This window comes from Taudactylus pleione, unplaced genomic scaffold (assembly GCF_031769625.1).
Source record: "Taudactylus pleione unplaced genomic scaffold, aTauple2 ptg000199l, whole genome shotgun sequence".
Taxonomy (NCBI): Eukaryota; Metazoa; Chordata; class Amphibia; order Anura; family Myobatrachidae; genus Taudactylus; species Taudactylus pleione.
In genome coordinates, this window is record NW_028284601.1 from 3,270,113 (window position 1) to 3,342,201 (window position 72,089).

Sequence of the window (72,089 nt, forward strand, 5' to 3'; positions counted from 1 at the left end):
CAGGGTAATGTTTAACTCTTTTATGCTTTGCCAGCCAACATTGCCTGTTCATAGGACTTAACTCAGGATAGTAGGGCTTATGTTAATAACCAAGTGGCTGCAGGGAGTAAAGCTGGAGTAGGAGACAGACAACTGGGTCTGGAGCCCAGAGGCAAATGCTGGTAATCGGGATACGTTCAGACAGGCTACATGCAGGAGTCCTAGAGGAATGTTGTGGAGCTGTAATGACCAGATACTACTGGTAAAACAAAAGCTGGAATCCAGGGGAAATAGAGTAGCAGCAGGCAAGGCAGCTAAGCTTCTATACAGGGCATGGACGCTATAACCGCCAGGGAAGCTAAGCCCTCCATGTCTTTTATCAGACACGGGCCAATCAGCTTGTCCTAATCAGGGACAGACCCACCTGATTGAATCATGCTGCGGCTATGTGACTCTACGTAGCATAGCAGCAGGGGCGTATTAGGAGAGGAGGGGGCCCATGTATATTTCCCGTCCGGGACACCCTTCTCTCTCACAGCGGCTGGCAGCGGACTGACCGCAGCATTAGACTATGGGCATTAGTCTGTGCCCAGAGTCTACTGCGCATGTGCAGGTCACCGGGAAAATGGTGTGGGCGCCATTTTCCCAATAATTTCCCCACTGTGTATGCGCAAAACTTCGGGAAAATGGCCGCGACATTTCCAGGCATTTCGTGCAAGGCTGCTACAGCCAATGCGGGACTTCGGAGAGGTAAGTATTAGAAAATATGGGTGCAGGGTGTGCGCTGTGGGCCACCCTGGAACCAGGGGCCCGCACCGCACACCCTGCACCCATTATAGATACGCCCCTGCATAGCAGCCAGGGAAGCCTGTTGCTTAGTAACAGCTGGGACCATCAGTTAGGATGGCCACTGCAGAGGCCCAGCTGCCTAGCAATTGGTGTGACCAGCATCCCCAATGTGACACGCTATCCTGGTCACCTAGCAACAACTGGGACACGTAGGAGAAATGTGAGCTACTGTTGCGAGCGCGGTGGCTCATAACAGAGGGTAGATAAATCACCTTTGCAAAAAAAACAACCTTTTATAATATTGATTATTGGTGAGTTCAAAAAGTAGCATCGTCCTCAGAAGAATAGGCTGTTAGTGGGGCTGAAAATGGTGGTAGATAACCAAGAAAGACAAGAGTAAATGGGAAGGAATGTGTGTTCAGTTGATGATAAATTGTGGTTTCCCATATACAACATTGATGCCTTCATTCAAATTGGTGCTAAGAATATTGCAAAATACCTTAGCAGAAAGATACATCAGGTAGTAGCTCCCATCAGTCGCAATGGTTGTGATGGAGTTCCCAGCCTGCAACTTCGGTTGCAGTGCTGAGATCGCAAATGCAGCAGGGAGGTGTCTGACACCTCCGTCCGTCTCTGAATCAGGCTCCTAATGCTGAGACAACTGCATTACAAGCAAAGAGTGAAAGGTTTCGAAAATTAAAATTCAAGTTCATTAGTGCAATTAAGTGTTATAATTGTCACAAGGTAATTAACTGCCAACTGAGAAAAGTTGATCCAGTGCAGATCCAGAAATGTGCTAAAAAAGATCAGGCAGCCTTGAGTGTAACAGATAACCATAGAAAAGATTAATTGTATATTGATTTAGGAGCAACAAGGTATTTCAGCTGCAATGAAGAATGGTTCACTAAGATAAATGAGTGTGATCCTATAACAATCAAAGGAATCAGTAGTCAATTGCTGTTAAATTGCCACTAAAGTTGGGACAATTAAAGCTCGACTGAGGATTGGTTCAAGAACTAAAGTCAGAGAAATCTGAAATGTATTCTATGTACCAGAAATGGAGATAAATCTTATTGAAATTAGTGCCATAGAGCAAAGAGGTCACAAAGTTCAATTTGCAAGATGGGTGCTTTCTGGCTCTCTGCACCCCTGTTCCGCTACAGACTCGGGGCCTGATTCAGACCCGCTCGCAAGACGGGTCGATTGTTAGGCGCAAAAAGCACTCGCTCCGGCGCTCACATCCAAAAGGGGCGGCTGACTATGTTGATCAACAGCTCGCCCCGTTTGGAAGGCGGGGCGGGGGGTGGCTTGGCAAACGGAGACGTTTCTGCAGGAACGCCTGCCATTTGTGGGCGGCCCTATTAGAGCAGGAAGTCCACTGGGGCTTGCGGCAATGAGACCCTACCGCAAGGGTCTCGTTGCAAGCTCGATGGTCACGATGGTCTTGACCATCGCGACCATCACCTGACCGCTCGCATAAGCTGTGGGTGGTAATGAGGCCGCAACTAAAAAAACAAGCGGCCGCCCTGATTCAGAGCGAGCGCTCGCTTTTTGCGAACGCCTCTGAATCAGGCCCTCTGCTCCATTGCTGAATATATATAACAGTGAGTACAGCTGTACATTAATTTTCTATAAATAAACCGCAGAGCCTGGTTAAGCTACCTGAGTGGTCATTGCCTATACAATTAAAGTAAGAGTTTTTAGAGATGTTGCCCATAGCAACCTATCAGATTCTAGCTATTATCTTCTAGAAGGTGCTAGTTACATATTAAGTAGAATCTGATTGGTTGCTATGGGCAACAGCTCTTCTAAATCTCACTTCTACAAACTCTCACTTTAGTAAATTTACCCCCTAGTGTGTACAGTATTCTGCTTATCCTCGAGACTGCACATACATTCCCAAGTGGAGCCATACTTATGCAAATTACATCCCCTGCATTTGTCCCATGGATCACTCTTTGGGTCTCGTAGAGTTAAGGTCCCAAATAGTCTCATGTATGTGTAACACTTATCTTATTTAACATAATGTGGCTGATTCCGCGCTTGCGTCCGAGGGTGGCCAAGTTGTAAATATTCATCTCACAGTACGTGCGGGCTGTAGCACAGAAGTCAGTCCGATCTCCACTCTCCACTTACGGCTAAATGTGTGTGATTGGATAGCAAGGTGACGTCCGCCTTTCGAGTGATCCTGCTGATTTCAGATAGATCTTTTGCACCAAGGGTTGGGCTGTGCAAATGTGCGCTGATAATAATGACAGCTACTCTCACAATGGGATGTATAAGGGCTGCATAGATCTGTTTAACTCGGAATAAAGAAGGGGATCCACATTTAGGGCCTCATTCAGCTTGGATCGCAAGTCTGCGGAAGCACGCACTCGGTCGATTTTTGCATCCTACGCATGAGTATGCACCGCAGCACGCATCCTCGAACCGGCCGCTGCGAACGCAAAAGCAAACGCAGTGGATACGCAGACCCATCGCAGAGTAATTGACATGAAGCACCGTTGGAGAGGCATCACATTCGCAATGCATTACATACCGCCTCTTATGGGGTACACACTAAAGTTAATTACGCTGGTAGGTACAGTACTTAGAAAAGCATTTTATTGAGTTTGACCGCATTTCTGCCCATAGTACATCCCGCTCTATGATATATAGAGTTCTGTGCAGAGGTCTTTATTCAGGTATATCGGTCACTGACCACACTAAAATTTACAACCTGATTTCCTCACCACATGCAGACAAATGCAGCAGGGCCAATGTGTAGCCAGAAGCAAGTTAACCTGTTAGTATGCGTTAGGAGCGTGGGAAGCATACAGAACACCCAGAGGAAACCCACTAACACCAGGAGAACACATAAACTACATGCAGATCTCCTCCTGGCTGCAATCAGGCCCACGTGCCAGCACTGAGCATAACAGCCATTACAACTAGATGGCATGATTTCTGTCACGTAGATAATAGAAGGCTGGCATAGAAGGGGTTACCTGGCTCCACACTAACAGACAGGAGAGTACTTGTCCTGTACAATACATGGTGTAAGGAGACATTCCTGAACACTGACACATTACACTGTAGCTGGACCGCAAGCTCCCACCTCATTATGGAAACGCTACAAAACCGACTGAGCACCAGAGTGGCAGCATTCGGGATAATAGGGCTGGAACAGTAAGATTTAATCGGAAAACTAAAAACCTAGACGTTCATACAAAGCAGATTTCGAGGGGGAGGAAAAGGCACATTTCAGGGCGTTGCCCATTTTGTTAAGGGACGCAGAGCATTTTCCTCTACTACCAAAAAAAAAAACTTGAATCAAACTATTAACCTTTTAACTGCCTGCTCAGCACTCAGGAGGTGCTCGGCATGGTAATAAGAAGTCGCCTCACAATGGGATGCCTTTAGCACCTTCCACATTTCGAACAATGTAAAAAAAAAATATTCAAACACACAAAAATGACACGTAATAAAGTCAGGCCCGATGACTCCTCGCTGACACAAATGTAGCTTAATCAGTAGTTTAGTAGGAAGACTGAAAGGCTACAAAGAATGACGGGAGTGTCAGGAAAATAATTCCACAAAAGTGGGTGCAGGCCCAAAAGCCATGATGTTGCATGAGGCAAGTTTTGTCCATATATAACCAGCACGGAGTAATGGTTAGCGTTACTGCCTCACAGCACTGAGGTCTTGGGTTCAATGCCCTAACTGTGCGGAGTTTGTATATTCTCCCTGTGCTTGCGTGGGTTTCCTCCTGAGGACTACGGTTTCCTCCCACCCTACAAAAATATACTGGTAGGTTAATTGGCTCCCCACAAAAATTGACCCTAGTGTGTATGTGTGTGCGCATGTGATAGGGAATATAGAGTGTAAAGCTCCACTGGGGCAGGGATTGATGTGAATGGTAAAATATTTTCTGTAAAGTGCTGTGGAATATGTGTGCGCTATATAAATAACTGGTAATAAATAAATAACTAACATATCCCCTAACTGCCCTAGAATAGCAATGGTTTGAGGGTGCAGTCTTGGGACTATATTGTCCTGACCGGCCTTGTAGATTAGGAGGTACGTTGCACAGCATTCAGAGGGAGGGAAACAGAATGGAGGACGGAAGCTCTGGTTGCACTCCAGCGCCTTGTCATGCACCTTAAACATGCGCACAGGCGTGCATGCTCTTGTCCCAAGGGGCCTGTACACCACTGACGGATCACCGCGATGTTGCGATCCTGCAACTCAGGATCGGTGAAATCCAACATATTGGATTTGCCGATCACGATCAGAATATGATCCTGATTAGCAAATCAGCAAAATTTAACATGGAGAACTTCACCGATCCACCGATGGAATGGCGAACATCAATGGCCGTTGGTTGGCTTTTCCGATCAACGTTTTTGGTACCATTCCATGATCCGGCAGTAGGTGTATGGGGGCCTTAACTCAACAGCCACAGCTTCCTGAACATTAAATATTACCCCCCAAAAAAACAAAAACAAAATTGTAAATTTTTACTAATCAAATTTATCATAGTCGCTGTGGAATATGTTACTAATCATTAGTAGTGATACATTAGTGAAGTCTGGTTTCTATGTTGATTGCATATGTATGATATGTCACCATGGATACATTAAACTCCACATCACCTGATGAGTGTTCCCTCCTAACAGTGCAGGGTAACCCATCATTCATAATGATAATGAAATAACGACACAGAGACTTGTATAAGGGGGAACGGAAGGTCAGCTATATTTATTTTTAAACTAATTAAACTATTTAATGTATAACTGAACTAACTAATAGAAGAAGAAAGAAAGACAGACAAAGTATGGTGGCGCAGAAAGAACGGCCCCACAATGCAAGATCTCCAACTGCATACTCACACTGATCTTCTAATGGGAGGCGAGCAGCCAGCCCATTACCACGCCCAAGGTATCCACCTCCCACCCCAATGACACGACGTGAGACCCACCTGGTTAGGTGGTTGCCGCTGACCCCAGTAGGGTAAAATCAGCCTAAGCCATATATTGGAAGGGAGAGCACCTCAAGCTCCAAAGACAGATATCGACTGCTACCGTTCTTTCCCGCTACAAGAAAAGCCGACACCAAACAACTCAATGAATAAGGGATGGAGGGCGGGAAACAGCCGACCAGAGAAATTTCTATGAAATGGCTGCCAAGCAGCAACTCAGAAATATCAGTGAAAAACCCACCCCTTGCCAATCCTATAGGCCAACCAAATCTAACCCCACCCCCTGCCCAATCCTATAGGCTAATCAAACCTAACCCCACCCCACAACACTACCTCACTAAACAACTAGCCCCTTCTTGTCCAGGTGCCCACATCCACAGGCTCGGGTATTTAATTAACTCCATGCATATGAAATGCACTCCGTCCTACAGTCCTTGTTTTAATAGTACCTTATAAACTAGCAATATGCTATGTTGCGAAGAGTATTGCAGTTCTGGAAACACGGGTAACCTTTTCACGTGTCTCTGCCTTTTTCGATTTTAACAAGCAGCTAAACTTGAACTGGCAATTAAAGTTATGGGATCTACTAGTGAGCTTAAATTGTAGGCCCAGGGCTGTGTCTACAGGTTATGCTGCATGAGGCACTGTAGGCCTGATTATGAGTCTGCACGCAATGCTGCTGGTCTTGTAGTTAAGTGATTATTTGCAACTGCGCATGTACAAAAATGTAAAAAAAACCCTAGTGAACACACAAAGGTGCTGTAGCAATCGATTCAGACAGTATCAGATAGGTGGTGGATGGGTGATGGGCTTACTTGCCTATTCTCAACTCCTTCCTTCCGGGAGGGAGCTGTCAGGCTTCCGCGGCGGGGGTTGTGTCGCGTCTGAAGCGTGACGTGGGCATGATGCTCCATTGGGGGCGGAGCATGGGGCATGACCGTGCAATCGCATCGTCGTGGCACCGCCCCCTCTTCACAATGCCGAAATTAAAGTAATTGTGGAGCAGGGGGTGGGGCCACGATGACGCGATTCGAGCCCCACTGTGTGGTTTCTATTGTTACCGTTGGGGGGGGCGGCCATTGGGAGGCTTGCATGCCTTTCTGGGAGGGCGGGAGCAGCACCCAATTTTCAGGAGGCTCACGGCCAAATCGGGAGGGTAGGCAAGACTGAGGATGGGCGTTGCTGGGGGGGGGGGGGGGGTTTGAAGTGCAGGCAAAAATGGGCCGTTCTGTGGGCGTGTTATGGGTGTTTTGCAGGCGTGTCTTTGCAAGTGGCTGCATTCCCAGACGCACAGACGCAGTGTTAGGAGGTCAGAGTCAGACGAAAAAAAACTGCAGCTGCAAGTTTCAATGGTGTGACCGCTAGTGGAGTATAAGGAGGCTCCAATCGGTATAACAACATGCACGGATGCTAGAAGGCTCAGTCCTTGCACATTCTCGCGCACGGATATACACAAGGGATGGGGTTTGTAGGCCATTTGCATAAACTCGTAGACGGACAACCGCCAATCACCAGTCTCCCTCAGCTAATGGGTAACCGTGTTACTGGGGAGATAAAGCGTACACCAGTGGCATATCTATAATGGCTGCATGGGGGGCCCCGCACTGCACACCCTGCACCCATATTATTTTAAACTTACCTGTCCGTGGTCCCATGGTGGGTGTCAGCGCTGCTAAGAACACCGGCAAATGGCCACAGCCATTTTCCCGGCGTTCTGCGCATGCGCAGTAGACTCCGGGCACACTCTAGTGCCCGGAGTCTACTAATGCTCCGGTGGCTGGCCAGCCGCTTCAGTCAGCTGCCAGCCACCGGGAAGAGAGGAGGGGGCCCGCACAGGGAGTGCACACGGGCCCCTTCCTCTTAAGACACCCCTGGTGTACACGGAACATCTCTGCCAGCCCCCACATTACAAACAGTATAAAAAGTGACATAGCTGTTACCAGTACTTAGTAGTAGTGATAAATAACCTCGCTGCCATAACAAAATAGCATTGAAATGTACTTAATTTACTTCCCCAGAAATTGTAGTTTATAAGTCACCCACCTTTCAATTTTTTTCCCCTGCCATTCCATTGCTACAACCCCCTAACTACAAGTAAGATAGTGCATCTAATGTTACCTGTACCTAAAGACTGTCATCTCAAGTGGGAGAGAGAACCAATCAGCTTCTCACTGTCATTTCAAAAAACTGTGCTAGATAAATGACAGGTTGCATCTGATTGGTGGCTTAGGGCAACTTCTCCACTTCATCTCTCTCCAAGGTTTGATACATGTCCCCCACAATGAGAGAGAATAAGTTCCAGTTTTGAAAAGCCTGATGTCTCTGTCCGTGTAGCAGAACACAGGAGTGAGACGTTAGTTACATGGGAAAAACGTACTGTTTTATCACATGCCAAATCCTGAACACTAACGATGGACTTGTAAACACCCCAATATGTCGGGTATATGTTGCACATTCACTGTGATTCGCTGAGTATTTACTTGCTGGAATATTCTGTTTATTTTCCAGCCTGTCTGCCAGTTTTCCAGCAGGCGTCTCTCTAGGTTACTGGCTCCCAGTTAGAAGTGGATATACCAGTTTTTGGAAACATACTGTAGAGAAGAGCCCTCCCCTCTCTCAGAGGATATAAAGCATCTCTCATCCCACAGCAAAACTCTACACTGAGAACGTCTTACTGGCATCAAACATGGCGCTTGTACCAGCTCCAGGCTACCAACCTGCCTATAACCCTGTGAGTACCACCTAACCAGCTACTTTGTGTCATTGTGTCTGTCCTTCTGCACTTGGTGTAGCCATTAGATCAATGAAATTGTCATTATCGCTTTCTCAGTTTATGAGACATTGGGGCATATGTATCAAAGCTTGATGTGAGATAAAATTGTGAGATATAGATCACCAACCAATCAGCTCCTAACTATCATTTTTTAAACACAGCCTGCAAAATGTAAGTTAGAAGCTGATTGGTTGGTCATATATATCTCACATCAAGCTTTGATACATATGCCCCGTTGTCTGGATAAATAAGATGTCCCCTTGATAAACTTATCAACAATTTCTCCAAATGTGCCTTAAGGATTGGATCAGTCTGTAACTTCTACAGTATAAAACTTAGGGCTGAGGTAGGCCTGCCCACCCCCACTCCCGTTGTCAGCTATTTTGGGTGTGTCTCGTTCCAATCATGAGACTCGTAGACACATATCTGAGATGTTTGGACTAGTTTGTTAAAAAAAAAAAAAAGTTCACCTCAAGAGTAAACTTTTTAGTAAATTAACCACTTTGGTGCTGACACTGGGATTTCAAATTTCAGAGTTCTCATTAACGATTTCACTGATAAATTGACAGTACAAAGGGCTATGCCATTAATACTACCTTCTAAATATCATTTTGTATGGCCCGATGGGCATTTCTGAAAATAGGGTTAAATGTCTTTATCTGTGAGCTCCATTCTCAGCCCAGAGAGTGAGCAGAACCAGGGAGATAAGTGACACAGTTATTGGGTTGCAGTGTAAAGGCGTTATCCAGAAAATACGGCATGAACGTGGCTCAGCCACGCCCATCCAGTTACTATTTACCGTAAACACTGACAGATTATTAACACTCCGTTGGGCCTTTGTGTGCGTTACTAGTGATGAACTTAGTAGGTGATATTTGTAATTCCTGTGCAGCTTCATTTAGACATGGGTTTGCCACACACTGTAAGAGGCATCCTTGAAACCACCGTCATAGTTCCCAACCATTTTGAATGTTGTTACTTATAGGACTCTGAGAACATCTGTTTTTGATAAAATAGTCATAATAGTTTTGCTATTATGTAACCTGCCCGCCATTGGCGGCTTTGGGAATACTGGCACCAATAGTTTTCTGCTGGCAGAGGATTGTAAACCATCTCTCTCCCACTGAACAGAACATTCTTTAGGTACTGGTAGCGTTAAATACACTCTCACAGTGAAAACGTGTCTGACCCACACACTGGTTAAGTAGGACTGTATTTACAAAACTGTCTTTCTGGTGGATTTTTAATTCTTTAAGATACCATGGCCCTTTCAAAAATACCTATTGGGTGCAGATTCCCGAGTATTGCATCTGCAGAACGGGTCCTGCGCGATCGCACGCAGGCCCCCATTTGCCTCTGCCTGAGTTTATGGGGTGGTGCGGGGGTGGGGACGGCCTGCGTTCCTGGAAATGGGGCGTGTCACCTCCTGCTGTATTCGTATTTCAGCAAGGACGGAATTGCAAAGCGGATTGTGCGCGGCTTTGCAATTATGGTCCTCTGCTGAATGAGGCCCATTATCATAAAAACACGACACAGGTACTATAAAATATAAATGTGGGCAGAGCCACAATTACGTAACTCAACGCGAATCGCGACATCGGCTGCCCGGACCTTCCACTTTTGCTCGGTTAGCGGGCGGTCGCCGCGGGTGACAGCAGGCTACGGGAGACTCGCCCGTTCTTCCGGGTGGCTGGGAGCGCTACCTGATTTCCGAGAGACTCCCGGCTGTTCTAGGAGAGTAGGAAAGTTTGAGTAATACACTAAAATATTAATTTTGTTTTCTTAATATTTAAGAGCGACTACTTATTCTGTAGGTTACTGTTCTTATATAGCTCTATACATCACACCCAAAAGATGGACAGTGCGGGATGAGAAGGGGACACAGGGATCTGGAACTGAAAGACATTCTGAATATACCCTTTACCACAGGTACCTCTGATGGGTGCCAGTATACAGCACTTAGGGGGTCATTCAGACCCACTCGCGAGCGGCAGTACGCTCGCAAGTGGGTCGATGTTCCCCACTGCGCATGCGCACGACGGAGGGAGCTCCGTCGTGCGCATGCGCGGGACCCGGGGAACTACGGGCTTCCCATCGCTCCGGGTCTCGCACCAAAGGGGGCGTGCTGTCGATGTTGATTGACAGCACGCCCTCTTTGGTGGGCGTGCCGGGGGCGTACCTGCCAGACGGAGGCGTTCCCATGGGAACGCCTACCGTCTGAAGCCGGCCCCACTGACATCACTAGTGATGTCAGTGGGAGTGATTTTGGCTCTGATAGAGCCAAAATCACTCCAGGGCTTGTGGCAGGGAGACCCTACCGCAGGGTCTCCGTCGCAAGTCCGATGGTCGCGATGGTCAAGACCATCGCGACCATCTTTTTGGCCGCTCGCATATGCTGTGGGTGGTCACCCACAGCTATGCGAGCGGCCAGGAGGCCGCTCCATTTTCATGGAGGAGGGCCCTGATTCAGAGCGAGCGCTCTGGTCAGAGCGTCCGGCTCTGAATCAGGCCCTTAGTGCAGATAACCTGATTACAACAATCTCCATGCAATTGCCAACATAAGCTGAGGACTGTGCAAGAGAAATTATAGCAGTGTTGAGTCGCAGGACTCTTAGGGGTAAATTTACTAAGATGGGAGTTCTATTAAGAAGTGATGTTGCCCATAGCAACCAATCAGGTTCCAGGTATTATCTGCTAGAAGGTGCTAGGTAAATGAGAAATAGAATCTGATTGGTTGCTATGGGCAACATCACTTCTTAATAGAACTCCCATCTTAGTCAATGTACCCCCTTACAGTTTATTCTAGGTTCGAGATGGAAAAGGGATGGTCAGGGTGTGTCAGCAATGATCCCGCACTCTGGGTGGAGAGCAGCCAGAAATACTATTGTTCTAATAAGGAAGAGGAAATAATACACCATTTCCATAGACCAGTCATGCAGGGAAGTCTCCGTTGTGAATAAAGGTACTGATTCAGAGTTGGGAGCAAAGCAAAACTGGAGTAACTTTTACACCTTGGCAAAAACATGTTGCACTGTATGTAGGTGGGGGAGATGTAAAATGTGCAGCGGGATCTGGTGGTGAGAGGGGCATGTCCTATCTTACATCTAGATTGCAGCGTAAAAATAAAGCTGTCCAGTAATTGTGGTCTGTATCCAGAAACAGACAGTATTTGCCTGCATGCAAAAAAAAAAAAAATTGTCATACTTGCCTCTTACCCCTGAATGGCTGGGAGGCTCCCTTGAGTGGCAACACTTTCTAATCAGAGTGCAATATTAAGCAAATGTGGAAAACTAAAACTGATATAAACTATCTAGAAATATATATATATATATATATATATATACTTTATATATATATTTAATGTTTATAGATTTCAACTTTAGTCACTGTGATAAGATGCATAATATGTTACACAGCAGTGCCCTCAACTCATAATATGCCACACTGTAGAGCCCCAATACTAATATGTCTAATATGTCACACAGCAGTGCTCCAAAAAATGCTACACAGTACTGCCCCAATACATAATATGTCACACAGCAGTGCCCCAATTCATAATATGCTACACAGTAGTGCCCAAATAAATATGTCACACAGCAGTGCCCCAATACATATGTCACACAGCAATGCCCCAATACAAAATATGCTACACAGCAGTGCCCCAATACATAATATGCTATACAATATTGCCCCAATACATAATATGTCACACAGTAGTGCCCCAATACATAATGTCACATAGCAGTGCCCCAATACATAATATGCTACACAGGAGTTCCCCAATACATAATATGAAACACAGTAGTGCCTCAATAAATAATATGTCACACATCAATGCCCCAATACATATGAAACACAGTAGTGCTTCAATACATATCACACAGCAGTGCTCCAATACGTAATATGAAACACAGCAATGCCCCAATACATAATATGAAACACAGTAGTGCCTCAATAAATAATATGTCACACAGCAATGCCCCAATACATATGAAACACAGTAGTGCCTCAATACATATCACACAGCAGTGTTCCAATACATAATATGTCACACAGCAGTGCCCCAATAATATGTCACACAGCAGTGCCCTATACATAATATGTCACACAGCAGTGCCCCAATAAATAATATGCTACACAGAAGTGCCCCAATACATATGCCACACAGTAGTGCCCCAATACATAATATGCCACACAGGAGTGCCCCAATACATAATATGTCACACAGCAGTGCCCAATACATAATATGCTACAGAGCAGTGCCCCAATACATATGTCACACAGCAGTGCCCCAATACATAATATGCTACACAGCAGTACTCCAATGCATAACATGTCATACAGCAGTGCCCCAATACATAATATGTCACACAGAAATGCCCTAATACATATGTCACACAGCAGTGCCCCAATACATAATATGTCACACAGTAGTTCACCAATACATATGTCACACAGCAGTACCCCAATACATAATATGTCACACAGCAGTGCCCCAATACATAATATGCTACACAACAGTGCCCCAATACAGAATATGCTACACAGCAGTGCCCCAATACATAATGTCACACAGCAATGCCCCAATACATATGCTACACAGTAGTGCCCCAATACATAATATGCAACACAGCAGTGCCCCAATACATAATATCACACAGCAATGCCCCAATACATATGTCACACAGCAATGCCCCAATACATAATATGTCACACAGCAGTGCCCCAATACATAATGTCACTGAAGTGCCCCAATACATATGTCACACAGCAGTGCTCCATTACATTTGCTACACAGTAGTGCCCCAATACATAATATGCAATACAGCAGTGCCTTAATACATAATATGCAACACAGCAGTGCCCCAATACATAATATGCAACACAGTAGTGCCCCAATACATATGTCACACAGCAGTGACCCAATACATAATATGTCATACAGCAGTGCCCCAATACATGTCACACAGCAGTGCCCCAATTCATAATATGCTACACAGTAGTGCCCCAATACATAATATGTCACACAGCAGTGCCCCAATACATAATGTTGTACATCTCTGAATTAGGCCCTAATACATTATGTGCTTGAAATTTCCATATATTTCCATAAGCAATACTTTTCCTTAGGAGTCACACATAGCCCAGAACTTTAGATTACTTTACATAACATATAACCCTCACTGTACAATAATTACAGATTCAAGGCAGTATGAAACTCACATTCACAATGCAAATATAAAAATGCATGAGAATATTTTATTAATACAACAATGATACAACACTTCTTCAATAACATAATCTTTCACCAAAAATATAACAATTCACCATAAAAGATACAATATCTGTGTGTAATAACTTCTCCATGTGTATGTGCACACGCTGATTGTGTGTGATCGGGATTCCCACGTTTGTGGATATCTTGCTCATTGCAATATTACTGCTGCCAGTATACGGGTTGTGTATGGGTTGCCGGCGCTCAGGATCAAGACGCTCAAAATGAAAGGCATATTAAGAGAGGAGGGGGCCTGTGTGCATTCCCCGCCTGCGGCCCCAACCTTTCTCCCAGGCGGCCGGACGCACACTGACCATAGCAGTAGACTTTGGACACTAATCTGTGTCCAGAGTCTACTGAACATGTGCAAGTCACCGGGAAAATAATGCGGCTGCCATTTTCCCGGCGATTTCCCTACTGCGCATGTGCAAAACACCGGAAAATTGGTCGCGGCGCCCATTTTCCCGGTGTTTAGTGCAGTGCTACAGCCAATGCAGGACTTTGGAGGGGTAAGTATTAAAAAATATGGGTGCAAGGACTGCGGTGTTGGCCCCCACTGGTCCCAGGGGCCCATGAGCACTGCACACCCTGCACCCATTATAAATACGCCCCTGCTCAGAATCGTGACGCCAGCATCCCGACTGGATTACAATGCCTACTGGTAATTAAGTTAACCCTACCCCTAAACCTAACCCTCCCTCCCTGCAGCCTAAACCTAACTTTATCCCCGCTCTCTAAACCTACCCCCACCTGCAGCCTAAACCTAACCCTCCCCACTGCAGCCTAAACCTAACCCCCCCTCAAGTGCCTAACCCTAACCCTAACCCTCTTCCTAATCCCAATACTTATCGCCGGGATGTCAGCGGTTGGAATTCCGGCGCCGGCATTCTGAGCACTGGCATCCTGACCGCTGGGATACCAACTACATCTCCTGTATACATTATAACAGCACACAGCACTACAACTCCTATTGCTCACAATGCTACAACTCCTACTGTGCACAACATTGCCGCAATCAACCAAAGCCATGCCACCATTTTGTTGAAGCCCACCTAACCCTGATAGGCCACAAACGTCTTCATGTCCAAAAATGTGGACTGTTTGCATGGATCATTATAAGATTTGGTATAAGAGACACTTTAAAGTGCACTGCATTACATACTGTATAGGGGAGTGTGCTTTCTCCTGTCATGTGAGTATAGAATAGCAGTGACCCCTATAGGCAAATGAACAGACTCGCCTTAATGGTCATTTTACTTAATGTTAAATCCTAACAACGACACCTTTCCTTCCTCCAAAGAGCTTTTCTCATTAGAGACTACAATGCATATTGGTAGCTGCTCAATCACCTTAGTAATATCACTCGAGTTCGGAACATCAAAAATTTGGGTCCATGGCCAGGAAACTCCTCAGACCTTAATCCCATTGAGAACTTGTGGTCAATCCTCAAGAGTCGGGTGGACAAACAAAAACCCACAAATTCTGACAAACTCCAAGCATTGATTAGGTAAGAATGGGTGGCCATCGGTCAGTATGTGGCCCAGAAGTTGATTGACAGCATGCCAGGGCAAATTGCAGAGGTCTTGGAAAAGAAGGGTCAACACTGCAAATATTGACTCTTTGCATAAACTTAATGTAGTTTTCAATAAAAGCCTTTGTCACTTATGAAATGCTTGTAATATCACTTCAGTATACCATAGTAACATCTGACAAAAAGGTCTAAAAACACTGAAGCAGCAAACTTTGTGAAAACCAATACTTGTGTCATGCTGTAGTCTGGCGTGTTCTTGCACTTTGCATGCTCCATAGCCTAAGCGCACATTTACGGGCAATTCAGAGTCCTATGCAACTCAGGCCCTGATTCAGAGCCGGATGCTCTTTTTCTTGTGTGGCCTCCTGACCGCTCGCTTAGCTGTGGGTGACCACCCACAGCTATTGGGGCTTGCGACGAGACCCTTGTGGTAGGGTCTCGTTCCCGCAAGCCCCAGTGAGCTTTCGGCTCTATTAGAGCTGGAAGCTCACCCACTGACATCACACGTCATGTCAGTGGGGCCGCCCCCAAACGGCAGGCGTTCTGTCGGGAACGCCTCCGTTTTGCCAGCCACCTCCCCTGCCCGCCTCCAAAACGGTGCGAGCTCTCTAACAAAATCGACAGCCGCCCCCTTTTGGTGCGAGACCCGGAGCGACGGAGCGCCCGTCGCTAGCCGGGTCTCGCGCATGCACACATCGGAGCCGGCGTGCGCATGCGCAGTGGCCAAACATCGACCTGCTCGCGAGCGCATAGCGCTTGCGAGCGGGTCTGAATCAGGCCCTCAGTCCCATCTCTACTTGTGGCTGAAGGGCTGTAACTGGGTGGTACTGGTGCGTACACCCGTAGACCGTTGTGCTGTGCAGAGATGCATCTGATATCAGGCACAGCTCGTGCACCAGGTATAGGGCTAGTGTAAGTGTACACTGATGATGACTATAGAACCAAGAATACAAATAGGGCTGGGTGCAGTCATATAGAATGGGCACAACTCTGCATATGGGTAAATATCTGGATATTTTCCATGCAGGCCGTGCGTGATCCAGTACAGCCAAGTTACGCTCTGCTCTGCGTTGGCCCAATAAGGCGATATTACCGGCAATATAGCAGCGTGTTCAGCCATTCTGCTGCCCGATGCAGCAGCTGAACTGGTACCTTACTTATACCCTATACGAGCTGCAATCCACATAGTTATATATGTATGAGGTGTCTGCGCTTTAAATAGTTTTGAGTATTATTAGATCTAACAACAAGGTGCATAAAACTGATTTCCATCAGGGACCTTTTTTTTATTATTATTCCTTTCACTTTGTTGCCCCCAAAACAAGAAATCTGCCTCATGAAAAGCTGACACCTGCCCAAGCAACGAAAGCTGGTCAGCGACCCGTCACACTACACTCGGGGTGGGCAAAGCAGGATAATCCTGAGTACGGCCAGCTTGCCAAGCAGGAGCCTGACATGTTATTAGCAGGCTTTACCGCCAATCATTATCCCCCTAAACTGTGCTTAGTCCACGAAGGATATGAGGCTGGCACAGAGCCGTAACAAAAGGGGCATGGCCTCATGGGGAAGGGCCAGGGAAGAGATAGGGGAGGCCAGGAGACGCTGGGGATAAATAGGGACATTATATAGTGCACCTCATGGGGAAGGGCCAGGGAAGAGATAGGGGAGGCCAGGAGATGCTGGGGATAAATAGGGACATAATATAGTGCACCTCATGGGGAAGGGCCAGGGAAGAGATAGGGGAGGCCAGGAGATGCTGGGGATAAATAGGGACATAATATAGTGCACCTCATGGGGAAGGGTCAGGGAAGAGATAGGGGAGGCCAGGAGATGCTGGGGATAAATAGGGACATAATATAGTGCACCTCATGGGGAAGGGCCAGGGAAGAGATAGGGGAGGCCAGGAGATGCTGGGGATAAATAGGGACATAATATAGTGCACCTCATGGGGAAGGGCCAGGGAAGAGATAGGGGAGGCCAGGAGATGCTGGGGATAAATAGGGACATAATATAGTGCACCTCATGGGGAAGGGCCAGGGAAGAGATAGGGGAGGCCAGGAGATGCTGGGGATAAATAGGGACATAATATAGTGCACCTCATGGGGAAGGGCCAGGGAAGAGATAGGGGAGGCCAGGAGATGCTGGGGATAAATAGGGACATAATATAGTGCACCTCATGGGGAAGGGCCAGGGAAGAGATAGGGGAGGCCAGGAGATGCTGGGGATAAATAGGGACATAATATAGTGCACCTCATGGGGAAGGGCCAGGGAAGAGATAGGGGAGGCCAGGAGATGCTGGGGATAAATAGGGACATAATATAGTGCACCTCATGGGGAAGGGCCAGGGAAGAGATAGGGGAGGCCAGGAGATGCTGGGGATAAATAGGGACATAATATAGTGCACCTCATGGGGAAGGGTCAGGGAAGAGATAAGGGAGGCCAGGAGATGCTGGGGATAAATAGGGACATAATATAGTGCACCTCATGGGGAAGGGCCAGGGAAGAGATAGGGGAGGCCAGGAGATGCTGGGGATAAATAGGGACATAATATAGTGCACCTCATGGGGAAGGGCCAGGGAAGAGATAGGGGAGGCCAGGAGATGCTGGGGATAAATAGGGACATAATATAGTGCACCTCATGGGGAAGGGCCAGGGAAGAGATAGGGGAGGCCAGGAGATGCTGGGGATAAATAGGGACATAATATAGTGCACCTCATGGGGAAGGGCCAGGGAAGAGATAGGGGAGGCCAGGAGATGCTGGGGATAAATAGGGACATAATATAGTGCACCTCATGGGGAAGGGCCAGGGAAGAGATAGGGGAGGCCAGGAGATGCTGGGGATAAATAGGGACATAATATAGTGCACCTCATGGGGAAGGGCCAGGGAAGAGATAGGGGAGGCCAGGAGATGCTGGGGATAAATAGGGACATAATATAGTGCACCTCATGGGAAAGGGTCAGGGAAGAGATAAGGGAGGCCAGGAGATGCTGGGGATAAATAGGGACATAATATAGTGCACCTCATGGGGAAGGGCCAGGGAAGAGATAGGGGAGGCCAGGAGATGCTGGGGATAAATAGGGACATAATATAGTGCACCTCATGGGGAAGGGCCAGGGAAGAGATAGGGGAGGCCAGGAGATGCTGGGGATAAATAGGGACATAATATAGTGCACCTCATGGGGAAGGGCCAGGGAAGAGATAGGGGAGGCCAGGAGATGCTGGGGATAAAAGAAGAGGAAGCTGCAAGTAAGAATGATAATAAACAGGAAAATTGACAGGCCCAAACAACGCCCCCTGCCCTGCGGTGCCCTGTGCCTTGGCACTGGTCGCACCACCCTAGTTACGGCCCTGGCTGGCCACCTCTATATGGCTGATGGTAGATATATTTCCTGGCCCATATAGTTTTTGGCAGTCTGATTCATTATTATGTATCTACTGTATTTATTAACAGCTATTTATATAGTGCACATACTGTGTATTCTGCAGTGCTTTATACAGACTATTCAGTCATTCACATCATTCCCTGCCCCAGTGGTTCTTAATCAATATTCCCCATCATATGTACACACATATATACACTGGGGTGGTTAATTAATTATTATTATTTTTTCGTCCTACCAGCATGTTTTTGTAAAATGGAGTACCTAGAGAATACCCACTGGAACATGAGGGGAATATGCAGTGGCGTAACTAGGGCAGGGCGAGCGGGGTTCGTGCCCTGGGCGCCGTTGGACCGGCGGCGCGGGGGGGCGCCGCCGGCCACGGTACCGGCCCGCCCGCCCTAGATAGCCAGTGTAGCGCCGACCGCAATGAGTGCGGTCAGCGCTACACATTTGCACAGGACCGGCGCTAGGCTTCCAGCGCCGGTCCTGTGCTGCACGCCTGAGCCCGTTCCCTCCCCCTGAGCGCTTGCCCAATAGCGCCAGGAGGCGGGCTCAGGCTGTGCATAACACACGCATCGCCGCCAGCGCTGGCGGCGATGCGTGTGTTAAACAGCAGCCAATGAGAGTCAGATAGACTCTCATTCACTGCTGCAGCACCCACTGCAAGAGCCGGACTTCCGTCCGGCTCCTGCAGTGGGTAATGGGACTGACGCCATGACGTCATGACGTCAGTCCCATAATGCTGAGCGCGCCAGCCCGGGCGGACTGGAGGGTGGGAGCGGCATCGGCATCGCGGACAGGAGCAGCGTGGAATCAGGTAAGTATATTTTTATATATATTTATTTTTAAACCTTACCTATCTGCACAATGGGGGAGGGTTTGGCTACTACTGGGGGGGACATCTACTGGGGGTGCCATTGGGAGGACCTCTACTGGGGGGGGCTACTATACTGGGGACTACTACTTGGGGGGGGGACTACCACTGGGGGCATTCTAAAAGGGGCCTAGTATTACTAGAGGCACTGCACTCGGGGGACCACTAATGGGGGCAATAATAGGAAGGGCCACTACAGGGACCACTGGATAGGGGGGGGGGTCACTACTGGGAGCCTGCATCAGGGGGACCACCACTGGGGGCACTGCATGGGAGGGGGGGACACTACTGCTGGGGGCACTATATAAGGGGCTTACTGCTAGGGGCACTGCGGGGACCACTACAGGGGGCACTAGATAGGGGGGATCACTACAGGGTGCCTGCATAAGGGGACCACTACTGGGAAAACTGCATGGGGGGACTACTGCTGGGGGCACTATATAAAAGGGCACTGCATAAGGGGATACCGCTACTGGGCGCACTGCATTGTGGGGACTGCTACTGGGGGCACTGCATAAGGGGGAACACTACGTGGGGCACTGCATTTGGGGGGGCCACTACTGGGGGTACTGAGTAAGGGGAACTAATTGGGGGCTGTATAAGAGGGACCACTACTGGGGATACTGTATAAGGGGCACTACTATGGGCCTGCATGAGAGGGACCACAACTGCATACTGGGGGTACTACTGGGGTTAAGGTGCATATGGATAGGAATGTTCAGTTTGAAAATAAAGGGGTGTGTCATGTTGACACGCCCCATTTTTAAGTGACCACGACCATTTTTTGGTGCGCGCACATGGGGGGGGGGGGGGCTCCCTTTTCAAATTTGCCCTGGGCTCCAAATACCCTAGTTACGCCACTGGGAATATGCAAACTCCACACAGATAGGGCCTTAGTGGTAATTGAACCTAAGACCAGTGGTGTGAGGCAGTAAGCTAATCATTGCATGTTATGAGAAGTTTGGGAATTTTGCCGAGTCAGACATATTAATCCCTAAAAAGCTGATAAATAAAAATAAAAGTAGCGTATTCCTGTCTGTTTTGTTCTGTACTAAAGGAGCATTGCATCTAACAAATTACATTTTATGCAGTACTACTAGTGGCCAGAAGGTGTCAATACAGAACCAAACTATCTTCCAGTCCTTATTAGGGACTTGTAGTAGCCTGCAAACTATTTCAAGGCAAAATACAGTAAAGTATACTTGCCAGGTCAGCACAGCTGGGGGCATTGGGCAGAATAGGTGGCTGGTGCAAGGGGCACGACCCCCCCCCCCTTTGATGCCCCTGCTGGCTACTGGAAAATAGTGGTCACCCACGCCATTCTCTCCCTTCCTCTATTTTTCAATGGTAGCCTAGACTCAGAGGCCCAGAGCTGGATAATGATGTTTTTTTTGGGGGGGGGAGCACAGCATTTTTATAAATACAACAAACCTGCACAGATCATAGTGATTTATGCAGTGCTTTAAATTCGATTGAAGGGGGAATGCCATTGATTTTTATGCGGAATAAAGGATTGAAATCTGACGACGAATAACAAATGACAGTCAAACCGATGCATAGTAAATATACTGGTCTATTAGGCTGCAATCCGCCATCGATGCCCATCTGTTTCAATTAGACAGGAAATCCAACACTTAGTGAATATGCACCTTATTCTCTTACTCATTGCAGCTTCAAGGAGCCAAAAATACAAATTAGATGCAATATCACAAAAAAGTTAATTATTTTTAGTAAATACGGAAACTTTGTAAATTCTATTGTTTTTTAGAACCAGAGTAGTAGTAGTATTTCTCTCCATACTAACATCTTAACAGCAAGGCCCATAATCTTATTGTACATTTCCCAACACAACACATGTAAAAGGGAAACCTTTGTATTAAAATAAAAGCAATCACAAAGTATTGCAAAATAACATGGAGTTCTCAGGTTACCAGAATGTGCCACACCTAGGGATATACAGTACAATTCCACTATCTACACTAATCCCTGGATAACTGTGACCGAAAACCCGAAGCCCCAAGCACAGTCCTGTGGATGAGACTGCAATGAGTCACAATGGAAAGGACAAGTCTGCAGGTGTAATTAGAGCAGATTAATCTACAGTTATTTAATAGTACAGGGCCAATGATACTTTATGTGATAGATACTGTAACACTAGTGTGCTATATCTCACAACAACCAAACATATATTACTGTTTACTGTTTAATTGCTTCGGGCAGATCAAAGTGATTATCTTTCCATTTCAGCACATCTGTAATATCACAAAAACTACACATCACACACATATATTTAAAAAGAAAATTCTATGGAAATTTTTGTAACCTCCTTAACGCTCAGAGGTGGTTCATCCGGGTTGGGTATGAAATCCCGGCAGCTGAATATGCTATATGCTATCCCTACCCCACTCCTCCCTCCCTTAGTGGTGCCTAACCCTAACCTCCCTCCGGTGGTGCCTAACCTTAACCCCCCTTCCTGCACCCTAAACCTAACCATCCCGGGGTGGGGGAGTTGGGGTGCCTAACCCTAACTCCCCGAAGCCTTACCCTCCCTTGGGGGTGCCTAACTCTAATCTCCCCCCGGGGGTTCCTAAACCTAATCTTAGTGGTGTCTAACCCTAACCTCCCCCCCTAGTGCCTATCCCTAACACCCCCCCCCCCCCACCCCCCTGGTGGTCCCTAACCCTTCCTCCCTGTAGCCTAACCCTAATCTCCCCCCGGGGGTTCATAAACCTAATCTTAGTGGTGCCTAACCCTAACCTCACCCCCTCTAGTGCCTATCCCTAACACCCCCCCCCCCACCCGCCTGGTGGTCCCTAACCCTTCCTCCCTGTAGCCTAACCCTAACCTCCTGAGGGTTCCTAAACCTAATCCTCCACCCTCCTTGCCCCCCCCCTCCCCCCACAGCTAAGACATAACAAGACCCACTTTACCTTTGTTCCGGATGCCGGCTGTCGGAATTTCAGCTTCGGGATAAAAATAGGCGTGTCAGCATACATAAACAATGGGTGATAAGATCCAGGGTGCTAAATCCAATAATATAAAAATAGACAAGAACAGAAAATAGGGAAGATAATCAAAAGAATACAATCAATAACTTTCCTCTGTCTGATTAATCTTTTCTTGTTACGTTTTGTGATGTCAAGGTATAAGATATTTCATCTATATGCAAAACAGAAATATGATTCTGGAATAGTGTAAAACGCAGGGACGTGCAGTTAGGGTAGGCAGAGCCTCCCCTGTCATACTCCTGAGATTTGATATAAAATTATTAGAATAATACAAAGAAGATATTTATAACTTTTAAACATCTTATTTGTTTATTGGGTATGTAATCGGGAAGCCGGCTGACATTATACCGATAGCCGGCTTCCCCACTGTCATATCCCGGCAAGGGTGTGATGACCGGTGTCTAGATGTAGACGCCGCCCATTTTACCGACGCCGATCGAAGGTTTGCCGGGCGCCGCGAGCGGACAGCCGCGGGGGGGGAGGGTTAGGTTTAGGGCTCCCGGGGGGAACTTAGGGTTAGGCACCCCCCCCCGGGAGGTTAGGGTTAGGCTAGGGGGAGGGAGGGTTAGGCACCCCCGGGGGGACTTAGGTTTAGGCAGCGGGGAAGGGGGGGTTAGGTTTAGGCACTTAGAGGGGGATTAGGGTTAGGCACTTGGGGGAGGTTAGGGTTAGGCACTTGGGGGAGGTTAGGGTTAGGCACTTGGGGGGAGGTTAGGGTTAGGCACCCCTAAGGGAGCGGTAGGGTTAGTGGGGTAGGTTAGGTTAGTTAGGACGATCGGGATTTCCAGCGCTGTCGGGCTGCCACTGCCGAGATCTCTTCCTCTGTCGGCCTGACGCTGATGGGATTCGAACTGGCGGCCATGTGGCCGGCGGTATTACATACCAATTACGTTTATTGCAGCAACAGCTCAGCCTCGCTTCTGTATAGTCAGACACTGGTTGCAGTAACAAAAGATTTATTTCCAACAATAAAATACCGCATCCAAGAGCATAGGCCTATACAAACCCGCATGGGCCCATGACAGGAGACACTTTCTATTAATTGGTGAAAGTGGTAACGGCGGGTTTCCGGAGCCTCCGACGGCATACTGTCTACATGCTCCTAAGTCACATAATTTTGGTAAAGCCTGCATTTTTTACCATTGTGATTGTTTATATGTTTTTTATTATGGATGCAGTACTTTTTTGTTGGAACAACAATTGTTTGTATTCTTTTGATTACTTTCCCTATTTTCTGTCCTTGCCTACTTTTACATTATCGGTGTTAGCGTCAGGGGCATTTATAGAGACATGAGGGCCCGTGTGCAGTCTCTGACAAGGGCCCCCTCCTCTCTGTCTGGCGGCCGGCAGTGCACTGAGCTGTGCATGGCCAGCAACGGAGTAATAGACTCTGGGAACTAGAGTGCGCCCAGAGTCTATAGAGGATGCGCTGGTCACCGGGAAAATGGCCACGGTGGCCATTTTCCATGTACTGCGCATGCGCAAACTATGGGAAAATAGCCATGGTGGCCATTTTCCAGTTGTTTTTACAGTGCCAGACCCCCGCACCGACGTGGGACTCCAGAGAGGTAAGTAGTTCTATGGGTGCAGGGTGTGCGGTGCGGGGCCACCCTGGACCCAGGGGCCCGTGTTCCCCGCACACCCTGTACCCATTATAGATACGCCCCTGGTTAGCCCCCTGGATCTTATCACCCATTGTTTACGTATCTGACTAAAGGGTTAAAGCTGGGAACACACCTGAAAGATATATCTGCAAATGAAGTGATCTGCAGATATATCTTTCGATGATGGTCGTTCATACGCACTGAACGGCCATCATCTATCCGGCCATCATCTGTAAACCGCCCATACACACTTGTCGATGGACTGATATGTCTGCAGACATAACTGTCCATTGGCTGTGCAGCAGTCAATGCAATATGTCTGTGAGCAATTGATCGGCCAATATAACGCCCAGTGTGGACCCAGCTTAACGTGTAACCCAGGTTTGATCTTAGTTTGCTAGTATATTCCATTGCACCAAGATTCACTTCCACATCTACCTATACATTAGAGTTTCTGGGCAAATACATGAGCCCATGTCAAGGTAAACTCCGTCAGTTGTGTTCCTTTTACTAATACTAAAGGTGCGTACACACAGTAGAATAAAAATGCACAATATGACCGATAACGATATCGTTCATATCTTTATCGTTCAGATCATTCATTTTTTTGTTGGACGATAACGACATCGACCATCGGCCGTGCACGCACGCCAACCTGGTCGATATCGTCCAGGTTACATAGGGTCGCTGGCCCATCGTTGGTGGGTTGGTGGTGTGCTGGATAATCAAAATCGATCATCCAGCACACCGGGAAGGTGCAGCGAGATCAGTCAGCGATAACGTTATCGCTGACTGATCGTACCGTGTGTACGCACCACATTACACATTATATCAATTTATCAAGATTTTACCATAATAGTGCCCCTTAGTCTGTAGACAGCAATGGAGGAGCCTGTGCTGATTAAAATCACCTAAGGGCAGATGTGCGGGGGGCGCTAGCACCAAGCTGGAGTCTCACCTTCCCAGTGTACATATACACAAATAAGAAAGGTGGGGGGCTTGGACTGCACACCATAATTTTGAGAATCATGGCAGCTATTTGCTGATGGGTGCATGGTATTCCCATGGCTCTAAAGTTTGGGAGAAGGAATTTAGGGACTGATTCAGAGGGGGATGCATTGGCACAAAGTACCCAGTCGGCCTATGGGTTGCGTACTGCGCATGTATCTGAGTGGCAAGGCTCATGCACCCCGTCTGCGCTGAGACGCGATACAGATTTGGATGCAGTGTCTGGGAAATATAGTAGGCATTGCTGGGAGGTAATGGGGTGGAGTAGCTGACGCGGACGTGCCGCTGAAAGCTACTGCGTACAGAGACTCGGAACCACTGACACAGGAAGCCACACTCAGACGGAGAAACTGTACCTGGGGCTTGTGCAAATTTCCATGATGCGACTAGTGCTGCGCCGATGGCGCGACTAAAGCTACGCTGATGGTGCGTCTAAAAATGGAAATGCGCTGTCATTTGATGCTGCAAGTGGGCGTCTCAGTCCTTCCGCAATCGGACGCGGCATTAGCGTCCGATTGCGGTGTCTGCGTTGCACCTCAGAATCAGCCCCATCATGTGGTTAAAAAAAAAAAAATTGGTCTTAAGGCAAAGCCAGTTTAGTTGTAACTTAAAAAAACGCACTTATTAATAATATGTAATGAAATGTAAACAGAAAAATTTTAAAAATGTTCCTTATTTTCTTTTTCTGCATTTGCCTAAAACTAACTGGCACTCTAAATCTAGCGCCAATATTGCAGAAATTGCGCAGGTCCCTACAAATTGCAGAGTATTACATGTGGGCCAATATGTTATTCCAAAATCTGGAGAGGTGGGGCTGCTCCCTCCACGTGTCAAAGAACGTTCCCAAGTCTCCACAAGTTTTGCCTATTAAATGATTGCCACTTTAAAACATCTGCCAGACTCGCCGGGATCTCGTCGATGCCTCCATTGTGCAGGCTATTACATTTACCCCATAAGGTCATTTGGCGCAGGACAATCATTGACATGAGGGGTGGCGACGGCGAGTGTGTTAAAAAATATGCAGAAGGTCCTTCTCGAAGAGTGACATAGTCCATTTATCTTATGGGGGAGATCTCCGCCTTTGTTAGGGTCTCTGCCTTCGTTAGGGTCTTCCTCCGACATCCGCAATAAGTTTAAAACTAAAACCCCAGCTATACAGTCATCGATGTTCTCCCAGGGATCTGGTCACATCTCCGAGATTGCGTCATTTGATATTTGTTATTTTAGCGCCTTCATACATAACATAAAGGGGAATTTCCGCTAATTATTCATCTAACCAACCAGGATTAACCAGTTTAGCAAGTTGTGGTTCAGTGAATTATATAAATGTGGCAAACATATTTTTGATATCAATCAGTAACCCTTTCTTTGTCCCTTGCAGCCTATCCCTTACACTACTGTGATTGCTGGTGGTCTGCGTCCAGGAATGGCTGTGTGTATTCAGGCCACTACTCCCTGTAACTATAATAGGTATTCAGTCATCCAATTCTATGTCAACACTAAACTCAGATGCAAGTTCTATCTTTTGCTTTTACTAATTTTCCTAAATGTACCTGTCACCTATATATAGGCTTGCCATAGCATCCCCTTCAATATGGGACACAACTGAATTACACAGGTTCTGTGGCTGGCTGACTTTAAGTCTCCATTCACCTGGTTTTAATCAGCCACAGAACCTGTCTCATTCACGTGTCCCGAATTAAAGGGATGATATGGGGAGCCGACCTATACACAATGAAGGCGACCATTTTGTGTCTTCATCCAATATTCATGAGAACGCAGTATATGAAGGAACGTTGTGCCTTGGTGATGGGCTCTTGTACCTAGTGGACAGGCAGGATACTCATGAATGAAGCTGCCTTCTCTGTATGTAGGTGATGGGTACAGATGCCTTCCATTCTTTCCCCATATCCGTACTGTTCATGTGTTATCATATTGTCCCTCTGTTAATGTCACACAATCCCTGCTGAACTTCTTCATTTCATCTCTCTTCCTGCTTCCCTTGTCTTCTCACAGCTTCTCCTTGTCCTTACTATCATCTCATATGGAGCAATTGTCCATCCTGCTCCATCCAAGCCTTTTACCCGTCCATGCTGAATCCTGCATTACTCTGCATGGGGCTGTACTTAATGCAGAACACAAATGGAGGAGAAGAGCACTACTAGGACGCCTGGCTTAATATTTTCTACCAGAATATTGCCACATTAAACCATGTTCTTGTCTACCCCAAATCATACCTGGTCCAGCTCTCTCTCCCTGTTCTCTCCTTTCCTCTACCGCTGCCATAAATTCCTGAAACGTATAATCTTTCTTTGCTTTGTTCTCATCCTTCGTTCTGTGTGTTATATCTTTAATTTGATGTTCCTGATATTTTTCTTGTTCCCCCAAATCAACTTTCTCATTCCCCAATTACGTTTCCTAGGTTTGCTGTCAACATTGCAACTGGTGAGGATGAGGGTGCAGACATCGCCATTCACATGAATGCCCGGTATGATGGCCGTGACCGTGTTGTATTTAACACACGGCAAGGTGGGACTTGGGGAACTGAAGAGATGAAGAAAGAGATGCCCTTTAAGGCTGGAAAAGTCTTTGTCATTCTGTTCGAGATCACTCGAAACAACTACCTGGTAAGATGGACACTGGCATCACTTTCATAATCTCATTACACTTCACTGACCAAAGACACAGAGATCTATGATGTATTAAGCCTTGGACTGTGATACAGTACCAACCAATCAGCTCCTGACATTTTTCAAGCACAGCCTGTACTTTGACAGTTAGGACTTGATTGGTTGGTACTTTATCTCCATCCACTTTATCTCTCTCCAAGGCTTAGTACATAGGGCCTGATTCAGCAGTGCATGCAAGTGCACTGCTGATTGAGGTTTCCCGATTATCGGGAATCCTGTGTAGTCGCACGCAGACCCTTCAATTCCTCTGCCTGATTGACAAGTAGCTCCTGTGGGATGGGTGTGGTGGCCATTTTGTGTATACGGACATGAGCCTGCTGATAGGAGGTCTATCTACAAAATGGAGTTTGGTCAGACTGGCCATTCAAAACTTTCACATATGCAGTATTATGAAACACTTATTGTGGAGGTTTTATTGTCAGTCTATTCAAATATCAATTATTACCTTTTGAGAGACTCTGACATAATAACCAATGCAGGTCTACCAATAAGCACTTGTCTTACTTATTTTTGAACTTGATGTGGTCACTGCACATGTTTTTTGCCAGGAATAACATTTTAATTTTATTTTCTCCACCATTCTGAAAATTATTTTAATTTTAGTTATTTTTATTTCCTGGGACAGTTACAGATAGAACTTTCAATTCTTGCCATATTTGAGTATCTGATTTATTGAGAAAATATCATTCCCCTGTAACATGGACATCCAAAATATATTTTAGATTGCGGGTTAGGTTTTGGCACTAGTGCAACAAGGTGGCACTCTATGAAGTTTTGAGAGGTACCCTGGGGGCCAGTCCCCCTCCGAGTAGGGTCAGAGCTCCTTTTTTGTTTTGATGAATGTTCTCAGTTTTGAAGTTGGCAAAAAAAAAAAAAAACTCCATCCAATCAGATCACTAGAATGTTTACAGCAGCACAGAATATCTCAGGAGGGGAATATTGATCTTCTGAGAGGCAGCATCCAGTCCATGTAAGAGAAGGCAGGACTCCCTATCGCAGGGGCTGAAAGACACATACTTTGATAATACTAGGAGCAGGGTTCTTCTTTAGCATAAAAGCAGTTATATGAGGCTACTGGAAGATTGTGCTGCGGAACTCATCTAAATGAAGTGTCATGTGTCAGCACCAATAGTATTCATTTATATTTATTTTAGCTCTTTCTATTAAATTGCACTGTTATTGCTTCTGTAAAGCACTCAGTTCACCGTTTGACATATCTGTTGCTCTGTACAGGTGTCTGCAAACGGAGAACGGTTCTATGAGTATGCACATCGGATTCCTCCGGAGCAGGTGCTGTGGCTGCAAGTGAATGGGGATATTGTAGTTCAAACACTGGGCATTATTGGCAGTGGACCAGGCGTAAAGGGGGTAAGTAACATGGAGGACTGTTAGCTACATGGCTATAATGGAGATATGCTTAGCACTTGTTGTAGGGGGTGTAATAAATAATAGTTGGTCTTCATAGCTTTAATAAGTCTGATTTTTATAACCTGAATACAATATTCACTCTAGAACTCTGGGCATATACCAGGAATTTAACTGAATATCTATCAGAAGATACTGATTAAAACCTACATACGAGTATTGTATATTTCAAAGCATTAAGCACATAGGCCCTCATTCAGAGCAACTCGCTATTTGCGGTCGTTCGTTCTAAAACAAGGGGTGGCTATTCAAATGAACCGTTCGCTGTTTGCGGTCTGTTCACGCCTCTAGGTCTGAACGAGCGAACAAAACTTGCGTTCGTTTTTTGGAAAAATACGCCCCCTGGCCGCTCGCATCCTACGTCATGTCCGCTATTTATTAGATTAATCGAGTACATCGACCAGGGTATGAACTGCTCGCTATTCTTGTGGTTGGTTTTTGCTACCACAATTTTGCGAGCAGTTCTGGCTCTAAAATAACCCAGTGACGTGGTCAATGACGCTGCTGTTTTAAATATGCACACCCATAAAACGCCCGTTTTGACCTTTAAGCACGCCTGCGATCGGATCTCCACTCCCCGTTTTCAAGCACCTTCCCCTGTTAACACCCATATACGCCTCTTTCTGTCACTCAAATTATCAGGCATTCGCTATTTTGCGAGCACATGAATTTCGGCCGCACTAAGTGGTTCGCGCATGCGTATAACGATCCGTACGCATGCGCAGTTGGGCAAACATCGCTCGGAGCGAACGAGCAGCCACTTGGGTCCGGCTCTGAATCAGGGCCATAATGTCTTAGACTTTCATGCAATGTTACATCTATTGACTTGGATGTCATGTTTTCATCTCTGTTGTGCTCATATAAGTTGTACAATGAAAATTCAATAAACTTTAAGAATTATATAGAAATGGCAAATGTCGGGATTGACCAACTAAGAAACTCTGGTAGGCAATAGCCGTGCCGGTGCTGCAGAACAGCAAAAATCACACGGAAAATGGAGGTGGCTGCCATTTTACCGGAGACTCAAGCATGCCAGTATCTGCTGGGCTGCCACAGAGGAGGGGAGCCCACACGGAGGCTGCACACGGGCCCCCTCTTCTCTTAAAACACCTCTGCTGGCCGGGATGGTTTGTAATCATCGATGGTCTATTGCTAATGGGAACTTATTTTTCACTGAGGGTGCGGCACCCATGCCACAACTTCGATGGTGGCATCCGGTGTTAAAAAAAACATTGGCGCTGCTGGTCTGATGGTCGAGGTCTGCACATGCACAGCACTCAACCATCAATTTCTATAAATTGTTAAACCCATCAATGGTACAGCGCTCAATGGCCACCACTAACTCATGGATGAGACCTCCTAGGTATGAGACCTTCTGAGAATGAGACTAGTGTATAGTTGCCAAATCTCCGTAAATGACTACAAGGCCGAGTTTTAAACATTAGTCAGTGGAAATAACTAAATTTTCATTATTAACCGACTACACAGTAGAATCCCTGTTTTTTCCATATATGAAATGGAAGTCACCAACTATTCATGTCATTGTTGTGGTAGATATCACTGTACATACTGTATTTACTTATTAACGGGATAGCTAATGAGCTAATTGTCATGTATGTATTCCAGAGTCTCGTGTTGTCGGCCGCCCAGGCGCAGCTTCCGGTTAGTATGATCTGGTGACTGTGATTTGTTGGTAAGCAGTAACTGGTTCTTCACATCTCAATGCTGTTTCTGTTTGTCCTATAGCCCATGCTGGGACCCCCCGCTCTAAATCCAGTAAGTATCCATTAAACATTGAACCCCTGACATTCGCCAGCACATTACAATGCTCACCACTGAATGGTCTTGTGCCTCCTTCTAGACAGTGCCGTTCAAAGCATGTATCAGAGGAGGGATGATCCCAAAACGTACCGTGGTTGTGAAAGGCATGGTGAAATCTAGTGCCAAAAGGTGAGGTGCAACGCTCTGCGAGGATTTGCAATTGTGGCAATGTTTTTCTGAGGATTCATTTAACATTTTTTTACTATTTTGTTATTTAGTTGTTTTTTATATGGGGTTTCAGGTATTCAAAATTGAATTGTGTGGAGTTCTTTGTTAAAGGATAACTAAGCCACAAAATTAAAATTGTAAACTAGTGTTCAGTGAGTGTAACACTGACATTCCACTGCAGCCAGGGATCGACTGGCCCACAATGGTACAGGGGAAATCCCTGGTGGGCCCTACTGGCTGAGGGCTCCACCTCCTCACTGCCTGATGGCTCCACCTCCTCTTCTAATGTCTGATTTCAGACAGTGCACTCCAATGATACATTGCTATTCTATTACAGGGTCAGTTACCTGATAGAGCAGGACCACGCATGAACAGACCATGCACTGTACTATCCATGTTGTCTGCAGGCTATGTCCTCTATAATGGCTGGCCACTCCTCTGTGTTGGCTGGCCACACCCCTTAAGCATGGGCCCCTACCACTGCCTTCCCCCGGTGGGCCCTTTATTCCCCAGTCCAACACTGACTGCAGCTGTTACTTCCTCACATCTCTGCAGAAAGCTGAAGCACCTGTGCTATGTCTGTAGCATAGTGTTTTAATGGGTTCTCTCATACAGGTGAAAATGCGGATGCAGTAGGTTTTTCCATGACTATGACATCACTACCTTAGTTGCATTTCTGTGCAACAAGTCTGTCAGTCATACTCTGCCTACTCAGTTAGAGAAGCATATTCCTCCTAACATGGCAACCTGGAGAAGTGCCGGCTTTATTTCACTATGGTACATATGACAAGAGCCGTAACTAATCTTTTTGATGCCCTGGGCCAGAAAGAGCATTGGCAACCCCCACCCTATTTTTCAAATAGGGATGTAAGACAAGCACCCGAAAAAGGGGTGTGGCCTCATAGACTGCCATCAGAAATTGCGTGGCAGACAGCTCCATGTGTAAGGTGTCTGACTGCCATGTGAGAGGTGATGGGTTCGGGTCCCAGGTATGACAGTATTTTGAAATGTGTGTTTTAATTAAAAGAGGATGTGACTGAAGGTGCTGGGGGAGGTGACTAGTTGGAGGGAGAATCAGCCAGGGAGGAAATAGGGGCGGCCAGGAGATGCTGGGGATAAAAGAAAAGGAAACTACAAGTGAGAATGATTATAAACAGAAAATTGACAGGCCCAAACAGCGCCCCCCACCCTGTGGTGAGCTGTGTCCTGGCACATGTCGCACCACCCTAGTTACGCACCACCCCTGCATTTTAATTTGATTGTTAGAATTTTGTCTACCAGTACTCTTTTCCGTATGAAATAGAAGGTGTGGTAGATGTCCTGATGAAATTATAGACTGCAAACCAATTTCTGCCTCCTCCAAACATGCGTTAAAGTCAAATACTTTTGCAGAGAGAAAAAAATTCACATGCTAACCCAGGCGTGCCCCTGTACACCCCCTCATTAGAGGCTGCCAAAGTTAGCAATCTCCCAGGGGGGCACTGCCATTTGGGGACACACAGTATATGTTTCCCAATAAATAAATGCACAAGGCCGCAAAATATAACCGTGCAATTGTGCAGCTTCTAAGGTGACCTTTACTATATTGTCCTCAGCAGTTACAATATGTGTCAGCGATCTGGAACTACTTCCTAATTTTATCTATTAACCGATTGGTGCTCTTTGTCCAGCTTTTCTATAAATTTTAAGGTTGGATACAGCAATGAAATCGCTTTTCATCTGAACCCTCGTCTTAACAAATCTACAGTGATCAGAAACAGTTTTATAAATGGGATCTGGGGAGAGGAGGAAAAGGATTTGGCCAAAAATCCCTTCAAGCAAGGGGAGTACTATGAGGTGAGTTACTGGACAAGTTAACAAAGAGCTGAGGCAGTGACTGTATAATCGTCCGATGGTCATCAGTGCTCTATTACTCACCGGGCCAATCAGAGGTGGGATCAGGGCTTCGCAGGTTGTGCCAGGAGGGGGTTAGAGATAAACTCTGATAGTAAAAGAAAACATTGAGAGGCTCTGTGCCATCAATAGCAGAGAACCATTGGTTCTACGCCATCAATGGCAAAACTATGGGCCATCGGTGGTTAACCATGGGAGGTTGTAAACCATTGATGGTCGATTGCCATCCCCATGCCAGAGTATACTCGCTGCATATGCCGTTTGGGAGAGGAGTGGGCCATACGGAGACTGCACACGGGCCCTCTCCTCTCTAAAACCGCCCCTGTCAGGAGTGTGCCTGTGCGCAGTCTGCGGTGATGGTCAGCTGGATGGCTGTGTGTTATGTGCATTAGAGGGCAGCTTGTAACGGTATACAATCGGGAAGCCGGCTGCCTTAATACCGGCAGCCGGCTTCCCGACTGTCATATCCCAGCGAGGGAAGAAATGCCGGGCGTCTAGATGTAGACGCCTGACATTTCCCCGACGCCGGGAGACCGGCGCCCGGCATCCCGATCGAAGGGATGCCGGGCACCGCGAGCGGACAGCCGCAGGGGGGAGGGTTAGGTTTAGGGCACCCGGGGGGAACTTAGGGTTAGCCACCCCCCTTGAGGGTTAGGCACTCTCCGGGGGACTTAGGTTTAGGCAGCGGGGAAGGGGGGGGATTAGGGTTAGGCACTTGGGGGGAGGTTAGGGTTAGGCACCCCTAAGGAGGGTTAGGTTAGTAGATACTTACCTTAGGACAATCAGGATTTCCAGCGCTGCCGGGCTTCCGTTGCCGGGAACTCTGCATCTGTCGGCCAGGCCATGCGGCCGGCGGTATTTCATACCGATTCCCTTGTAACAGGTGTTTGTGTGATGTGATGGCCAGACACGTGGTTGGCCTGCAGTGATGGACACTTAGGGCCTGATTCAGAGAGGTATGCTAACCCGATGGTCAGTGCTGCGGCCTGGCCATAGGATGCGACGGTGATCCCAGGCTGCGACCTTGGCCGCAGCGCTGGGGTCGCAGAGGCAGCAAGGAGGTGTCTTGTTTCCTGCAGACACCTCCTGCTACATTAGCATTTTAGATGGACGGAAATTGCACAGCCGCTTGTGTGCACCACCGCTGTTCCGTCCATCATCTCCGAATCAGGCCCTTAGGCAATGCTTCCGCAATAACTGTTATTGGTCTCCCTTTTTCTCTTCTAGATTTCTGTCCGCAGTGGAGAGAAGCATTTTAAGGTCTTTATAAATGGAAGTCACAGCTTTAACTATGCCAATCGAATGCAGAACTTGCAGCACGTGGACACCCTGGAGGTGGAAGGAGACACAAAACTTATTTTTGCATTCATCTGATTGTCTCTTCTCAATTAAGCCTGCGTCTAACATACCCCAATGAGCAAACAAGTTATCTCTAACAACATTTATTAATGCTGACGTACCATAAATAAGCATGTTTCTATAAAGTTCTTATACATACTCAAACCAGGAACTCTGCATTTCCTTTATTCCTACACTAAACTGCTGGTCGCATTCATTGCAGAGCTGCAACGCGTTAGTTCAGGTGTGATTCTCTTCTGGGTGACTCGCTGCCACCATCAGACACGCACCTGAGATTTTATTCATGCAGTAAGAGAGGGAGCAGGGGTTGGTCCAAGAATGTGCCACGTATCTCAAGCAGGTGCCAGGCCCAGGTGCTACCATTCGTTTGTCAATCCATCACAATTGTAGGCAGATTGAGGTTGGCCAGATGAGTCTTTTGCTGAATATACTCTCAGCACTATCTTTGTGCGATGTGACAAAAATCATTCTGGTACTCAGAAGACTAATCCAAATACCAATACACAGTGATGGGCAGGATACAGGGCCACACGTGAGCCCCCACTTGATTCAATAGCTCCGAAGATCAGCCTTACTCTCAGTAAAAAAAAAAAAAGGCTTCAAAATGACCTCTGCACCCCTTTAAAAAAAAGGCCAACAGACATTCCACATTCCATTCAGTCTCCCTGCTTGCTCCAAAACTCCCTTAAATGCCATCAGACCCCACAAAATGCCCCCAAGTGCCAATCAGACCAGCCCCACTTACTACAAACTTCCCTCACAGGTCACTCAGATCTCCCAAGTACCATAAAATTCCTCCACATGCCACAGTGTGTGCCACCTGCCTAGTGACTTGGTCTGGAGTCCAGAGGGATTGGAGGGAGCCTGCACTTGCATGTGTGGTATGACCTCCCTAAGTTGCCTAGAGGAGGTCACATGATGCGAAGGCCGGCAAATTATCTCCTGGTGTTCCATCTCTGCCTTTACACCATCTGTCATATGCGGGTCCACCTGGGAATTTCCCTAAAGTGGCCTTATAAAGAGGGAGACACACAGTATAAAGGAATTACTGCATGTCACTCATTTGTGCAGAAAATATACCTAGTGATAAGTGAGAGTGGTGTATTATAAATGGGATGTTATAAAGGAAAGGAACATTGTATTTATTATATATTTTTTTACTTTTCTGTACTTGAAGGATAAAAGATCTCATGTTTGTGACAGAGTAAAACAATTAGTCTATATAACATTCTGAGATCTTAAAACACAAAAATCTCCTCTCACCCAAGTACGTTGTATATGTTTCTTAGTGAGATAGTTTAGCAATTTTTTCCCTACTATCTTACTAGACTTTGGGGCCTATTTATCAATTAATATTTGCGGGATATTCCCTGAAAACAGACGTTTTCCAGGCCTACCTACCAGGTGTGTATCTAGGGGTCCAAGCGCCCCTGGCAAAGTAAGGGACTGGCGCCCCTCCCTGTTGGCAGTTAGATCGCCCCCCCCCCCTTTCCCTCGTCATCCGGCGCTGATGCTTCTGACTTAAGGCACACATCCACTTAAAAACATGACAACGACTGCACGATTACGAAATTGCAGTCGTTTATCAGTCTGTGATGTGCCTACACTGAGCGAGCAGTCGTTCAGTGTAATCACATCAATCATCTGCAAACATGTTGAACCTGACGTTATCAGGTTGTACAACATATTTGCCCGAAGATAGATGTCTAAACGACCAGGGGCAGCGCTTGCCGTTTTAGACATTTTTATAAACTATGTGCAAACGATTTTCAAATGATTGAACGATATCGTTATCGTTCAATCGCTGGTGGATGTGTGCCTTAGAGATCAGCAGCAGCACAGACTTTTAACAGACAGACAGAGCAGTAACTAGACTTTTTGGTGCCCTATGCCAGGGCTCTCCCCCGATTTTTTTTTAAAAACGGACATTAGTCACGTTCCATAGATGTGCACCAGAAAATGCTCCCGGAGATGCTAGGCTTCCCCAGGCTCTCCTCCTCACTAATCCCTCTATACAGCCTGCATCTTACCTGTACCACCCTCTATAGCCTGCATCGCACCTGTACCCCATATACAGCCTGCATCTCCCCTGTACCACCCTCTATAGCCTGCATCCCACCTGTACACCATATACAGCCTGCATCTCTCCTGTACCACCCTCTATAGCCTGCATCTCACCTGTACCCCATATACAGCCTGCATCTTACCTGTACCACCCTCTATAGCCTGCATCCCACCTGTACCCCATATACAGCCTGCATCTCTCCTGTACCACCCTCTATAGCCTGCATCCCACCTGTACCCCATATACAGCCTGCATCTCTCCTGTACCACCCTCTATAGCCTGCATCCCACCTGTACCCCATATACAGCCTGCATCTCTCCTGTACCACCCTCTATAGCCTGCATCCCACCTGTACCCCATATACAGCCTGCATCTCTCCTGTACCACCCTCTATAGCCTGCATCCCACCTGTACCCCATATACAGCCTGCATCTCTCCTGTACCACCCTCTATAGCCTGCATCCCACCTGTACCCCATATACAGCCTGCATCTTACCTGTACCACCCTCTGTAGCCTGCATCCCACCTGTACCCCATATACAGCCTGCATCTCTCCTGTACCACCCTCTATAGCCTGCATCCCACCTGTACCCCATATACAGCATGCATCTCTCCCCGTACCCCCAAATACAGCCTAGCACAGGAGACACTGATATCCCTCCACCATCCACAGAATTACTGTCCCCCTGTACCCCCATATACAGCCTTCATCTCTATTGCACTGCCATATACAGCCTGCCCCCCATATTTGTATATACATACTATATATTTATTTATTTCACAAACCATATACTGTATGTATATGACAGGTTAGTCCCTTACCAGGATGAAGGCGGCAGCAGGGAGCTGAGATGATGGGGAGCACTGGAATCCAATGAGAATTAGATGTATCTGCCCGAGGGACTGTTACCGGCACCGCTACTTCCCGCACTCTGGGTGCCCAGGTGCTGGTAATGCACTGCATGCTGGGAATTGTAGTCTGCTGGGAGCACTGCATTATGAAGCATGACAGCCTCAGCAACTACAAATCCAGAGGGGCCGTGCTGCTTGCTGCAGTGCTGGATGGCTGTCTCACTGCTACAGAGGAGCCTGGAGATAAGTGGCGAGGAGCCGGGCACACCGCTAGCATAATATCGCAGCAGGCACTCGGCAATATAATTTGCAGCAGAGGGGGGTGAGAATGGTGTGTTCCGGCCGTGGGGCATCGACGGTGCCCACCCCTAGTTACGGTCCTGCAGACAGAACTAGCCAACCAGCTGGCGCCCCTGCCGAGTGCCATCCTGGCCAATAGGAAGATACGCCCCTGCTACCCACAAACGGGCGTATCTATAATGGGTGCAGGGTGCATGGAACGGTTTCAAGACTCTCTGAGCACTGCTGCAGTTCTGGGTGCCCTATGCGCAACGTCGTGACATCATGAGTAACGGGGGCTGGGTCGTCACAGGGAGTGCCCTGGATACGGCACTGGCATGTTAAGGGAATGTCAGAGGGGCTTGTGAGTTTTACATAGTTTCTATTTATTAATTTTGGAGTCTTACTTTTATTTTTTAATAAATGTTCCACAACTGATTTAAAGACCAGGGACTCTGTAGAAAATGATTAGATCAGGAGTTATATACTGGTGACTGAAGTTGGGATGGTAAGAATACAGCTAGAATATATACCGTAAAAAAGGTGCAGTCACATGAAATACAAAAACTTGTGAATTGAGATTTAAAAACTAATAACCCCTAATTCTGACACTTATGGGTAAATTTACTAAAGTGAGAGTTTTTAGAAGTGGAAATGTTGCCCATAGCAACCAATCAGATTCTAGTTATCTTCTAGAAGGTGCTAGTTAGATGTTAAGTAGAATCTAATTGGTTGGTATGGGCAACATCTCCATATCTAAAAACTCTCACTTTTTTAGTAAATATAAACCCCTTACTCTTGTACATAAGAACTCCAGCGATGAGAAGTGTGAGTCCAAAGAGGCAACCGATGACTGCACCAATGATCACACCGATTCGGTGGCCACATTTTAGGTTCCGACAAAGTAAGACATAGGGCAGTATTAAATTTGGCTGCGAAAAAGCCGTTATCGGCGATAATTTATCAGCGATGACGTCATTTTCGCCGGTGCGAAAAAAGTCTTTGTAAAAAAACGGGGATAACTTTTCACCGTGTTTTACATGGCGAAAAAAAGTGCAGAATTGGGGTTTAGGGGTGCAGGCTAAAAAAAAATAGCCTGCACCCCTGGGACTGTCCCCTAAAAAAGATCTGTGTCAAAAAAAGTTTTTAAAAAAAAATCGGAACACCCCTCAAAATTAAGTTTCATTTTGAGGTGAAAAAAAAAAATGGGGGACAAACTTCTAAAGTACCGAAATTAATTTCAGAGGGGTTCCCAAGTATGCGGCAGGTGTTTTACAGAATGCGGGTAGTAGCGGCAGGTGCATTTTTGAAGAATTTTGAAAAATAACTTTAGGGACTTAAAAATATGCTTGCACCCATATTCATGTACCCCAAATTTGATGGAAATAGTTAAAAAAAAAAAAATCTAAGTGCTATTCTTCACACCTTCTTCAATGCCAAAATTTATGCACCTGCCGCGGCTATTACAAACCCTGACTTCCTTCAGCAGGCAAAAATGGGGGTACCCATAGTGATCCCCCATGTCTAGACATCTTTAGGGGGGTCCAACACAATTCCCGAAAATTCACCATTTTCTGCGATACTTACCTTTCCGACGGCTCCCGTTTTCGCTGATTCCTAATTGAATTCGGGGATATAGTGGACGCGCGCCCGATACTTTATCCCTGCAAAACCTCCAATGTAGAGCGAAAAAGTCCAGCACAAACTTTTCGCTCCCAAATTGAATATGGCTCACAATGGAAAATATGAGATATTAGTAACACTAACAATTTCATAAATCACATTTACACTTTATAAAGCTGATAGGGCCTATGTTCTACTGAAAAGTTAAAATGTTTGCAATGCCAGGATATATATATAGAGTTATTCACCTTTTGGTGTCTCTATTATCAGCTATCCACTTTAATGGAGAGTAATCATCATCAATCTAAATTTCCTCTTCAAAAGATAGTAACTTAGGACTCATTCAGAGTCTCTAGCTAGGGCACACTCGCTCGCTAGGAGCGATAATCGCACATCTGCGCATAATTCGCAGTGCGCGTGCGCAAGCCATTCGTTGCGGTCTGATTTTGCTAGCTCGCAAGCCGCTTTCAGGTCGTTGCTTTGAGTGACAGATAGTACCGTTTGTGGGTGGTAACAGGGGAAGGTGCTTGTAAACGGGGGAGTGGTTGTGCGAACGCAGGCGTGTCTGGCCGCCAAAACGGCATTAAACGGTGTGCATAATTAGAAAAGTAGCGTCCTCGCACACGTGACTTGGTTGTTTTTTTAGCCGGAACTGCTCGCAGTGCTTGGGGTAGGTTAGGTCAACCCCAAGCGCTGTGAGCAGCTCCGATGGCCTTTGATGTTCACGATTAATCAGACTCTTCCCGGAGATGACGTGTGGTGCGAGTGACAGGTGGGAGGTTTTATAGTCCAGCGTACGCTAACTGCCGTCGCTCACTAAGACATAGAGGGCGTCCTTACAGCGCAAAGAGCGATCGCTTGATTTGCATACAAAGCCCCTTTTTGCAAGCGAGCGATCGCATCTTGCGAGAGACTCTGAATGAGGTCCTTAGTGTTTCTAATGCCCACTTAGTTGCCATGGCTTCTTTTTCAACAGTGGAATAATTTATCTCATGTATATTCAGTTTCCTACTTAAATAAGAGAATGCTCTTCACCATCTTTGCTTTGAGACAACACAGCACCTAGCCCTACATCTGATGCATGTGTCTGCACAACAAATTCATTTTTAAATTGAGGTATCATCAAAACTGTTTGGTGCCCAACGCTTCCTTCAACGTCTGGAAAACCTTTTCTTCCTCAGGATTCCACCTAACCATATCTAACTGCTTACCCTTGGTAAGGTCAGTCAAAGGGACAGCAATGGCGGCAAAGTTGGGTATAAATCTTCTATAATACCATGTGATTCCTATGAAATCTCTCAGCTGCTTTTTATTTAAGGGTTTTGTATTGCCTCAATTTTATTAATTTGGGTCTATGGGCCTGATTCAGACCCGCTCGCTGGCGCTGTGCGCTAGCAAGCGGCCCGATGGTTTGCGAATGCGCATGCTTCGTTCTGCGCGTGCTACTCTGTGCGATCGCAGGCCGCTCGCTCGCCCAGCAAACACAGCCCAGTGAAATGAGTGACAGGAGAGGCAGTTTGTGGGTGGTAACAGGGGCAGGACCCTAATAACGGGAGAGTGGAGGTGCGAACGCAGGCGTGCCTGGGTGTTTCTACGCCGTTTGTAAGGCGTGCATAATTAACAGCCAGCGTCATAGTACACGTCACATGCCTGTTTTTTACACTGAAGTCCTCAAACTGCTTGCGGCAGGGTAAGGCAACCACAAGCGCTGCGATCACTACCGATGGTCCTCGATGTACCAATGTTTAATACACTTCCTGGAGATGATGTGCGCTAGTGGGTGTCCCTACATAGGCTAATTGGTGTCTGCATACACAGAGCGATCGCTCGCACAGCCAAAGTGGGTGTGCTTATGCCTTGGCGAGCGATCGCTTCCCATGCTGTCACTTTGCAAAATTTGCATACACAGGATGCGAGCGATCGCATCTAGCGAGCGGGTCTGAATCAGGCCCTATATGCCTATCCATAGTATTTCACCTCTTATATCCCTTTTTGGGGTTGCTTGTACCCTGGGTGAGTGAGACTGCCAATCAGGACTATAGATACATCATTAAGATAAGTAGCAGCATACTGTCTATGAGTCCTTAGAATTGTATTCATCATTTTCTGTAAGGTGGTGGGTACCCCATGTAACCCAAATGGCAACATCTTATAAAGGATCAGACCCTCCAGTGCAGAAAATATGAGATATGGTAAGAACTTACCTTTGTTATCTCTATTTCTACGAAGTCCATAGGGTTCCACAGGATACCTTGGGGTATAAGTGTGACGTCAGTCATCGGGCACCATAGAGTTAAGCTTTCAGCCTCCAAGGATGCACTAGGGTCCCCCTCATATACCCCGCCCCCGAGCCAAGGCACCTCAGTTAATTACCAAGCCATAGGCCGGAGGAGGAGAAGGAAGAGAGAGAAAAAAGATCTGGACACACACAAGAATCACATTCTCACCAGAGGGAGACGGAAAAACCGGTGACCAGAGCAAAGCCCATCTGCAGCACAGGTGCGACAGGGCGGGAGTCCTGTGGAACCCTATGGACTTCGTAGAAATAGAGATAACAAAGGTAAGTTCTTACCATATCTCATATTTTCTACTTCAGGGTCCATAGGGTATCCACAGGATACCTTGGGGATGTCCCAAAGCAGTATCCTTTAAGGGTGGGGACGCTCCTGTGCTGAAAGGAGAATCCGCCGCCCGAAGGAAGCATCCTGAGAGGCGAAGGTGTCAAACCTGTAATACCTCACGAAGGTATGGACAGAAGACCACGTAGCAGCCTTGCAGATCTGGACTGCAGAGGCACCACGTCGAGCTGCCCACGAAGGACCCACAGACCTAGTGGAATCAGCCTTCACAGAAGGAGGAACCGGCAGGCCTTCATCAAGATAAGCTTCAGAAATAGCCATACGGATCCAGGCTGCCAAAGTTTGCTTTGAAGCAGGCCAACCCTTTTTACGGAAGCCATAGAGGACAAACAAGGCTTCCGACTTCCTAAAGGAAGTGCGGTCAACATAAGTCCTTAAGGCCACACAACATCCAAAGTGGCCTCACCCACTGAAAGACCAGGTGAGTTAAAGGCCGGAACAACTATTTCCTCGTTAACATGAAACTGGGAAACAACTTTGGGAAGAAATTCAGGTCGAGTGCGGAGCACTGCCCTGTTCCCATGAAAAATCAAGAAAGGGGGTCTACAAGAGAGAGCCCCTAAATCAGAAACACGTCTGGCCGAAGCTATGGCCAGAAGGAAAACAGTCTTAGCTGTTAGCCATTTAAGATCCACTGAGCCCAGTGGCTCAAACGGCGGTCCCTGGAGAGCCCTCAGGACCACAGCCAAATCCCAAGGCGCCACAGGTGGAACAAAGGGCGGCTGAATGCGGAGAACACCTTGCATAAAGGTGCGCACATCCGGGATTGTAGCAATCCTACGGTGAAACCAGACAGACAAACCCGAAACCTGTACCTTCAAAGAAGCAAGACGAAGCAAGGCGAAGCCCATGATCTAGTCCTGCTTGTAGGAAGGCGAGTATCCGAGTCTCGGTCGACACCATTGGACGAACGTATGCCACACGCGATGGTATACCCTCGCGGAAGACGGCTTCCAAGCTCGTAACATGGTACGCACCACAGAGCTGGAAACCCCCTGGTCCTCAGCATGGCTGTCTCAACAGCCACACCGTCAAAGACAGCCGAGTCAGGTCCGGGTGAAGACAGGGACCCTGTGACAGAAGGTCCGGTTGTAGCGGCAACTGCAGAGGACTGTCCACGGACAGACCTTGAAGGTCTGAGAACCAGTGCCGTCTGGGCCACGCGGGAGCTATCAACAGGAGCGTCCTCCTTCCTGTTTGAATTTCCGGATTACCTGTGGAAGAAGGGAAATCGGAGGAAACAGGTATGCGAACTGGAACGTCCACCGGACGGACAGAGCATCCACTAGAGACGCCCCTTCGTCTCTTGTGCGAGACCCGTACACCGGCAACTTGTTGTTGTGCCGGGACGCCATGAGGTCGATCTCTGGAAGACCCCATCTGTCCACCAGCAGTTGAAAAACGTCCGGGTGCAGGGACCATTCCCCCGGATGAACGTCCTGGCGACTTAGAAAGTCCGCCTCCCAATTTAGCACTCCCGGGATGAAGACCGCTGATATGGCCGGAAGATTGCGCTCCGCCCATACCAGGATCCGAGAGACCTCCACGAGAGCCGCCTGACTTCGGGTTCCTCCTTGCCTGTTTATGTAGGCCATGGTGGTAGCATTGTCCGACTGGACCTGTACCGGACGACCCTGGAGAACCCGATGTGCCTGCCGGAGAGCATTGAAGACCGCACGGAGTTCCAAGATATTGATTGGAAGCTCCGCTTCTGTCGGCGTCCACCTGCCCTGGAACAAGTGTTGACCCGAAACTGCTCCCCAGCCCCGAACACTGGCGTCCGTTGTCAACAGGACCCAATTTGGAACCCAGAACGGACGTCCCATGCTGAGATGGGTCGTCTGTAACCACCAGGCAAGGGACAGGCGAACCTCCGGGGTGAGCACAATCGTTTGGGACTTCAGAGACTGAGGCAGCCCGTTCCACTTGGACAGGATCAGGTGCTGCAGAGGTCTGGAGTGAAACTGGGCATATTCCACCATGTCGAACACCGACACCATGGAGCCCAGTAACCTCATCACCGAGTGTAGAGACACCCGGCGGCTGTGCAGACAACTGCGCACCCTCGACTGTAAAGCAGAGATCTTTTCCCCCGTCACGAAGATCCTTTGCTGTCCTGAGTCCAATAAGGCTCCAAGGTGCAGAATCCGCCGAGACGGGATTAGAGTGGACTTCTGCCAGTTGATTAACCAGCCGTTGCAGTAGTGCAATGGTCAGGTCCAAGTGGCGTAGAAGGAGCTCGGGAGATCCTGCCACTAATAAAAGGTCGTCCAAGTACGGCAACATACGGACTCCCTGCAGCCGCAGAGAAGCCGCCATGACCGCCATCACCTTGGTGAACACACGTGGTGCTGTTACCAGGCCAAAAGATAACGCCCGAAACTGGAAGTGGTCGCTGCGGATTGCAAACCTGAGGAACTGTTGATGGCGCGAAAGAATAGGGACATGCAGGTAAGCGTCCTGTATGTCCAATGACACCATGTAATCCCCAGGTTCCAGCGCCAGAATGATGGACCGTAGGGTCTCCATCCGAAACTTCGGCACCCGCAAAGACTTGTTGAAAGCTTTGAGGTTTAGAATCGGACGATACGACCCATTGGGTTTCTGCACCAAAAAAAGATTTGAATAGAAACCCTGGCCCCTCTGGGAGAATGGAACAGGCACTATAACTCCAGCCTGGAGCATAGTGTGCAAGACCTTCCACAGCTCCGTGGCCTTGTTCCGGTCTGATGTTAGACCCGTGGTGAAGAATCGAGCCGGGGGTCTGTGCCGGAAAGAGAGGGCGTACCCTTGGGAGACCACCTCGAGAACCCAAGTGTCTGTCATGGTAACCGACCAACACCGGGCGAACTGCAGCAGGCGGCCTCCCATTTTGGGATCCCCCAAAGGGAGGCCCGGACCGTCAGGCCGCAGGCTTGTCATCTGGCTTAGGGGCAGGACGTCTGGTACTCCATGCCTGCTTCCGGGGCTTGGCCGATTTCTTAGGACCAGCCTGTCGAGGAAAAGACTGTGGTTTGGGCCTGCCCTGGGCCCTATAAGACCGAAAGGACGATGGTCCAGAACCAGAAGGAGCAGCGGCCGACGGGAGACATGCCGATTTGGCTGCCGCCAGCGTGGCCACAATCTTGTCCAGATCCGGACCGAAGAGAACTTCTCCGGTAAATGGCAACGCCTCCAAACCCTTTTTGGAATCAGCGTCCACCTTCCAGGATCGCAACCACAAGGTGCGACGAGCAGCCACCGCTGCTGAAGAAATTCGAGACACCAGTGTACTAATGTCTAAGGCCGCCTCGTTGAAATAAGTGGCCGAATCACGGAGATTACCAATCAACTCCGCCTGATCGGCCGGACAGTCGGAATCAAAAGACGCCTCTAAAGAATCCGCCCAGCGCTCCATCGCTCTGGCAACCCAGCAAATGGCCATAGCCGGCCGTGCTGCCCCCCCCGCAAGGGAATAAGCGGACTTCAGGCAGATCTCCACCTTGCGGCCCATAGCATCCTTAAGGGAGGACATGGATGGCATCGGCAATGTGGCACTACGGACAAGACGGGTCACGTGAGAATCCACCTGTGGAGGGGATTCCCACTTTGCAAAATAATTATCCGCAAACGGATAAGCCACCGCCAGGCGCCTTTGCGGCTGGTAACGTTTGCCAGGCTGTTTCCACGCCTCCTCTAAATGGTCCACTAACTGACCCGAAAGAGGAAAGACTGTGGCATCGCCCTTCACATCTTTAAAAAAGGCATACTTGGATTTAGCCGCTGGGGGAACTTCGTCCTCAATCACCAAGGCTGTGCGGACTGCCCGAATAAGTCCAGGAATATATACCTTGGACTTAGCGTCAGCGTCCTTAGTATGGAGAGGTTCCTGATCGTAAGGATCCAGAATCTCCCCATCATCAGACGTCCCTTCGTCATCCTCATAAGGAGCCGACAGAGACGCCACCGGCCATTTATGTGGCCGCATCACAGACTCCCCTTGCAACACATCCAACAAGTGCTGTACAGAACTCGTCAGGGAGTTAACCCATGCCGGCTACTGAGAAACCGGGAGCGGGGAAATAGGGAGACTGTGGGGTACCACCAATTGTCGTGGGAAACCCTGCATGGGTGACGACACCACTGACTGCTGGGACAAACCCATCTGCATAAACGCGGGCTGCGGAGCTAACTGGCCCACTAAGGTCGTAAGCACCTGAGCGAAACAAGCCCAGGGCGGCTCCTGTACTGGTGCTGTAACCGTAATAGGCCGTGTCATTGACAAACACTGCCGGCAGAGGCCCTCCGCGCTACCCTCCCCCTCCGCTAACGGTACTTTACACGTAGTACACTGTAGCCGGAGAGGAAAATCACTTTCAGACATGATGGCACCAAGTATGTGACCCCTCTCACCAATTATATATTAAATAGGCGAGAGACCACCCTGCAGCACCGCACCGCAAGGGCTTAGCAGAAAGGACAGGGACAGTAATAAAGCTGACAGTTAGTAGAAAAGTTACAGGCAGCAGCGCTAGCACAGTCACATACAATGCAAAGAAAAATCAATTCCTGCACTAACAGCGCTGATCACTCAACTACGCAGACACAGGGTCTGGTAGGACACAGCGCTGCATACACAGACCTGCCACAGCGGAGGAGAGGTATGCGGGGGGACCCAGACCACGATGCTTCCGTCCAGTGCTTCCAGCAGCGTTCACCATGCGTTCAGGAAAGATGGCCACCGAGGAGCAGAGAGGAGGCTGGCCTGGGGGAGGAGCGCTGCTACAGGACCAGTCGGCAGTGTGCAGAGAGGGCTGTGTGCAGCGGGGAGGCGCCGGCTGTGAGACAGGGAAGGCGTGCTCCCCTGGCATGCATTTAACCCCCGGGACGCCGCAGCGCTGCCGCTCTGCTGCGGTCCGCTGTCCCAGGGGGGTAGTGGAAGCGCAGGTTACATACCTGGCTCCATGCTGCAGCCAGTCCCCAGGGAGCCCCCTGGGCTCCGGAACATCTGGGGTCACCGCTAGCTGTGACCCCAGATGCTCACCAGCATCCCCGGATCGGTACCGGCGTTCTGGTACCGGCGGGGGTGTAGGGAAGACAGCATGGATGTCAGGACTGACTGTCCATGTTGTACATCCAGATGTGCAGCCACAGCTGCATGAAGAAAAGCTTCAGGGGCTCTTCTAGCCCCCACTCCAACAGGTGCACCCGACTCCGGCCGGGCACCAAACAAAACTGAGGTGCCTTGGCTCGGGGGCGGGGTATAGGAGGGGGACCCTAGTGCATCCTGGGAGGCTGAAAGCTTAACTCTATGGTGCCCGATGACTGACGTCACACCTATACCCCAAGGTATCCTGTGGATTCCCTATGGACCCTGAAGTAGAAAAAGCTGTTTTCTTTAGCCTGGTCTGTCAACGGCACTTGCCAGTACCCTTTGGCTAAGTCTAGAGTGGTTAAGTACCGTACTGTTCTTAGCCTGTCAGTAAGTTCATCCACACGATGCATTGAGTAGGCATCAAACTTAGACATTTAAGATTCTGGTGAATAGTTGAGTGTTTAACTTTTGACTATTTGGTTTTGGCTATTGTTATTTCAGGAACCAAAGGTACTATGGTTATCGGAGGGACCGGGGTGGCTGACAGAGCTACTCTATTACCCCTTTCACACTGCCAGCAAATTACCCGGGTAATTGCACATGAGTGCGCAGCAACCCAGGTTACTGTGCAGTGTGATAGGAGCCAGTTGACATAACCCAGGTCGAGCGACCCAGCATTTCAACACGGGTAGGAAGCAGGGTTGAACACGAGTTCAACCCGGTCTGCTGTGCGGTGTGAACGGGTCCCGTTCACTCATCTCCAAGCGCTGGCTCAGCTGCGATGGCGGTGACGTCATCGACACGGCATTGTTCTGAAAGGGGGCTCAGGCGCGTTGCACCCGGGATCGACGCGTGCACAATCCCGGGTGCGACCCGCGATTAGCGATCTGAAAGGGGTAATAACTTTCCAAGATTTTACAAGATTTACATGATAGATCTGTTCTGGCTTTCTTTTCCTAGGCTGGTACACCTTATAATTTCAATGGTTCCTGCCACTTGGCCAGAAATGTACTTTGTACTGTGGGAACCAAAATAAACTCTTTGTCCCCAGGCGCAAAGGTTCGTGATTGGGCATTACAATTGTGCACCCTTTGTTGTATCTGTTGGGCCTATTCCAAGTGCTCTCTCACTATTGGCACCACAGCAGCTATTCTTTCCTGCCTCTGAGAAATATGCTCAATAACAATCTTATAAGGACTGGGTTGCCCTCCCATGTCTCTTGTGCAATATCCAGCAATCCCCTTGAGTGTCTCCCATACAGCATACAAATGAAAAGGCGAGAAGGGCATGCAAGATTGTGGAACCTCTCTAATGGCCAACAATAAATAGTGTAACAATCCATTTTTTTTCCCATCTTTATCCACCACTTTCTTTGGCATATTCTTTAAAGTTTTGTTAAACCCATCAACTAAACCATCAGTCTGAGGGTGATACATGGAGATCCTTTTCAAAACCTCCTGGTTTTGGTCGGATTGTTCACAAAATCGGGTAATGGATAGGCCCCTTTTCACTTGCGACTACTTAGAAGTGAGTTGTTCTTAAAGGAAATTTAAAGGGAAAAAAAAAGTATAGTCAAAATTAAACTAGGGAATGGGGAACAGAAGAAAAAAGTATGCATTACCATGTACAGTATTGACTGCTGTGTTGTGAGGGTCACAGTATATATTTGTATATATTTATTTTTTGGTGGTCCCTTCTGACATTTGCTCACCTGTAAAAAAACAAACAAAAAAAAAACCTATCATATAATAAAATAATTATACACAGTAAATTATTCATTTTATAAGTTTTAAATCTTCCCCAAGAGAATTTGATCATTTTTGGTTGTACTTGCAAATATTGATAAATCATTCACCTCAGAAAGATGCTACAACATAACATTTAATTTTCCCTAGCTAGGTGGCAGTATTGTCCCACGGCTGTCTCTAATGCGTTACAAGTCAGGCATTCAGGGCAGAGTGTTGCCCTGAAACTACATATGATAGGGGACCCCCTTGCACACCAATCAGTGCCTAACACTCAATGGGAACTGCTTTAGGCCTAGTAATATATAATAGTAATAAATGCCATTGTAATTTTATTTTAAATTATTACCACTGTGATGACTTAAGTGTTGGTTACTTTTTTATTCATACAACTACATTCTTAGTTTGCACAATGCTTTATTTTAAATGTTCTTCTCACACAAGAAAACATTATGGGTTCAATCCAATTAGGAGTTAATTACTTGCGACCCACTTACTGTACCCCGGACTTACGGTACTGCCGGAAACGCACATTTTTGTTGGGGCTGCAAGCAAAAATGTGTGAGTCCGGGGTGAAATGGGCCCGCAAAGAGGGGCGACTTGTACGCCGTTACGACAACTTGCCCCCTTAGCACCTAATTGGGTCGAGCCCTAGGTCTGTTAACTCAACTGTTGATCTTGATTGGCAGGAGGGCAAATTTTTTCTTAGTTTTTAAAGAAATGAACCAAGCACCCATGTTCATCCATATTCCTGCTCCACGATGTACCTGACCCTTTAATGCTGAATTTGATCGGATGATCTGGCATAGTTCTATGGTGCCTGGGAAACATGGCTATAGGGCTTGATTCAAAGTTGTTGGTTATGCCAATATTTACGCAGTTGGATGATGTTTTATAACAGCGCATGCATCAAAGTCGCACAGCACATTAACCTCAATGCGTCTGCGATGTCACCTGCAGGGGGGATTTAGGCGCAAGGGGATTGACAGTTAGGGTCCGTTTGTGGGTGGTAACGGAGGGGTGGTTTGGAAAATGCGGGCATTTTCCAACCGTGTTATAGGCGAGTCAAATAGGGATACTCAGAAGGCCGAAAATCGACTGATCTGCCACCAATGCTGCGTCTTTGTACACAGATGCTGCCACTTTTTATGCAGCTGATTGGATTTGCAAAGCTGCCGGTGGGCGTCTCAAAACATATCCCAGCGGCGGCCACTTTTGCATATTAACTCACAGTGGGCCTGATTCAGAGACGGACGCTAATGCAATTTTCTCGCTGATCAAGCAATTGTCATTGCACATGCACCGCACTGCACGTGCGCTGCGATCACATTGCGATCACGCACGCACAGAGGAATCCATCGCCAAGTGAGTGTCAGACTGCCAGCAATTGGGGGTGGTAATGGGGAGTGGTGACAAAATCGCAGGTGTGCCTGTCCATTTAAACGCTGTTACATGGGCGTGCATAAATCAGCCATTGTGATTGCCTACGCAGCTCTGTGTGTCAGAAGAGCACCCAAAGCTGTGGCAGGTCTGACCTGCCGCAAGGGTAAGATGGCCGCCGGTGTACTTCGATGTTACCGATGTTTATGTAGGTATGCGTAGTCGCACCCAGGTGAGAAGGCAGCAGTAGGCGTCTTAATGCTCAGGTGATCTTTGCTGATATTTGCATATTTTCGCAACCGCGTTGCGTACGAATACGCAGTTGCCATCACATTTGCATCCGTCACTGAGTCAGGCCCAATATCTGCATAAAAATACGAAGTCGCGACGGGGTTAGCGTACAATTCTGAATCAGGCCTATAGTTATTTGTTCCATGTAACAGGTGCCTGATAGTGGGACTCAAACCTACTGCTGCTCGGACAGTCGGATGCTATTGGCCTGATTCAGAGCCGCTCGTAAGCGGCCGCTCGTTCGCTCCGAGCGATGTTTGCCCAACTGCGCATGCGTACGGATCGTTATACGCATGCGCGAACCAGTCAGTGCGGTCAAAATTCATGTGCTCGCAAAATAGCGAATGCCTGATAATTTGAGTGACAGAAAGAGTCATATGTGGGTTGTAACAGGGGAAGGTGCTTGAAAACGGGGAGTGGAGATCCGAACGCAGGCGTGCTTAAAGGTCAAAACGGGCGTTTTATGGGTGTGCATAATTAAAACAGCAGCATCATTGACCACGTCACTGGGTTATTTTATAGCCAGAAGTGCTCGCAAGATTGTGGTAGCAAAAACCAACCACAAGAATAGCGAGCAGTTCATACCCTGGTCGATGTACTCGATTAATCTAATAAATAGCAGACATGACGTAGGATGCGAGCGGCCAGGGGGCGTATTTTTCCAAAAAACAACCGCAAGTTTTGTTCGCTCGTTCAGACCTAGAGGCGTGAACAGAACGCAAAGAGCGAACGGTTCATTTGAATAGCCACCCATATTTTCTGGACGAGCGAGCGCTAATTCCGTCCGGCTCTGAATCAGGCCCTATGTACATAGAATTAGTGTCGGAATGCAAATTTTTACTTTTAGCACAAAGGAACACACGTGGCGCTTTCACAGGTGCCCACAAACCTTCCTGTTTATGGAACAATCTCTGGAATATCAGTCTGCACCGATTTGTGGAGGATTATAGGTGACAGGAAATGAGCATAGTGAAAAATGGAAAACGCCTCATTGGGGGTATGAGCAGTGCTTCCAAAGCGTTAGGCAACCCTCAACATCCCAGCAAGAATTCCTTCCATTCCAAATTTTGCCTGAGGCCGTCCAGGCATATAGATATCCCTTTTCTTTCAAAATAATTTCTGCTCTCTCCCTATCCCCAGCGCTGCTAGACATCAAAATAAGCTGACTGCACACATGTCACTTGGCAGCTGAGTGTAATCCCCCCCCTCCTATTACACGGTCCCGAGAAGAATTTGGCACTCTCACGGCAGGGAACTCATGCCAAGCATCGTGACAAACTCCTCAAGATCTTTCAGCAAAGTGTTCAAAACCCCGGGCCTCCCATTATAATAATCTATATTTACCCTGCCAATAACACAAATGTTCTGTTTCTGTGAATTCTCCTTTACCCATCACTTCTCCCTTCCTCTTCCACTAATGCCCTTTCCTCTGTTAGTAGCCCCCCCCCCCCACAAACACACTTATTATTCCATTCTTAAAAATTAGGTTCAAACTAAAGTTGTTTGTAACATTCTTAAATGTTGATAACATTAATGCTGACTACAAAGTGTTATATTTGTTTTTCACATTTAATTTTGTATAATGCAATCTGCAATTTTATACTATTGTATTTGAGCCATTTCAACAAAAAGTAAAAAAACAAACAAACAAGGTCTGGTACCCCATTCTGGCTACAACTGGGATCTGTTATTTTAGTCTAAAGCCCAAAGCATATATGTATAAAAACACACATATATATATATATATATATATATATATATATGTATATATATGTCCATTTGGCAGTCCTAACCTCCCTGTAGTGTGTACTGTGGCTACCTGCAAAAAAGATAAGCGTTTTTTAGTCATTTCTTTTCTTATGTTATCTTATGCCCTTGTGTCTTGTACCCAATAAAACCTGAAAATGTACTGACGGGGGATGCTTTCTATTTTGGTTTGAAGCCTGCCGTCCTGGATTATGGATTACTAGTGGGACACTGCAGGAACATCTAGAAGTAGATTACTACATAATATATATTATGCTATATATTACGCACTATCTGGTACGCAGTTATATATCTACTATACCGATTCGCTGTGAGAAAGTACTACTGTGCACTATATTGTTGTATCCTCTTATGGACCCTAATGAGCCCCTTCAAAGGATTTTCAGCTGAGGAGCTGTAGGGTGCTGTTTCATCTACCCCTTTGAGGTGCCCCAGCTGATGACACCGAAATCCCACAACTCCCACTAATGAGGAATACGTTTGGACGTCACATAAGTTATTTTGAGCACTTAAGCTTTTATGGAAAATACTACACTATTAGGCGCATGTTATTTTTAATTTTTCTTTACACATATACTGTATATATATATATAATTGCGCGACCAATGCCATAGCGCAGGGCCCTGGTGTCACTCACCCTGGTTACACTCGGTGCGGGCCCCACAGAGGAAAGTGCTGTGTGTTGTTAGAAGGGGGTGTGGCCTCATGGGCAGGGGACTGGAGATGGGAACTTCCCCCGAGGACCAGCCTGTGCGGAGTGCCGGCTCCCTCGCTGTGTCAGGAGCAGAGTGCTGAATGTAATGCTACAGCTACTCCTGTCACTGAGGAGGAGTCGACACTTTGGGGTCACCTCTCGGGGGGTGACACCCTGGTGCGCCCCCACACCCCCCCTTGTGACGCCACTGGAAAGGGGTTTACAGGGTGCCTGGAAAGGGCACCCTGCAGAGCTGCCTGGAGCATCCTTGGATGCTCCAAGCAGTGCTCTACTTCCGGCAGCCTTGCCCCCTAGGCGTGACGTCATGGGTTTAGGGGGCCCAGGGCGCAATCCTGATTTATTTACTTATGGCTGTGTGTGGCTGTAGGAAACCATTTTACTTACTGGCAAAGTAAAGTTAGGGACAGTCCTAGTTTATAGTTTACGGTTACTGATAAAGTATGCAATCAGAATATAACACCAGAATGTCCACATGGTATCAATTTTTTACATTCAGAATGTCAACATGCAACACTCACAATGTCGACACTGACATAATGTCCATACTGTGAATGTCGACACTCACTTTTAGGATTAGGCTAGGCTGCAATTAAGGTAAAGGCCACCACACACGGAGCGATATAACGGTCGGTCCGATGGATTGGAACGATATTGCAGCTATAATGTTCGTGTGTGTGGGCATGATATCTTCCACTGCGCGCTCCTGTGAGGTCGTCCGTCGCTCCTCCAGAGCTTTCTGTCTGCACAAGAGATCTGGAGAATTGACGGACGATCTCTTGTAAATCTATGCAGGGGGGGGGAGGCATATCGGACAATCGGGCAGCGGAATACTCCGTGTGTGGGGACACCCGATATGTCGGCCATCGGTTAGCGTATCACTGGCTGCACAATGCACCATGTATGGGGCTCTTTAGTGTTACTGTTACATGAAAACTGCATTGGAAATCGCATTGTCGATAATCAACGTTAACAATGTCAATATTCCGGTGTCCACATTCTGAATGTCAACGTAATAAACCACACCCCTGATTATACCTGTTCTTTTATGTACAAAATATGCTGAAGGCGATTCTAAATATCTGTTCTCTTTTCGCTTATAATTATACAGAATAACTTAGCACCACATATCTTTTTCTGCAATTTTCACTTCTTGTTCCTATTCTGTACATAAGGAGAACTGCATGGTATCATATCTTGTTCTGCCTATTTATTATCAGTACCTGAAAATGAATTATTTGCCATGCTGATGCCATATTAATTATCAGCACTCTAATGCTGGGTACAGCTAATGAACAATATAACGACCAGAACATTGGTCATTGTGTACACACGATATATCTGTGAACGACGTCGTACACAGATATATCACATCTGCCGCGATTGAACGATATATCGGGTGCAGAATCCAATGAATATGAGGTCACATGTGGACGGGCATATTGAAATGGAGTCTGCTGGGCTGACATATCGGGCAGACAAGATCGTTTATGCATAAGCCTTACCAATCTTTGGATCGGTCGTTCGGACGGCCAATCTGTCGGATCAGTGTGTACACCAGATAACGCCAGTTTTTATACAGCATGTGTATAAATGCATGTGTGTTAATGCAATAGTCTGATATTATTTTCCCTGGACATTGTAATTTAAGTGCTGCATGCTATAATCAGTTTTAACAAAAATGTCACATACTGGCAAATACCGTGTCTTCCTCCCAGTCTGTGGATTTATATGGACTGAATAAAAAAAAACTCTTTATAAAAAAATCAAAAAAGCAAACCTGCATTTCAAGTAATGTAGCCGGGATTTGCCCATGTCATGATCAGTGATCACTAGGCATAAGTATGTGGCTGAAGACTTTGTATATAGAAAAAAAAAATATGCAAGCCTGCTGGTGCATTCTCACGGGGTGAATGGTTTTGCAGATCGGTTGCTATGGAAACCTGAATGAAGTGCGAACGACGTCTGTGTGTGATGGTGGAGGGGTCTGTTTGCACAGAAACACAGTCTGCATCCCACAGAAGAGAGGATCCAAGGCTGCACGCTGTGTAAGATGACGGAAGGGGTGGGGAATGGGACCCAAATATAGCACCACATAGGACTTGAATACATTATAGTTGGGGATGCCAATATCATGGGATAGATGTCATTCACGTTATGTACAGCAGGAAGCTGTCAGGGACTTCTACAACATGATAGAGAATACAGACTGCACCAAGGGCAGGTGGACCCATTTCTCATGTCAGGACATAAGCATGGGGACAGTATATACCATACAAGTATATATAGGACCACAAGAGACCACCATACATTACACCAGTAGAAAGTTGAACACAGGACACCCATATATTGCACCAGTACATGCACACTATCAGTATCTCCTTTACAGAGGACAGAGGGCCCTTACACACCATGCAACCACTATACAAAGGGACAGCTTTATTCACTGAAGAAATAGGTAACTGCATTCACAATCACATCACAAAGGGACCAGAAAAGCAAGTCCACTAATTATCATGAGAAAACAGAAACATGTCACACAAGTTACCAGGAGACATAGGATACCTATCTATATAATAAGTGAGGATGGAGTGCCTTGAGATTGACAGTAGGAGTGTCCCCTACACATCCTCCCCTAACCACCCCCCTCACAGCTCCTACTATAGGGGAAAGGCAGATGGAAGTCGTGGACAAGGTACGTGTAGGGGCAATGGACGGGGGGGGGGGGGGGGGGAGGGAAGAGAGACCCCTCGACCTTCACATGTCCAATAAGCTAATGATACAATATGCTTAGAAAAAGAGGACCCTGCAAAGTCCTTTTAGGACTCAGAGAACCCACATATTATAACATACAACCCACATAAATAGAACAGAAAGTAGAGGATTTTGCAGATGCTGAAAACAAGCACTAGCATATATACTAAGATAGAGGTTCAACAAAATACAAGAAAGAATGGCACTTCCTAAATTATACCAGATCACCACACACCGGACCAGGAGATAAAGTATACCAGCAAACAGGGAACCGCCAGACATCACACCAGAAAATAACTCCATATAGTAGAAGAGTAGATAGAGGAGTCTCCATAAACTGCACAAGCAGTAGGGGAATCCAAAAATAGGTATGTAGTCATAATCCCGGCGTGCGGGATGCCAGTGCTCAGACTGCTGGCACCAGAATCCCAACAACCATTAGAATCCTGGCGTCGGCATTCTGACGGTAAGTAGTAAGTTTATGGGGAGGGTTAGGCACTAGGGGGGAGGTTAGGCACTAGGGGAGCAGGGTTAGGTTTAGGCTGCGGGGGTAGGAGGTTAGGTTTAGGCACTGGAGGGAAGGGTTAGGTTTAGGGTGCGGGGAGAGAGGGTCAGACTACCTACCGACGGGTATCGGTATCCTAACCCTGACGGGATGCCGGCGTCAGGATTCTGACGGCCAGGATCCGGAGCACCGGCATCCTGTACCCAACCCCAAAGATATAAAGACCACTCAAAGAGGAGGGTGACGGATATAATGAGGAGGTCACTGGGGAATAAATATATCCAGGTCAGAGCAGCACTAGAAATAGATGTGATGCAAGCTTCTCCAGGAACATTACAAAGGTGGGACAGAGACAACTCTATGGTGGTACTGCCTAGTATACGGGTGATATAACAGAGAACAGAGTTCATGTGAAAGATAACATAACTTATTCTTCAAAACTGAACTGTGATAGAACAATAGGGCCTACAGATATGCAGGTGATAACTGGGAAATAGAATCTGGGAGGACAAAATAGTCCACAATATAACAGGTGGGATATAGAAAATGTTAACCCAGGATGTCGCCAGAGGCTGCAGTTCCAAATATTGACAACTTTATTTTTTCCCCCAGATACGTGCCATAACTAATTGTCACAAGCCATAAAACAGTGAAGGTATGGGAGTCACACAGATGGAAGAACTAGAAACTTCTGGAAATATGATGTCCAAAAGGCAAGAGAAAACTCGGAGGACATCTGGGGAAAGCAGCAGAACTCCTAAAGTAGATCAACCATCCTGTCTAAGAGGAGCTTTTATCTGTCTCTTTCTGAAGAGGACAGAACACAAAAACAGGGAAGATGACCCCTCAACAAAGAACCAAAATACAGAAGGCAAGGAAGGTGTTAGAAGAAAAAAACGGAGGGTGGTGGGAGGGAGCATCTTCCGGCTACCTTGTCTTAGGCCAGCAGAGAGTACAGTTAGTTGTGAGCATTGCAATGACTTCCAGGATAAGATAGAGGAGCAAAGCAACCAAGTCATTGCAGAAGAAGAACTAAAACCATATTCTAAGGCATCCTTTCTTAGGAAAATTAGGGGTTATAGATTAATGAGGGAGAGAGACACCACAGAAAAGGAGAAAGTGATAGAAATTACTCAATTTACCCATGGTATGGAAAGTGTTGAAGTAAAGGAGCATCGAGAACAGAAGAGTGAAAAAGTTCTTGACAGTAAACATAAGGACATGGTAGAGGAAAAATGGAAAGTCATGGCAGAGCAGGAATGTCCGACAATCATGTTGGGAGGAAAAGGTCACAACTTGGTAGGACAGGATGGTCATGCAGGTTATGCAGGAGAAATGGATACCCAATTAAGAAAGCAGGAAAGTCCTGCAGAAAAGTTAAGAGAACAGGGCAAAGACTTGCCTGAAGAGGAGGTTTGTGTGGAAAGAGCAGTGAATATAGGCAAAGACCAGGTAAAACAGGAGAGTCACGCAGAGAACGTAGAGAAAGTGGAGAAACTGGGAAACTTTTTGCAAAAACAGGAAAGCCACGCAAATGGGGAAGGAGGAATGGAGAAACACTTTCTAGAAGAAGATAGTGGTGCAGAGAACTTGGAGGATCTAGGTAGTGAGTTGGTAGAAAAAGTGGAGGACCTAAGTAGTGAGTTAGTAGAAAAGAAGGAGGATCTAGTTAGTGAGTTGGTAGAAAAAGTGGAGGACCTAGGTACTGAGTTGGTAAAAAAGGTGGAGGATCTAGGTACTGAGTTGGTAGAAAAGGTGGAGGATCTAGGTAGTGAGTTGGTAGAAAAGATGGAAAATCTAGGTAGTGAGCTGGTAGAAAAGGTGGAGGATCTAGGTAGTGAGACAAACGTGGGAAATTACATCCTAGAATTAGACAGTCATGCAGAGGAAGTGAGAAAAGAGGGAGATGACTTGCCAGAACAAGACAGTCATGCAGAGGAGGTGGGGAATAACTTGCCAGAACAGGAGAGTCAAGCAGAGGAAGTGGGAAAAGCCTTTATAGGACAGGACAGTAATGCAGAGGAGGTAAAACTGGTTAGATATGACTTGCCAAAACAAGACAGTCATGCTAAAGAGATGGTAATAGTAGAAAACAACTTGCCAGAACAAGACATTAATGTAAAGATGGAGGGAGATGTGGGGAAAGACTTATCGGTGCATGAGAGTCATGGAGAGATTGCTCAAGTAAAAGAAAACCATTTGTTTGAATGGGGCAATCATGCAGAGAAAGTTGGAAACTTTGGAAATGTCTATCTGCAAACAGGTAGTCATGCAAAGAAAGTTGGAGAACAAGGAAACAGCTCGCAGGACACTTTTTATGTAGAGAAAGTGGAAGAACCAGTAGAAATCTTTCCAGAGCAAAATCATGAAGAGATTTTTAAGGAACAGGAAAAAAACATGCTGGCAAAGGGGAGTCAATCACATAAGGTAGGAGAATCAGGACAAAACGTCGGGGAGTTACCACAGACATCATCTGTTGCTGAAGACGGCTTCAGAGGTATGCTTATCCAGGAAGGAGCAAATTTGTATCAAGGGTTTGTGCCTTCAAATGCATGTCAGGAAGACTCCTACACTTCGAGGACATTGGGAGAGAACGGGGAACTGGACACAACAGTCAGGAAAAAGTGTCTGGCCACTAATACCGCTAGCATTACCATCCAGGAGGAACCACACACACAACTTATGGAGTTACAAGAGAAACTGACACCCCCACTGAACACCATGGACCTTACCTACCAGCAACAAGAGAACAGTCAGAAAGGAGTCAGTGAGGATGATGCGGTTGGTTGTGAGTCCACGGATTGGGGATCATTAAAGGAGGAGGTAACGGACATGGTCCAATGGTTGGTAGAGGAAGCATCAGACAGACTGGACTACTACACACAAGAATCCCATGGTACGGGATAATATCCTAGATACTATTCTGGATGTATCTTACAACAGATGGAGATTAGTGTATGTCTCAATTACAACAGAAGGCAACAAAAACCTGTGACACATGTCTCTTTTGGATAAATAGCAGAATGGCGTGTGTCTAGCTTTGGAAAGATTTCAAGCATGTGCTTTAAATGGAAAATTCTGAAAGTTCATGCCAGACTGGATAAAGTACTACGTGTCTGTGACTGACTATACGATCACACAGCTATGTGTCTATGGTAACACTGCAAGGATCACAGCACATGAGAACACAACACTGTTTATATATGCTGCAAGCTCCATAAAACAAGACAACCACAAGTTTACGGAATTACTGCATGCTTCACAAGAGAGAATCACATGTTTATGGAATGACTACAGTAAAAAAAAAAAAATCGTATATAAAAACACAATCAAGTGACTGTGGAATAACCGCTGCTTCACAATAAAGGACAGCACAACAACGTGTCTATGGAATGATAGCAAGTTTCACAAAAAAAATATAAGATGACTACTATTTCACAACATAGAATCACACAAACATGCTTCACAATGGGACAACTGTAAAGTATTAATTGATGTAAAACCGGAAAAGACCTTGTAACCTGTAGCCTGGTAAGTGAGTGAAGACATTAGATACAGTATATGGCTTCACCAAATGTGGCATCACCCGGGGGACTCCATACTGGCTGTTCCATGGCATATTTAACATTGACTAGAGACATTCTGCTGGCAGGGGTGGGTGCTTTCTTGTAGCCCCTGGCCAAAACAATTATCAGGAAGCAATAGCTCCTATTTATATACTACATAAAAAAACTGAAACACCACTGCTGCATAACACATTTCAAGACAAACTGTAATTACAATGTTCTTCAAACACATTTCTAAAAACAAGTCATTTAATTTCACTATCAAATTAAATTAAATGGGAATAATAAAACTGCTTTATTAAATGTGTATACGTCCTTCATGTGTAGTTTTTTTTTTTAATGAGCAGACTTTAATCTGCGTAAATAATCTGGTATTTTGTAGAAATTTACTTAGAATGCAATTTATTTCTTTATGAAAATAATACATGAAACGTTGTCTGTCCCATTATCTTCTCAGGTTACCTACTTAAGGCTGGGTGTGGTACAAAATATCGACAATGTAAAGGTCGACAGTCTCAATAGGTAGACAACAAATGGTCCACATGCAATATGTCGACAGGGACAAAATGTTGACAGGTACATAAGGTCGACAGTGCAGACAGGTTCAAATGGTTGACACACATATGGTCAACACAAAAATGGTTGACATTCTTTTTGTAATTTAACCCTAACCCTTCCCCTGGTGCCTAACCTAACCCTCCCTAAAGTGCCTATACCTAACCCTAGTGCATAACCCTAACCGTCCCCTCCAGCAGCCTAACCCTCCCCCCAAGTGCCTAACCCTAACTCTCACTCTAATCTTAAAAATGTTGAAAAAAAACATGTGTCGACTTTTCTTTTTTGCGTCGGCCACGTGTGTTGACCATTTGGACCTGTCGACCTTTTAACCCTGCTGACCTTCTGCACTGTCAACCTTTTTTATACCTGTCAACGTTTTACATTGTCGCTCTTCTATCTGGATACCCTTAAGGCTTAGGCCGTTATATGACATCCCGCACGATTCCAGGAATTTAACCCCCAGAGTTAAAACGCCAATAATTTAAAAAAACAAAACCAGGTTGGTTTTGCCTTTTAAATTATTGTCACTTTAAATCTATGGGATAAATCAGGGGAATCGCGCCAGTTCCTGCAACTCGCAGACGATTACAGAACGGCCTTAATATGCACTGGTTTTTATTGCACTTAAAACTGCTGGTGACAATGTATGTTAAGTACATATACTGTATGTTTGACATGCATTTGTTACTAGTGTGTTTCTTAATAATTGTTTGGACGCTGATTGTAGGTTTTCTCGCGCTAAGTTAAAAAAATAGAACTGCTATGAAACTCGTATAGCAAACAGTATGTCACACCAAAAAACTTTGGTTTCTAGCGTCAATCCTGTATGCATGCATTTTACTAGGTTTAAAGAAAACACTAGTAAGAGACATGTAAATATCATCAGTCTGTAAAGCTGGGTACATACCTGGACGACCAGCAATTAAACCAAAAAAGGATGAGCATGAGGAAGAGACCAGGGGGTAAATTCACTAAGATCTGAGTTTGGTCGATATGGCAATCTCGGGTGAGTTTAGGCATGTTTTTCATCTCGCAAATTTACTAAAGACAAAGGGGGTCATTCAGACCCGCTCGCAAGCGGGTCGATGTTCCCCACTGCGCATGCGCACGACGGAGGGAGCTTTATGAGACAGTAGACTGTGTTGCAGACAAAAGACACCATTATACATGTCTTTTACACAATTATAGGGCCATATCCAATTAGCCGCGGTAAATAAACTGCGGCTAAGTAGCTCGCCCGGGGCTATCCAATTAGCCCCGTAGTCGGCCTGATGACAGCACTTATCTGTTTTTTTTTCAGGACCTGATGTGTCCCGAAAAATAATCCACGATAAATGCCGTTTTTTTGCCCCAAAAAAGGCCAGAACACATAGGGCCGCGAGCTTATCGTGGCTCCTATATGTTAACGGGCGAACTATCCTATTAATTCGCCCGAATTAATAGGATAGGGGGATAAAAAATATCGGCGAAAATCGGGGATTTTCAGCGAAAAATCCCCGTTTTTCGATGATCGCGGGGATCAATTAGCACCCGAACAGTGTTTGGGGCTAATTGGATATGGACCATAGTGTAAGTTAGGTACGAATCTTCTACATAATCCTTTAAATATTTCAGAATTATTAAGGAAAATTATGCTATATGGCTGTTTAAAGATACCGCTATATTTGTTCTTCACACTCATAGAGTGTAATACCTCTTTTCCACCAAAAACCAGGGTCCAACCTGGCTTTTCAGACATGGTTCCAACCCAGGTCAGACACCATTTACACAGCACCATCGATCTGGGTTATTCTCAGGTCAGCCCCATTCACACTGAACCTGGGTCTGCACTGCTTAACTTGTGGTCAAAAAAAGTGGGAGGTGACTGCTTCACAACCACCAATCAGCTCATTTTAGGCATGACCCAGGTCGGAATAACCTGGGTTGCGCTGTTTACACTGCACCCTTACCCAGGTCCATCCTGGGTCAGACCCTGGTAGATACCTGGGTTGGATTTACACTGAGCTGCGACTCAGGTAGACCCAGCAAAAACCCAGGTTTGACCCAGGTGTAAAAGGGGAATTAGTAAGGTACGAGATATACCGTGACACCATCATTTTATAAAGAGCCTGAAAAACTCTCCAGTTACTCTTCTAAAAATACTCCGTCTCATTTTGAGAGGTCGGCACGCCATTTAGAACACGTCTTTTAATAACTATTGTCCATTGTATATCTTTACTGTACTACACATTGGTATAATCAACGTTTTCTCCACATACTCATGGAATTGGCCACATTTCAACTGAGTGAGTTAACATCAGAGCAATGAGGATAAACTTCCGATCAACCATTTATTTCGGATAAGTATTCTTTGCTTCACCACTTACCTCATCCACTCCACATTAGCGCAATGTTCCTCACCGACCGCCGATTTTTCCATTTATGATCCACGATCCATCGGTGGATCAGTTTTGATCGTGATCGGCAAACCGCCGCATTTTCCAATCAATCGTTAGTGAATGGGGGCCTTAACTTCTTCACTTCAACCAAAATCTAGCAAATCCCACATGGTAAACTACATTGTATATGGAAAGACGCCATGTTTGTTCCAGTGGTACTGACGCAGAGAATAGGGTTGATTCAACCTCAGCCAACTTCTTTATATAAATAATATAATGCATGGCAGGCAGGGTATAGAACAAATACAATAACAGACACCCACCTTATAGAACTAAGCAATATACCACCAGTGGGACCAATAGCAATTTGAGTTGTGTGGCACTCTAATATTGTTGTCATGATCCACAAATAGATAAAAAATTCTCAGGGTACAGTGTGTGACTGATTACTACTAATGTGGTGACTTCTGTACCAGCGGCCACACTGCCAGCAGCCCGGGCATAGTGTTCTCAAAACTTTCCTTACTGACTAATACTCCACAACTATCAAGTTAATTTTAGTTTGTAACACTTGCACTACTGTGCTTTTGCTAACCACCACCTTAGAACTTTGCCTTTCGCCAAAACACATCATTGCCTACCCTCCTGGAATGTTCAGGAGAATCCCAGGTCAGCAGGAAAGAAAACAAGTCTCCCAGAAGGGGGCATACCTGCCAGCTAAGTGGTGAGGACCAGATCCGTAACTAGACTTTTTGGTGCCCTGTGCCAGAAAGAGTATTGGCGCCCCCTCATTTTTCTAAGGGACATAATGCACCCAAAAAAGGGCCATGGCTTCATGGGGAAGGGCCAGGGAATAGATAGGAGAGGCCAGGAGATGCTGGGGATGAAATAAGAGGAAGCTATAAGAATGATAATAAAAGGAAATTTTACAGGCCCAAACAGCGCCCCCTGACCTGCGGTACCCTGAGCGATGGCGCCGGCCGCACTACCCTAGCTACGGCCCTGGTGAGGACATACCACAATGATGAAAATTACATCTTCAAGACTGCCCACCTTAGTGAACAATGAGGGGTTCATGTAGAGTACAACATATATGATATGGGGGGGTTGTGCTTTTTTCTTTTCATGCATTTCCATAATGTGCATAAAAACACGCTTGTGTTTGTAGGCAGATTTGCTTCTATTTTAAGTTAACTCTATATGCAGAGAGAAATGTAACGGGGAATAGAAGGGGTGAGCAAGCGAATGCCATGTAACGGTGTGTTCTCAGACCTTGTACACAGACATTTACATGGTAAATGCAGCTTTTGGGTAATGTGAATTTCTATTTTACTACGAACACTGTCAAATCCCATCTCTATGCTTTTGTTACTCAAGTACTGGCTTAAACCTAAAGTAGATGTCACTATTATTGAACTAGACGCATCATACAAAGTGGGAGTTTTTTTTCTCTGGCACATTCTATGTCACTTTTGATGTAAATTGCATTTAACTTTACATAAACCTCTCAATAGACAGATAGAATTAAAGACACTAAGCCCTGCCCACCTCCAGTCTTCCCCCAACGTATACAATAAATCAGTGGCTACCAAACTGTGCGCAGCTGCTGCCTGTGGTGCCACAGCGCTGTCACCGGGGTTCCGCGGTAGCCGTGGCCTAAAGAGGCTGGCCAGTGTATTTTTAGCACAGGCGGGAGAAGGGTTTGTGGCATGGAGTAGATCAGAGTGGCGGGGTGGGGGTGCGATGAGCAGGGAGAGAGCTGTCATTGTAAATCAATAGGCAGTGAATCCTAAGGCTGCCTTTTGCTGAATGGGGTCCTACAACGCAGTGTGTTGTGGGAGATCACGCATTTAATGTCTGATCTGATGAGCGATGCTACAGAACGGTTCTGGCAATCACAACTAAAGGTATGTAAGGGGGTGGCACGGAGAGGGGCAAACAGAGACATGGAAGGTGCAAAGGGAGAGACATGGAGGGGACAAAGGGAGAGACATGGAGGGGTCAAAGGTAGACAGACGGAGGGGGTAATGGGAGAAGAGGGGGGCAATGCGAGATAGACGGAGGGGGCAATGGGAGATAGATGGAGGGGGCAATAGGAGAGAGACGGAGGGGGCAATAGGAGACGGAGGGGACAATGGATAAGAAAAGCACAGTTTTTCTCTTTTAAATACATATATTCTTTCAACCCAACTACTTAAAAAACAGGACTGGTCTGTAATTATTTAGGCTTAGGGGTGCCTTGAAAACATGATGAAGACCCTAAGGGTGCCTCGAACTGAGAAAGTTTGAGAAACAATTGCCATAAATAATTTATCTAACAGTCCTTTATATAATGCACACATATTACGCAGAGCATTACAAAAAAAATTTCAGTTATTTACATCGAGGGGTGTTTTTGTAGAGAGGAGGGGGCTGTGTGCAGTCTCTGTGCGGCCCCCCTCATCTCTCACGATGCAGTAGACTCTGGCCTTGTGCGACTGTCTACTGAGCATGGGCAGGTTGCCGGGAACAAAGCACCCACCCCATGTTGCCGGTAACTTCTCTACTGCGTAAATCTCTGAAAAAGGGCCACCGCACCATTTTTCTGGTGAATACTTCAGCTTCGATGTGGGACTCCAGAGAGGTGAGTATAATATATGGGAGCAGGCTATGTGGTTCCCCGCCCCCTCTGCACAGGGGTCCTGGTGCACCATTCACACTTTGCACCCAATTATAGATACACCACTATTCAGATTGGTGCCTGCCCCAGTAGAGCTTACAATCTATATTCCCTATCACATGGACACACACTAGTTATTTTTTTTTTGTCAGAAGCCAATTAACCCACCAATATGATTTTGGAGCGTTCGGTATGATTCACCGCCGGCCGCATGGCCAGCGGTTCAAATCCCGGCAACGTCAGCCCGACAGAGGAGGACATCCCGATCGTCCTCAAGGTAAGTATAAACTAATCTAATTCTACCCTCTAACCGTCCTTTAGGGTGCCTAGCCCAAACCCCCCCCCCGTGCCTAACCCTAATCACCCCCTCTAAGTTCCTAAACCTAACCCCCCCTTCCCCTCCGCCTAATCCTAACCTCCCGGGGGGTGCCTAACCCTAAGTCGTCCCCCCGGAAGCCGCTAACCCTCCTACCCCCGCGGCTGTCCGCGCCCGGCATCAATTTGATCGGGATGCTGGGCGCCGGTCTCCCAGCGTGGGTAAAATGACAGGCATCTAAATTTAGACGCCTGTCATTTAACCCTCGCCGGGATTAAGTAGTTGGGAAGCTGGCTGTCGGCATTGCGACGGCCGGCTTCCTAAACGTATACCGATTTTGCACTGCTGTAGTAGGAAACCCATGCACACATGGGGAGAACATACAAACTCTACATTGATACTGACTTGGTAATGCTACTACACTGTCCGTGTATGAGAAGTTAGGCAACTACTTAAGGAATATTTCTAGAGAGCAATATTCGCCAATGAGTCAGAGAATTGTCTCCACTGCACATGGTAAGATAAATTGTACTATACATTAGCTAGGCTAGGGAATGAAACATAGGCACATATATATCAAATTAGGAACGTATTATTTGCTCCCACCCAATTCTAGACCTAACCCTGCTTCCAAACCACCCCGCCCTGCACAGAAGTCAGGCTCCTGCTGCCTTTCCTCCTCCCTGTATCAGTTTATTACAATTTATGACTAATTATAAACAAATGTCACTGTCTGCAGTGAAAGGGTGAGGTAACCGGGCTGCAGTGTTTTCTGTGTGCTTCATAAAGTAAGGTCTCCGGAAAGATGGCCGCCACCAGGAGCTCTCAATCCAAGACACTTCTTCTCCCAGAGTGCTTGTACTATGGGACGGAATTAAGAGACCGGAAACGCACATGCGCCAGTAAGTGAGACAGTGTTCTTTTGAATGGACTTCAGAGAGGCGAGAAAGCCGGGAAGTGCGCATGCGCAGTGAGCGAGAAGGGCGCCCTGCGCTTGCGTACAGCGAGAACCGAGTCCGGGTGAGGGCACTGAGCATGCGCAGACAGCGCGCTAAGGAGGTGTGATGGCAGAGCTCGGGGTGGGCGGAGGACTGCGCATGCGCACTTAGCTGCGGTGTGGTTCTGTCGCCCGCGCCCTTCCGATTCCGGGATCAGGAGCCGGGACCGTGGACACCCAGCAGTCACTGTGAGTCAGGGGACACTGTGCGCGTGGGGCTACGTGCGAAACGGGGGAGGCTGCGGGACAGTGATGTGTATACCGGGGTGTCTGTGGAGCAGGGGCACATGGTGGGGAGGCATGTCTGTGTACTGGGGCTGTCTGGGTGATTTACATAATGTGCATTGTGCTTATATAACAATGAGCGGAGGGTGTGGCATGGTTCCCACCCAGGCGAGGGTCCACAAGTACTTTAGAAGAGGAGCTATATCTCTATTATATGTATAATAAGCAATGGGCAGGGTACCTCAGCAGAGGAGCTATATCTCTATTATATGTATAATAAGCAATGGGCAGGGTACCTGAGGAGAGGAGCTATATATCTATTACATGTGTAATAATGGGCAGGGTACCTGAGGAGAGGAGCTATATATCTATTATATGTATAATAATGGGCAGGGTACCTGAGGAGAGGAGCTATATATCTATTATATGTATAATAATGGGCAGGGTACCTGAGGAGACGAGCTATATATCTATTATATGTATAATAATGGGCAGGGTACCTGAGGAGACGAGCTATATATCTATTATATGTATAATAATGGGCAGGGTACCTGAGGAGAGGAGCTATATATCTATTATATGTATAATAATGGGCAGGGTACCTGAGGAGAGGAGCTATATATCTATTATATGTATAATAATGGGCAGGGTACCTGAGGAGACGAGCTATATATCTATTATATGTATAATAATGGGCAGGGTACCTGAGGAGAGGAGCTATATATCTATTATATGTATAATAATGGGCAGGGTACCTGAGGAGAGGAGCTATATCTATTATATGTATAATAAGCAATGGGCAGGGTACCTGAGGAGAGGAGCTATATATCTATTATATGTATAATAAGCAATGGGCAGGGTACCTGAGGAGAGGAGCTATATATCTATTATATGTATAATAATGGGCAGGGTACCTGAGGAGAGGAGCTATATATCTATTATATGTATAATAATGGGCAGGGTACCTGAGGAGAGGAGCTATATATCTATTATATGTATAATAATGGGCAGGGTACCTGAGGAGAGGAGCTATATATCTATTATATGTATAATAATGGGCAGGGTACCTGAGGAGAGGAGCTATATCTCTATTATATGTATAATAATGGGCAGGGTACCTGAGGAGAGGAGCTATATCTCTATTATATGTATAATAATGGGCAGGGTACCTGAGGAGAGGAGCTATATCTATTATATGTATAATAAGCAATGGGCAGGGTACCTGAGGAGATGAGCTATATCTCTGTTATATGTATAGTAATGGGCAGGGTACTTGAGAGGAGCTATAGCTCTTATATGTATAATAATGGGCAGGGTACCTCACTAGAGGAGCTATATCTGTTATATGTATAATAAGCAATGGGCAGGGTACCTGAGGGGAGGAGCAATATATCTGTTATATGTATGATAAGCAATGGATAGGGTATCTCAGCAGCGTAGCGATGAGGGATGCTGGGGATAGCTCAGTTATACGTATAATAAGAAATAAGTTGAGTACCTCAGGAGAGAAGAGGAATGCTGGAAGTCAGGGATAGGTAAGTTATGTGTAATGAGGAATGGGGTTGGTGCCTCAGGACGAGGAATTTCTTGAGGCCGGGGATAGCTCAGTTATACGCATGGGCGTATCTGTAATGGGTGCAGGGTGTGCGGTGCACACGGGCCCCTGGATCCAGGGAGACCCACACCACACACCCTGCACCCATACTATATAATATTCACCTCTCCGAAGTCCCACGTCAGCAGCCATTATCCTGGCGTTATGTGCACTAGGGAAATTGCTGGGAAAATGGCTGCCACGCCATTTTCCCGGTGTTCTGCGCATGCGCAGTAGAGCCCGGAGTCTAGTGAACCTCTGTCAGCGCCGCGGCCACCAGAGAGGGAGGGGGGGCCCCAGACGGTGAGTGAACACTGGCCCTCTCCTCTGTTAATACGGGATGTCCCTGGTTATACGTATAATAAGAATTGAGTAGAGTACCTCAGGAGAGGAGGAATGCTGGAAGCCGGGGATAGCTTCGTTGTAAGTTTAATGAGGATTGGGCCTGCTACATCGGGAGGAGGAATGATGGAATGCGGGGATAGCTCAGTTATGAGATGGTCAGGGTATCTCAGCGGTATACCGGCAGCCGGCTTCCCGACTGTCATATCCCGGCGAGGGTGAAATGCCGGGCGTCTATATCTAGACACCGCTCATTTCACCGACGCCGGGAGACCAGCGCCCGGCATCCCAATCGAAGGGATGCCGGGGGGGACTTAGAATTAGGCACCCCCCCCGGGAGTGTTAGGGATAGGCTAGGGGGAAGGGAGGGTTAGGCACCCCTGGGGGGGACTTAGGGTTAGGCACCCCCCCCCCCCGGGGGACTTAGGTTTAGGCAGCGGGGAAGGGGAGGTTAGGGTTAGGCACCCCTAAGGAGGGTTAGGTTAGTAGATACTTACCTTAGGACAATCGGAATTTCCAGCGCTGTCGGGCTTCCGCTGCCGGGCTCTGCTGGTTTGTCGGGCTGCCGCTGCTGGGATTCGAGCTCCCGGCCGTGCGGCAGCTGGGATATCATACAGATTCCATCTCAGCAGCGTGGGAATAAGGAAGGCCTGGGGATAGCTCAGTAAATCTGCTTGCTGGGTCACACCCAGGATTTTGTTCATGCACCTATCCCAGATATGACCCGGCTGAGACTCCTTACAGACAGGCGCCCCGACCCGGCATTAATGCCAAGTCGATGATGCCTTCTGCATCACGTGATCAGCCGGCGCTTGGTGATGAGATCATCTGCGTGGCTCTTCCTATGTAGTGAATGGGACCCGGGTCGCATCGACCTGGGTTACCCATTCACACTGCATCACGAGCAGGGTTGAACACATGTTCAACCCCTCTCGTGACCAGGGTTGAAATGGGCTTATTTCAACCTGGCCTTTTCACACTGCACAGTGACCCATGTTGCTGCGCGTTCACTTTCAATAACCCGGGTCATTTGAGCAAGTGTAAAAGGGGTATTATACAATAAGGAAATAGGTAGGGTAGCTCAGGAGAGGAGGAATGTTGGAGGTCGGGAATTGCTCAGTTATCTGTATAATAAGGAATGAGCAATATTTTTTTGCTATATCTGTATCTAGAGATCATTGCCAAGAATGCAGTTTTGTTCTCCACATTCTAATCCCTTTATACCCTGGATAACTGCAGCTATGTGACTCTAAAGCTGCTCATACTTAGCTGATTCAGTTAGCGATGAGGTCTACTTGGACCTTTGCTGTCTTTTGCTCGCACCCTATAGAGCAAAAACAAGTGAGGGTATCCTGCCGTAGTAATCTGCTATGTGCTAAGCCGCACATCACTTGAGATTCCGACGGAATCTTACACTTAGGGCCGTATTCAATTAGGTGCAAAAAGTCGCGTTTGGTGAAAGCCTTTGCAGTTGCGAACTTTTTGCGCATACGTGCGTATCACGCTATCCAATAGTTGGAGTGTTCGCATGTGTGAAAACTCCATAGGCGGAAGCCGGCGAAAAGGTTTTCCACATCTCAGAGCATGTGATAAAATGTGCAAAATACCTTTTTTTGGCTAAAAATGTGGGGATTTGGTTCAGAAAAATTTGGACACCCCCATAATTACTAATTAGGCAAAATAATTAAATTAATTTAATTCCCCCTAATAATGACATGTAATTTTTGTAGTGAAAATGTAAAAAGTGTTGGAAAGTGGGTTTAAAGTACTGGGTCAGGTATTTTTGGATGCTTTATGGATGGGACAGGTGTTTTTAGGATTGCAGGAGGCTGCAGCAGGTGAATTTTTTGTACATTTTTTAAAATTGTTCTTTAAAGACACAAAAATATACTAGCACCCATTTTAATGTACTCCCAATTTAACTACAGCAATTATTTTTTTAAAAATAGCTTTTTATCATTTTTCCACACTTATGCAAATATGCATTTAACAGCCATTTGACTAAATTTAAGAACCCAAAATACTTTTATTAGGGCTATTACTACACTTCTATATCAGTTTCCAGTGTCAATTAGGCTTTTTATGGGTTGCAGACTGATTTTCCCAAAATGTGGTGGTTTTCGCTAGTTTCGCACATATGCGTTTTTTGCAATTGGGCAGGGTGAAAACGGGAGCCCGCATTGAGAAAGTACGTAAAAAGTTTGCATCAAAATTGGCAAATGAGGCAAAAACTTTTCGCCAAATGCGACTTCTCACACCTAATTGATCCTTAATTGGATCTCTCCCAAAGATTGTTAAATATCAGACTGGATGTAAAATACAGGAGGCCGGGTTCAAAACACTTGCCGGTTAGTTACGGTAGGCTGCAACTGCTCACGTCTCCATAGGCTGCGAATAAATCAGCCTTTTGAGATGTATTGCGCAAAGCTTGGACGACAGGCTTTTAAAATAATAGTGGAGTAAGTGATTGTACGTTTAAGTATTTTATAAAAAATGAGAATAGTTTTGTCAAACACACTTAAAAGCAATTCGGACTTGTCAAACTTGGGTATTTACAGTGTTACCAAGCTGATGGTTGCTTATTTTAACACAGTGGGCAGGGTGAGGCTAGGGATGGCCATTGGGGGTATCCATGGGTGATTACCATTAATGGCACAAATACAGTCTATGGTGAACCATCAATGGTCAGCACCCCTCGTTGGCCACAGCTGCTGGGGGCACGGTGGGCCACGGACCAATCAAAAACGGGGGAGGGCTTAGCGGCCGCCGGGGGGTGGGGCTAAGCTCCGTTTTGCAAAGAAAAAAAAAATCCTATTGGCACCCACTCATCCGTCAATGGCAGAGAACCATTGGCTCTCTGCCATCGACGGCTAACTATCAATGGTCGATGGCCCTCCCTAGGCGAGGCTGTTTAAGGGGTCTGTGCATTGATTGGATGTGAAGCTATCGCGTGATGTGCCCTTCGGGCAGAAGTTCCCTATGCTCCTGTGCCTCCTAGCCGTTCGGCAATATTTTTCATCGCCAATATGGGGGACATGGACATTTTGATTTGTAAATATCACGTACCAGGAAATACCTGCTTCAAATATTTTCATTGAAGTATAACTGAATTGAACCACTAGTGTAGAAAATATAGTGCATTCTACAGTTATTACGTTGGACAGTTCCATATCCATACTAGCAGTTCTGTATTTATTAAAGTAATTTAGGGCTGCCATATCCAGTTA

At 46.7% G+C, this 72,089-nt stretch overlaps 3 protein-coding genes across 6 annotated transcripts in view; all 3 read left to right on the top strand.

Annotated features, from left to right (window-relative positions):
* The first annotated feature begins 8,351 nt into the window (after positions 1-8,351).
* On the top strand, positions 8,352-34,685 carry LOC148518707 (galectin-4-like). The gene is made up of 9 exons (XM_088477033.1): positions 8,352-8,459; positions 26,567-26,655; positions 27,608-27,812; positions 29,109-29,243; positions 30,927-30,962; positions 31,047-31,076; positions 31,162-31,250; positions 32,960-33,125; positions 34,410-34,685. The coding sequence occupies exons 1-9, from the start codon at positions 8,415-8,417 to the stop codon at positions 34,554-34,556; spliced, it is 942 nt and encodes a 313-aa protein (XP_088333159.1). The 5' UTR covers positions 8,352-8,414; the 3' UTR covers positions 34,557-34,685.
* Positions 34,686-54,945: 20,260 nt separating this feature from the next.
* On the top strand, positions 54,946-60,064 carry LOC148518708 (uncharacterized). 3 transcript variants are annotated; one of them, XM_088477161.1, is made up of 2 exons: positions 54,946-55,016; positions 56,840-60,064. In XM_088477161.1, the coding sequence occupies exon 2, from the start codon at positions 56,885-56,887 to the stop codon at positions 59,132-59,134; it is 2,250 nt and encodes a 749-aa protein (XP_088333287.1). In that variant the 5' UTR covers positions 54,946-55,016; positions 56,840-56,884; the 3' UTR covers positions 59,135-60,064. The 3 variants fall into 3 exon arrangements, with proteins under 3 accessions (XP_088333287.1, XP_088333288.1, XP_088333289.1); XM_088477162.1 differs by lacking the exon at positions 54,946-55,016 and adding an exon at positions 55,137-55,663; XM_088477163.1 differs by lacking the exon at positions 54,946-55,016 and adding an exon at positions 56,149-56,188.
* Positions 60,065-66,773: 6,709 nt separating this feature from the next.
* Positions 66,774-72,089, top strand: part of LOC148518709 (ADP-ribosylation factor 6-like) — a 9,690-nt gene continuing 4,374 nt past the window's right edge. Inside the window, exon 1 of one of the 2 annotated variants that reach the window (XM_088477034.1) lies at positions 66,774-66,890. The gene's annotated coding sequence lies outside the window, so the exon portion shown is untranslated. The other variant, XM_088477035.1, reaches the window with a different exon arrangement.

Excerpts from the sequence above, each read along its gene's own strand:
- LOC148518708 (XM_088477161.1), top strand. The coding sequence starts at position 56,885 with ATGGGAGTCACACAGATGGAAGAACTAGAAACTTCTGGAAATATGATG.
- LOC148518707 (XM_088477033.1), top strand. The coding sequence starts at position 8,415 with ATGGCGCTTGTACCAGCTCCAGGCTACCAACCTGCCTATAACCCT. Across the intron at positions 29,244-30,926 it reads GTGGACCAGGCGTAAAGGGG|AGTCTCGTGTTGTCGGCCGC; the intron begins GTAAGTAACATG and ends TATGTATTCCAG. Across the intron at positions 31,251-32,959 it reads GTGAAATCTAGTGCCAAAAG|CTTTTCTATAAATTTTAAGG; the intron begins GTGAGGTGCAAC and ends CTCTTTGTCCAG.